At 49.0% G+C, this 71,104-nt stretch overlaps 2 protein-coding genes across 2 annotated transcripts; both read right to left on the reverse strand.

The window, feature by feature from the left end:
* Positions 1–652: 652 nt before the first annotated feature.
* Bdkrb2 (bradykinin receptor B2) lies at positions 653–33,832 on the reverse strand. The gene is made up of 3 exons (XM_041633495.1): positions 33,600–33,832; positions 8,355–8,461; positions 653–5,309 (listed from the first exon to the last, which is right to left on the reverse strand). The coding sequence occupies exons 2-3, from the start codon at positions 8,426–8,428 to the stop codon at positions 4,199–4,201; spliced, it is 1,185 nt and encodes a 394-aa protein (XP_041489429.1). The 5' UTR covers positions 8,429–8,461; positions 33,600–33,832; the 3' UTR covers positions 653–4,198.
* On the reverse strand, positions 26,267–26,734 carry LOC121434289 (60S ribosomal protein L23a-like). The gene is made up of 2 exons (XM_041633099.1): positions 26,480–26,734; positions 26,267–26,425 (listed from the first exon to the last, which is right to left on the reverse strand). The coding sequence occupies exons 1-2, from the start codon at positions 26,732–26,734 to the stop codon at positions 26,267–26,269; spliced, it is 414 nt and encodes a 137-aa protein (XP_041489033.1).
* Positions 33,833–71,104: the final 37,272 nt, after the last annotated feature.

Raw genomic sequence — 71,104 nt, forward strand, 5'->3', positions numbered from 1 at the left:
GTTCTCTGACTTGATTGATGCTGTTGCTCATTCCAATTTCAAAGCTGCCATAACATGGATGAACATCAAAAGGGAGCCCAGGGCAGAACCAGAATCGACTCCACATCTCCCTGACTCTAAAACCTGTGCTCCTGAGAGCTGATCCTACGAATGAAGAATGAGAATCAGGGAGATGGCTGATGTCAGAGGTGAGAAGCAGTAAGGCATGATGATCATCCCAGAAAGACTCAGGAGACACAAGGGGGCAGAACCAGAAAGGAATGTTTATCTATTCGGGGATGAAAAAGATGGGGTGCAGTGAACACTAAGCACTAGGTTTCTGGAATGAACAGACTGGGCAGCGCTGTTCGTGGACTCACAGGATGAAGTTTTATTGGATGAACGAGTGGATGAAGGAAGACATGAAGAGTGGAGGTGGACCCGAATGGAATGTACAGAGATCCCCATCTCATACACAAGCAGCGGCTTTCATGTTGATACCATGTGGGATGCTCTTGATTTGAGGCAAGGGTCAAATGTAAGTATTTCATGGAAATGGATGATTGGACTTGGCCATCCCTGGCACTCTATGCTATGACATCGAAAAGGGGTTCGGTAACAAGCTGTCTGTGGAGGAAACAACACGGAGGAAAACACCAAAACGACATTTTCTGAAAAATTATAATATGATTTGTTTAATATATTTAAGTGTGCATATTCCAATGCATATTAATAAGTGTAAAAATTGTGTGTTGTGAATCATGCTTCCCCCACTCCTAACTCATAAGGGACACACTTGGAGACCACTGATCTTCTCCATGACAGAAGCCTCAGGAACAGACTGTGCTCCGCATCTCCCGAGACTTTCAACTGCCGGAGTCAGGATCCCAGGTCAGGGCTCAGGGCTCCAGGAAGTGTGACACAGTCAAATACTATGCAGAACTCATCTGTTTATTCCAGTGCGCAGAAGAGGTGAGTGTTTACGCGGAGCCTCCCTTCTCATCGGCATCGCAGACACTTCCTCTGCACACGTTCTCACAGGACACGACTTCTCACCAGGCTGTCCACACAAGCACACAGGGGGCTTTCCTCCAGCAGAGACCCAGGTGGAGACCCTTCAGCCACCCCGAGGAGGCCAGGCTGTGTTCCTGGAGCCCACAGCCCACCAACGTCTCTTCTGAGGACTGGGCCCTGCTTATCATTTATAGTATGTTATAGTATGGCCGTGGCTGGGTTCCATTCTAGCACAGAATCCTAGCATCCGCTTCTTACGTCACCTGTTTTCCTTTCCTGGCTACAAGTGTTAAGTTTACTGGGGGCAAGGGGAGGGGTGGAAAAGGAATTTCCCTGAGGTCTTCTCTGTCAGGGTTCAAGGTGTTTTGTTGTTGTTTTGTTTTGCCACGTAAGCACTCCCTTTGGAAACATTGCGGCCAGCGTGGGTTTCTTTTGCTGGCCCCTTTCTTCTACACCCCTGGCTCCAACCTAGCCAGAAACACCACAGAACTCTGCTTGCTTCCCGAGTCTCCAGTTCCTGGGCTATTGAGTAGCCAGGTCCTAAGTGGCTTGGTGTTGGGGACTGTGTGGTCTGTTCCGCATATCTCCCCGGGAACTTGGAGTGTTAGTCACAGGGTCTGAAATTCTTCCCCTCCCCTCCGCTCATGTTTTGAGACTTTATTCCCTATATGGGGAAGCTATAAAACCTTTAGGGAATCAGATCTAGTTGGTGCAAGTCACCCGCTAGGGTCAAGCCATTGAAGATCATATCCTGCCCCTGGTCTTCTTTGCTTGTGTCTGTTTACTGGTCCCTCCGATGTAAGACGTCTCTGTTGCATGCCCTAGTTACCATACCGCCCCTGCTACAGTGGACGGAAACCTTTTTGACACTGTGAGGTGAAGCAAACCTTTTCTCTCCCATAAGCTGCTTCTGATAGGTAATTTGTCACAGCCACGAGAAAAGTCACTGATATGGATGTGTGGAAAAATAAACTCCTGTGGAAGATTCTGGAACTAAGAGTATGGAGTCTGACAACTGAGCCCACCCACGGCTCTTGGTGTAGGTTCTCACGGGGAATCCAGTGACCCTGAAGCCGTCTGGGGCAGTTCTTTCATCTCCAGTGGAAGACCTATTCAAGGAGCAGGTGTGTTGTCCCCACCCCAGGGGGTGTTTCTCAAGTCAGAGTTTCCAGGTAGCTCAGGCTGCCCCTGCCATCACTCATGAGGCAATCTGTGGCCATGTAGGGAGTTGGGCCTGGAATCATCGCCCTGGGATTAGTGACCTAGGGTAGGTCAGCTGCCCTTACGTACTTAGCTTCCACTACTTTGTGAACCACTCTTAAACCACTGATTGGCACCCCTTGGCCACTGAAACAGGGATCCTGTGAGGCAGGACCGCCCTGGACAGTTACTGATTGCAGCCAGGCTGTGTACTGTGGATTCCCTGGGCTGATCCCGCGAGAATTCTTTTTCTTTGTCTCCTAGCAACACAAACTCTTGCAGTCTCCCACCATCTCTGTGTGCCAAATGCTTTTGAGAGACCCAGGTCCCAGAAAATCTCTGATCCGCAGCCCCCACACAGACCTCGAATGGCTAGGCTCCAAGCCCCAACCCAGAGAAAGAAACACAACCTAAAAACAGGACCAGAGCCAGGGGAAGAGACGCTTTGTCCCCAAACCTAGAGCCGGAAAAAAAGCCCCTAAATCCTGAAACTAGGACCAAAAGAATGCACTAGGTTCCTAGATTTATTGCATATCAAAGATATTTACCTTGGCCCCAAGATTAGATTTAAAAAGGTAGAAAGAACCAGAGAAAGAAACACAGCTTGGACCCAAAAGTGGAGCCATTTCTGCCCCTTACTCAAAACCAGTCAATCCCTGGGCAGGGAAAACGGATCAATCAGAGCCTCAGGCAGTTACTGGCAGTTTGGGAAGTTCCCTTAGTCCTGGAAAGCCCCCCTACAATATTGGGAGGGCAGCCAATCCCAAGCCTGGAAGTCTGGAATGCCCCCTTCAAGCCACTAGGGGGCAGCCAATCACAAGCCCCGAGGCTTGGAATTCCCAGAGCCTCTGTCCCTATATAAACTCCATTTTTTTCTAATGCTCCGGGTCTCTTCTACACTGTTGCTGTCGATACTGCTGTTGTTGTTGCTGCTTCGGATGGATGGAGGGAACCGAGTTAACTCATGAATAAAGACTCCTTGTTTTTACATCAGAGGTGGTCTTGTGGTGGTGATTTGGGCTCTGGAATTCGGGCGGGCGTAACACTTTATTGTGTGTGCATTGGGATAGGTCACTAACTAGGAGGGAAAGGTAGGAGGGAGGGCCTCCTACACCTGCAGGTACAGCCTGTGTTTTCCAACACTGATTATTCCCCATTGGGTAGTTCCTGAGCCTCGGTGACTGTCTCTGTGCCAAGCATCTTCATGTGATGTGTGTTCTGATGCCACAGAGTCACATGACACCCGCCATTTGCCAAAGCACAAGACCCTCTCACATTCTAGCATAAGAAGCAGAGGCCAGGGCCAGGCCACTGTGTTGTCCACAGGCTCACTTAGACTCTGTGCTTTCTGCTCCTTTCACAGTTCCTTGTGTTTATACACCATCAGTTGCCTCCTGGGTACTGCAAGTCCTGGCATCCTGCTTATATCAGGGCTCCTTTAGACAGATGTCACTGTGACTCTCTTATCTCTTGCCCACAGTGTCTAATGCTGTGTATTCAGCAAGTGCTCCATAAACACTTTGGGGGGTTCTTTCTCACTGTCTCCATGGTGAGAGGAGTGACAGAACCCCAATCTCTGGGTCCTTACTTGGACCCAGAGTTTAACCTCCAGTAGACCAGGAAATCATCAAACTGTGAAACCTAGAATCAAGTCAGCCGGGCCCTCCTGTGAGTGTAGCCACAGGATGAATCTGGCAGCAGTTTCCCTGAAGATCTGACCTTCCCTGAGCCACCGTGGGAAGGAAGTGCTGTCACTTCCAACCCTACCCCAGGATCCCGCCACTCACAGGGCCTCAGAGTGCCAGTCAGTCAGAATCATCCCACTGTGCTCCAGGGGATCCATTCTTCACAGCATGCTCAGGCCATGAGATGGGTCTGGAATCACCCTCCTGTTTCCCTGGGGCTGCCTAGGATGCTTTAGGCTCCTTCCCGCACCCAGGCTGAGTAGCCCAGGATCCACCAGTCTTCACACGTCTTCGAAGTAGTCCTTCCTGGTGGCCTCTGTTCACTGTCTGTTCCCTGACCAATCCTGCAGCTTGTGGATCTGGCGTTCCACTGAGATAGAAGTCTTCAGAGTCCCCAGGGAGTTCTCCATCTGGATGGATTCTCCCATGCAGCCCCCCTTCCGGCACATCGCTTGGTACACTTCCCGGGACTTCTTCCTGAAGCGCTTGCCCACAATCACGTACACCAGAGGGTTGAGGCAGCTGTTGCTGTAGGCCATGTAGGAACTGATCTGTGTAATGACGTCCACAGCATGCCTGACCCAGCATCCAGACAGCACGTTGAGACGAATCAGTGTGTCCAGGAAGGTACTGATCTGGAAGGGAACCCAACATATCACAAAGAGCCCCAGGACAGCCAGCACAAGCACAGTGGCCTTCCTTTCTGTTTGGATCTCCTTGAACTTCTTCATCTCGTTGTTCCTCAGCACCTGCATGATCTTCACCGTGCAGAAGGTAATGATGGTTAGGGGCAGCAAGAAGCCCACCAGGTTCAACAGCACATTGGTGAATACCTCCCAGTAGGGGGACGGGTAGATGATGGCGCAGGCAGTGACGTTGAAGCCCTCTTCGTTGTACTTCATCAGGGTCCTAAACATCAGCATGGGTGAACTCAGAAGCAGCGTACAGCCCCAGATCACCAGGCTGTAGATTTTGGCCCAGCGCACCCCGCGCATCCGGCCTATGGACATGGTCTTCACTAGTGCCAGGTAGCGGTCAATACTCACAAGCATCAGGAAGCAGATGCTGCTGTAGAGGTTCATGTAGATCAATGTGTTTACCACGCGGCACAGCACTTCTCCAAACAGCCAGTCGAAGTTATTGGCGATGGTGATGGCCCAGAAGGGCAATCCACAGGCCAGAATGAGATCCGCAGCTGCCAGGTTGCCCAGGTAGATCTCTGCCACAGTGCAGTTGTTCTTGTGCAGGCAGAACACACTGAGGACAAAGATGTTCTCCAGTGCAGCCAGCAGGAAGAGGACCCAGAGGAAGGGGGCCTGGATGGCATTGAGCCAGCTCAACCACTCCATGTCTGGGCAGTCGCTATTCTCTGGAAGGCTCTTGTTGACAGCAGACTCAAGGACATGCGTGGTGATGTTGAACATATCAATGCTGAAAGAAAGGGAAAAAGAGACAGTTACACCCTCAGGCCACAGGGGGAGGGGAGAGGGATAAGGAAGGGAGGAGAGAAGAGAAGGAGAAGGAAAGGGAAAGGATAGGGGTTTGGGGAAGGGGAAGGAAAAGGGAGGAGTACAGAAGATGAGGGGGACCAAAATGTCCATCCGTTCAGCTAGTAGCTCCCCAGGGCAGTGAGGATGTGGGAGGTGGCACGACTCCAGTCCCTCTGTGGACAGTACTAGGGGACACTTGAGAGAGGCCCTCTGCTCAGGGGAACAAAGGGACATGGCATGTCTTGGTCTGAGCTCTGTAAGAATCCTTCCTTGCTCACACTAGCAGTCGTGAGTGCCGTCCATGATGGGCAAATGTGCACACTGCCTTCTCCCACCTCTTGCCTCAGGGTCTGTCACCCCTCAGCCTCTCAGAGCTGGTCAGGAAGGAGTAATGAATCAGATTAGAACAGGGATGTCCTCCTCAGTGGCCCCAGGACCACAACCACTTCCCAGGACAACCCGTGCCTTCCGGCACTGCCCCCTGGCAGGAAAGCATGAAGGTCAGCAGAGGTTGCATGGGAGGAGAGAAAGTGAGACTTTGGACCTGGACTCAAATCCTGGCTCTTTTATCAGTTGACTCTGTGACCTTAGACCTTTACTTAATGTCCCTAACCAGTAAAATGGGAATAATAAAATATACTTCTTTGGATTATAAGTAGAGATCTCAAAAGTCCCAAGCACTGTGGTTCACTGAACATTAGTAATGATTTATTTCTGTCAACCTATTAAAATGGAAATAAATCAGTGTCAACTAGGACTACCATTTGTAGGCCTTTGGTAACCTCTTGACCACACTAACCCCTGGGCTCTTCTTTCACTCTTAGGTGACATTGGCACCCTACAAGGCAAGCCCCTTCTCAGACGTGTTTAGAATGAGAGAATTTATCTGTGTTCAGCAAAGAAAGCACTCGGCTTGGACAAATGTTAGTTAGCTTCCAGTCCTTGCTGTGTGTCCTTGGGCATATGACTTGACTTCTCTAGGCTTCCATTTCTACTTTCCTCCAACCAATGCACTATTGTCTTCCTGACTGGCCTTGGCTGCAAGGTTCAAATCAAAGAGTGATTGTGAAGATGCATTAAAAAGCCCAAAGCACACTCAGGAGGCAAGTGTGATAGGCATGTCCCCTGTGGTTTGGGTGCTAGGTGAGGCCCATGGCTGGGCAAGTGAAAGGGCGTACCAGGCAATATATCTGGGAATGTCTGTTCAACATCCTGGGATTTCCCAGGAAGAACCCCTGAGTGTCTTCTTCTGGACTGGGGCCACTATAGAGCCGGGCTGAGACCTGTGACTCATGGGTGATCCAGTTTGGACCCTGAGGTGCCTGGAGTCCCTGTAGCTCCCATGGGGATAAAGAGTCCCGTGGTCACCTGTGTGATGAGTATTGGCTAAGTGGTGATTTCAGGAGGGCTCAGCCCCAGCATTCTACCTTCCTCACCAGCACCATCATCACCGCCATTATCACAACCACCATGATTTCCATCACCAGCATCTGGAGTCCTGGAGCTGGTCCCAGAGGAGTTTAAAAGTCCTGAGGATGGGGGAGTGCAAAGCAGCCAAGGCTAGACCAGTGACCCATCTCATCCATTTGGGGTCATGGGGTTAAAGTTTGGAGGGTGATCCCAGACAGAAAAGGGGTTGTGTGGCCGATGTTAGAGGTGCGGGTGAACAAGGGTCTCCTTTGTTGCCCCCGAGGATGTCATGGAGGGGCCAATGGGGAAGACATATGGAAGGCTCGGGAAAGAAGCTTTGCTACAAAAATTTCTCTGATATAGCTCCCTCTGGGAGGTGGAGTCTCATTCTTTTCCCCATGGATGTGGCTGGCTGCTGACCTCCAGGGGTAGTAATGGCATGTGAACTACAAGGTGAGGTCATCAACTACATCACCCCACTTTCCTTCCTGGCCTTCCAGAGTGCTGGCCGTGGGAACCCAGACACTTAGGGCGTGGACACTTGGAAGCACCTTGCAAGTGGAGTTGCCAACCCCAGTGCAGCCTGTGTGTGCCATTTCTGCTCCCATGGCTCAGTCTCTTCCAGCTGAGCCCAGGCATCACAGAGAGAGGCCGCCACCCACAGGCTGTCCTGCATTCTGACCTATGGAATGGGCAGCTTCTTTGGGAATCTTTTGGGTGTTCTCATTCCAGCCCTGAGCCCTATTTCTGTGGACATGGAGGGCCCATGTTCTTAGCAGCAACTTGGGGGAGCTGTTCACCCACTAGAGACTCAAACATACCATCTCAGCCATTCAATATTCAGGCTGTGGGCCAGCACTTGGAGGAAACCAGGGAGTTTCAGGAGCTGCCTGGTCAGTGAGTATTGCAAACTGTTGGGACATTCTTAGTGCCCTGCTGGGGTAGACATCTCTGCAGCACCTGCCATAGGATGGGCAGGCTTGGGACCTCTGCTGTTCTTCCCACACTGGTCCATCAATGGAGACCTGTCTCTTGGCTCTGCTCTGGCTCAGTTTCCCCAAAGCTTCCTTTAGTGTTCTGTCTTCCAGCAGACATCAATTCCATAATGACCCTGTCTTCCAAACTTGGACTTCTCTGATTTGTTGGATACTGATGCCAAAGTTTGAAGTTTTTTAGTTTTTGGACAGGGAACAACAGCTCTGGCTGTCCTGGAACTCGCTTTGTAGAACAGGCTGGCCTCAAACTCACGGAGAGTCACCTGCCGATGCCTCACAAGTGCTGGGATGAAAGGTGTGTGCCCCCTCCTCCTGGCCACAGTTGATTCTTTTACCTTTCTTTTTCCAAGTTCATTTTTTTAGACAGCTTACCTGCAGTGATGTGCCCTTGTGCCCTCCCCTAGTCCCACAAACGCCCACTCCTGCTGCTCCTGACAAGTCCATGGGGACGAAGATTGAAGCTTTGATCTTCAGGTCTAACATGAAGCATCCCTTCTACCACGATCCAGGCCAGGATGCAGCCCTCGCGCCACCCGGAGTCCTAGAGTGCCTGACAGTCAGGTGAAGGTCCCTTGACTCACCCCAAAGAGGCTGTGGTGTACATGGAGTCCTCATGCATAGATAGGGGCATGGGCCGCTTCCAAGGAGGGTACATTTGTATTTAGGATGCAGAGAGGTGAGGTTCTTCCTGGGGAGCAGAGAAGGAGACATCATCAGTCGTGATGACAAAAACACACGTTTCTGGGCTGGAGAAAAGGCTCGAGTGGTAAAGAACGTGGCTGCTCTTCCACACCTGGGTTAAATTCCCAGCCCCTACATGGGAGTTCACAACCATCTGTAACTCCAGTTCCAGGGGATCTCACATACCCTTTTGACTTTCAAGACATCAGACACACAAGCGCTACATAGATGCAAACATAAAAAAAAAACAATTAATTGGAAGGAAAAAATTTTACATCATCCGTGAGGATGCAAGATGGAGTCTAGGGCCTTTTCTGGACATACAAGTGCTAAGGCCACACTGAACGGTGAGTGCGGCTGCAGTGTCTACATTCAGGAAGCTTCCAGGCTGTGAAGACGTGGGAGATGCTACTCAACTGGTCACAAAGACTTGCCGACTAGCATCAAATGCAAAGACAAAGGTTTGCCTGTGTCTCCGGATGTAAACAGAGACTGCGCATTAATTTCCCGGCCACCCAGGCCTGAATAATCACACAAAAACTCTATCAATTACAATACGTCTTGGCCAATGGCTCAGGTGTATTTCTAGCTAGCTCTTGCATCGTAAATTAACCCATTTCTATTGATTTGCATATTGCTACAAGGCTGTTAGATTCTGGTGTCTCTCTCCTTCAGCAGCTACATGGCATCTTCCTGACTCCACCTACTCTCTTCCTCTCTCTCTCTCTCTCTCTCTCTCTCTGTTTGGATTTCCTACCTGGCTTTATTCTGCCATGCCATAGGCCAAAAGTAGCTTCTTTATTAACCAATGGTAATAAATATATTTACAACATACAGCAGGGAATCCCACCTCACCCAGAGGTCTCATGTAAGAAGCTTGGTGCCTATAAAAGATGGCATTGCCCCTTCAGTCTGAACTGTCCCCACAAGTTTGTTCTAAGTACTTGGTCCAAAAAGATGGAGCTTTTTTGGTATGCCATGAAACTGTTGGGGGTGGGGATTGTCTGGCAGAGATGGGTCACTAGGGGCGGGCCTCTTGAAGGTCACAAGAACCCCTGGTTCTGAGTCACCCTCTGTTTCCTGTCTCTGACAGTGTGAGACTTGTCATGTGCTCTCACTGCCACCCTTCCCTGCCATCATAGACTGAACCCACTCGGAGACTGTGAGTCCAAACAGAACTTTCCTTCACTCAGTACCATTTCTGTCAGATATTTTATCCCATCAGGCCTTCACACTTGGTCCAAGACAGTCCTGCCTGGGAGGTGTGTAGGAAGCTGGGGTGCATGCATTTATTTGGGTGCTTGCATGTGTATGGGTGTACCTCAGATATGTCCCACTCGGCAGTTAGACACTCCTAACCAAGAAGATTCTGGACACACCATAGTCATCTAGTTTCAGAAGCCAGTTGTCTCCCAGGTTCAGAAACCAATCTCCCAGTTCGGCAATGGCATGCAGGACCAACGTAGACAGTTGCGGGGGACGGGGAAGAGTATCGTAAGGCACCCAGATGATGCTGGAAGAGTCTTACTGGAAACTTCTAAGGCCAAGGCCAGGATTAGAAACTCACAAGAACTAAGTCTGCTTCTCCAAGGAGTGGAGATTGGGAAAGAGAAGACATACCCCATAGCCAGCCTTTCAGAGAGACCCTACCAGGCCTCTAGAGGCAAAATCCAACTGTCTGAGGCTATGTCTGAACTAGTTTTAAGGCTGTGTTAAGCATTATTGAGGGGTCTGTTAATCGCAGGTTGGCTGTCCAGGAAAAGGTCAGAGAGGCCTCTTCTGTCTGGGGGCTGGAGATGCTGCGGCCAGGTGAAGTTCATCGGGATAGTGACATTACTAGGAGATGTTGGGGCCTTGGACTCAGTGGCCCTGGAGATGAGTTCAGTGCCCTCGGTGACTTTGCCATAAGTATCTGGGCAATGTGACCCAGACAGCCTCTGTTATTAAGATAAAAGCAAAGTGTGGCTGCTCTCCTTGCCCCACATGTGGCCACCAGGTGCTTTACTGCCCAGGGGACTTAGCAACTGAAGGGTTCTGTATACCTGGATGCTCCCGGGAAGGCACTCCAGTGTGGGTTCCACTGGATCCTACTCCAGACAACCTCCCGTTTTCTACTGCCATGGGCGTAGCAGCCCCCTTAAGACCACTCCTTGGGCTCTGCCATCTGGCTGCCCTGTGGGTCTGGCCAGGGGTACAATCAGGGGATGGAGGGGGTGAAGATGGCACACTGGTGCTCCAGCTCCCTACTGTGGAGGCCCTAGGGTTCAGAGTCCCCACCTTTCACCCACAGCACCACTGTCTGAGGGGGGGAGGACAGGGAGTGTGGGTCATGCAAGCCTAAGGCAGCCAGGTACCGTCCCCCAACCTGAGCCTACATGCTCTCTATACCTCTGCGTGTGGACTCTTTGGTCAGCCTCTCATGTCGCCCATCCTGAATGTACCTTCTCAATCCTCCTGGGGTTTGGGGCACAGTTTGGGACAGCAAGTTCAGGTACAACAATGTTTACAAAAGAATCAGGTTGGGAAGTCTGTGCTCATGACAGTGTGTGTGTGTGTGTGTGTGTGTGTGATGTGTACGTGCGGGGGAGCAGGAAGAGGGTCCTGTCTGCTCCTAGATGTTGGTTGACTCCTACAGATGCTGGGGGCAGGGGTTTCCAACATTCCAGTTCTCTTGCACACTCAGTGTGGGTGGTGTCTTCGGGAGGCAGACAAAGGAGGTGGAAGAAGAAAACTTCCCTTTCGTCTGCTTGCTGCAGTCAGTCTCGTTGGCCAGTTCGTCTGTTCTGTTGCTGGGGTGTGCTGTCACCGATGGCACTGCCCAGCTTTTGTGGGTGTCTGTCATGGACTGAAGAGCCGAGGTTCCCTGGGAATCCTCCAGGACTCTAGCCCCAGACTGAGACAGCTGAGGAACTGGCCTTGTAGAGTGAGGAGCCGATTCTCCAGAATGAAGACAGCCATTGTTGGACTACCAGACCATATTATGTGTAAGCAAACTAATAAATGTTTTTTAAATATACGTTCACTCTATCTGTTCTGTTCTTCTAGAGAATCCTGACCAACACAGACAGAAATCCTCCACGGGGCTGGTATTTTTCTCAGCTGTATCATGGAAGTTTGCCCCGAGCCCCTCCCTTCAATCACTGTGAGGGAGGGATGAGTCAGTGCCAGGCATGTGCCAGCTTTCAGCCAGTGGTCTGCCTTCCCAGTACCACCAGGGGGCGCCCTGCTGCAGTCATTGTGTGTGTGTGTGTGTGTGTGTGTGTGTGTGTGTGTGTGTGTGTATTTAGGGCAGGGCCCTTCCATCTACCTCTCCTGCTCACAACTCAGGTTTTTGGCCCTGATTTTATATCAGGATGGACGCTGATTTCACAGGTTCGGAAGGAGACACCTAGCCTGTTGATCTTGGGGAACCTTTGAGACTGTCTTCTGTCTGTGTTCTGTGGGACATATATACTTCATTCAGCATCTCAACAAAAACTGTATGTGCACAGGTGTGTGCATCACTATCTGTGTGCAAACTGCACCTGTGTGACCCCTCCATCTGTTTATTCTCAGGGCAGGTGTCTGTCTCATTGCTCTTCCCACTGTCTGCCTGCCATGTCGACCTCTTAAACATCAGCAGCCAGTAAGGAACCCCCTCCCCCCACACACCATCCAGGCCAGATTTAGGAAGAATCGGGTCTCCTGAGTCCCTTCCTGACCCTTCCCAGGATAAGAGTTTCCCCTAATGCCTGCTTTGCATGTCAGGATGCTGTTTATAGACCATCCCTAGGTAAACCTTCAGCCAAGGCATAGATGGGATTGGGGAGGGGGAGGGGAGGTACCTCATAGCCTGCATCAGCCCCAGCAGTGAAGTGCAGCCCTGACCATGGGTTTCCAGGGAACCCTTTCCCTTAAAGAAAGAAGGCAGCAGTTGCCTTCAGGGCTGGCGATGAGGGTGGACAGTGGGGAGCAGCCTGCAGGGATGGGGATAGACAGTGGGGAGCTGCCTGCATGGGTAGGGTGGGGGATAGACAGTGGGGAGCTGCCTGCAGGGATGGGGGTGGGAGGTAGACAGTGGGCTCTCCATTTTCAGAACTCCTAGAGTCAGCTCAGAAAACTAGATCCAACACTAGACTTGAGCATGTGGGCCCTTCTAGCGTCTGGACATTTTCTGGTTTTAGAATGTTCCGGAAATATTACTAATGGACAGAGGGAGTCTTGAGAAGAGAACCCCTTGCTGCAGGGAGGGGGTGTGGTGAGGGTGGGGCAAGGTGAGCTTGCCGGAGCGCTTGCTTCAGACCTCAGAGGGCTGTTGCAATTCTTTGTCTTTTCTTGCTCACTGTGGCTAGGTGATCCCATTTAGAATGTCGTTTTCCTTCCCGACACAGAACTTCACAGTTTGGATAGATTTACAATGCAGTCCCAGCACGCTTGCCCCTTAAAATGAAAATCCCATCTACACCGTCAGCCCTCGCAGGGTTTGCCCCCATCCTACTTACTCCACAGGTCTCATGGTGATGTCTTGAAACACACGCACTGCATTTGAAGCTATTCCTCTGCTCCAGTCCCCTTGTGTTACATGTGATCTGTACTGTTCCAGCCTCTTAATTCAGTCCTGGCTCCCAGGCATTTCCTATGCTCCTAGCTCTGCCCGAAGTCACGCGCCTATGCCTGCGGCGCACACTCCAGCTGCCCACACTCCAGCTGCCCACACTCCAGCTGTTCACACTCCAGCTGCTTACACACCAGCTGTTCACACTCCTGCTACCCACACTCCTGCTGCCCCTACATCCCACGGGGTTTTCTTCTTTCTTCAAGTACTTTGCCATGGTCACCCCTGTGGGACAATCTAACTGGGACACTGCTTCCTGTTATGTCCCCTAAAGCTGACCTATATCTTATGGTGGTGACTTCCTGTAGCAGTTAAAATCTGTAAGCCCTGACTTTCCACAGGGAAGGCATCCATTAGGCATGTCCACCGTATGGATTTTGTGCCACATGTATCTCAGGATACCGATGGATGAGATGCAACACGTGTGTAGATGACATGTGGAAGGGTTGAAGTGTTGGGTAAGCCCGGCCTCGGATCCTCTGAGTAGACTTGATTTCACAAGAAGGAGGATAGTTAGAGCAGATCCCGGTTTCACAGAAGATGAAGAAACACAATCAGGGATGGCAGCATCAGTTCAGGTCCAAGATTTCAACATAAGAATGTTTGAGTACTGCGGTCTCTCTCTCTCTCCTGCCTTAGCCATTTATTCTAATTGCTGTGTGGTTCTTCTTGCTGCTTCTGCCAAGTGCCTGACCCATGGCAGGTACTCTGTCGGTGCTGGCTAGTTGACAGACAGCGGGCAGGTGATGCGCTTTTCCTTGGCTCAGAAACAAATATCTTTGCAGAACAGAGGCAAAGGCCAACAACCGTGCATCTCCGTTATATCCTCACTCCTGGAGGCTGAGACATCCTTTCCCCGACAAAAATGCAGAGGCACAGAAACCACTCCAAGTAGCCCAAACTCACACCCAACCAGGGGCAGGCCTCAAACCCAGGTCTGAGCAAGTCTGAAAACGAAACCTTCCTCTAGCCCTAGAGAGGCTCCCACCCAATCTCCTAGTGCAGGTCACATCCCAAGGAAGAGTGGGAAGATGGGTGAGCTCACAGCCTATCTGTCTACCAGGGAAGTTGTACCTTGTTTCTCCATAGAGAAGATGATCTGCATGTCCAGGGCCTCTCTGCCCCTCTATCTGCTAAGCCTCAGGCTCTGATGGGGACTTCAGGGGACCTTCAGTGCAGAAAAGAATAGATGCCCCCAGCCTGTCCCTGAAGATATCTTACCTCTCTGAGGACTTGATAATAAGAGGTTCTTGCCACAGAACAAGCCAAGGTTCTTGTCCTTGTCTCTGTCTTGCTACCTATTTTTTAAATGGGGCTTGAACAGAGTTTGACAGGGAAGACAATAAGAGCGGCCACTGCATGTGTGAGTGCCTGTGCATTATATGTGTGTAAGTGAATATAGGTGTTGTGTGTGTATGTATGCATAAATAGTGTTGTGTAAATGTGTACATAGTGTGTCTATGTACATAGTGTGTGTGTGTGTGTGAGTGTGTGTACGCATGCATGTTCCAATGAAGGCTGAGCACTATCTAGGTATGCTCTGGGAGAATGCCCAGTTTTATTATGAACCTGTCTGTCACTGTTGTGTATGCTCAGGAATATGACTGAACAGGGCCAGGTACCCAGAGCTGTCCCAGGGACTTCATCACTGAGACTCATGGCCAATCCAAGGCCAGCTCCAACACTCATCAGCTGTAGATAATCTTGGATAAGCAGCTTCAGTTTCTGTAGCTGCTAGGCTGGGATACTAATGTCATCCCCTTGGGGAGGTTGTGGAACTGCTAACAATTGCAAGACGCACTTTAACTGCTCCAAGCAGACGGCATTTTCTTCCTGCTAACAGCAGGCTTTATTAGAGGTGTGAGCCCTGGCGCCAAAGGAGAAAATGCCCAGGCTTCCCTGTACCTTCTTTCTATCAGGAGAGGAAACGGAGCTCCCCTCACGTCCCCCACTAACCTGGACACTTCAGCCTGGAACTGGAACCAAGACTACCTGTCTAAAACTGGAGCAGCCAGAGGGGGCGCTCTGGGACTGGGCCAGGGTGCAGCCCCTCTGAGAACGTTCTTTCTGGTGTCCTGGTAATGGAAGGCCCAAGCTTGCTGAAGTCCTGAAGTATTTGAGTGGAAAGGGTTCCCAAGAGGCTTTTCAGAAGAGAACTTGAGGCCCAGAGGCGGAAAGTATTCTCCCAGGAGACACCCAGTCAGCTGAGCTTCACCTTGAACCTGAGACCTTGAAATCCCAGCCCCTCATTCTTTTTATTATCTCATGGCTGCCCCATACTGAGGTGGAAGGCCAAGATGTGTGTGCCCAGTGTCAGTAAAAACCAGAGTTAGTGCCCGCCTCACCCCATTCTGTGGTGGACACGCATGGGATGTTAGGAGCACATGCCTTTGGTGAAGGTAACGGGTACAGACATAGTCTTCCCACGCCCCTGAGCGACCCAGGTTTCCTGTCCTGAGCATTGAAATAATCACGGTCACAGGCGATATAAATCTTTTCCAGAGAACAAAACCAAAAACCACAGTAGAGAGGAAGGCTGCATGCACGTCCAGACAGGAACACAAGTTCCTGCAGCACAATTCCCTTGGGTGGCAGACAAGGTAGGGAGCACGTGGGTCCTAACGGGTAACCGTGACTCTACAGCTTCCTCAGCCGTCCCGAGAGAGGGCCTGTGATAGCATTCATAGTCTAGAGCCCTTGAAAGAGGATGACGCCCCCACCCCACCCCGACTCTTCCAGAGTGACCACTACCTGAGCTTTCTCACCACTGCCAAGTGTGCGCTATGACAGCTTGCCACCCAGCTAGGTTTCCAAACATGCGGGAAGCAGGCAGACCGAGCAGAGAACCTGAGCCAGCCGCAGACAAAACAATCCCATGTCATGAAACCAGTTTGGGTAAACACGGAGGGGAAGATCCCAGTGAGTTTGGGGCAGGAAGAGCCGAAGTTTTGTCCCTTCTTTATACAATATACTATGATATCCAGGGTCAAGAGCTTCCCCATGACGTGCCTTTGGCTATGACGGGGCTTAGCGCTTTCCCTCCTTGGGGGTAATCTTTCTCCATCCAAATGTCTGTTCTTGTTGCGTTTGCCATAGAAGCCTCATCTGAGGGTTACCTCTTTTGAGAAACCTTCCCTGATTTCTCTGCCATCAGACAATCCTTGTCTGTCTGGGACATTAGAGCCAAAAACTGGAGGAGGTTGGCCTAATGTTGAGTCCTGGAGACCAGGTGTGTCTCTGGGTAAATGTCTGGTGACTGTGGACCCTCTTTTTGTCAGTAGGTGACACAGGTTACAGGTGACTCTGGAGATGTCCCGGGGATGAGGGAGAGGTAGCAGTGAGCTCTCCGTCTGAGAAACATGCAAGCAGAGGCCATGGGATCTGCTCACTGAGCTTCAGAAGCACACCTTTTTTCTCGAGTCCGTCTTAATCAGCTCCCTTCACTGGGCATGGCACAGAGATGCTGGCTCCCTGGTTCCCTGTCTGGTTCTCCCCACCCTCCGAGGACCCAATCAGACCTGCTCAAAGTCCTGCCAAAGGTGGAGTATCCCCTTAGTCACATGACCTCTGTCTGCTGGAAGAGGAGCCCCTCAAAAGAGGGAGTCACCCTTCAGAATTCCAGCGCTCTGGGCTTGGCCAATTTTTCCAGGAAGGTGTGGGAGGGGAGCCGGATTCTGAGTGCAGCAGAGCCGGGGGTCCAGAGAGATGCAGAGAAGACTGGGAAAACCCAGTCCTGGAAGCTCTTTCTCATCAGGTCCGGCTGTGGAGCAACAGAGTAGGCGTGTCTCGATTCTGTCGGTGCAACCTGGGGCAAATGACTCCACTTCTTGGTAAAATGGCTTACTTCTTTGAACAGGATGCTGTAAGTTCTGGTAAAAATGTAACCCAGGGCCACGGATGGTCATATATTTTCTTTCCATGTTTCCGAGCACATGACAGCTAAGCCTCTGCATGTAAGCATGATTCCCGTCAGCCCTGTTTTACAGACGGGTAAACTGAAGCACGGGTAGCAGAGAAGAGAAGAGGTTTAAACCCAGGCAGAATGGGATGGAACCCAGGCTGTGGAAACTTTGAACTGATATGTCGTAGACAGACCAGATAGGACACATCGTGACTGACCCTACACTGCAACGGTTTCCGGCTCACAGCCTGGAGCCCCGCCTCTCCTATAGCAAGCACATCCTGAGCAACTATCATTTACTTTGTCCCTATCTCAGTCTGGGCCTGCTACGGATCTGTCTTACAATCGGTCTGCAAATAGAAGGAAATGTACCCTTTTTTTGAAAAAAAAAAAAAAGTTAAAAATTTCTTCTTTTTTCTTTTTTTTTTTTTTTTATTCCTAGTTCCACAATTTACAGGGCAATATACCTGACGTAAGGAAAAGAAAAAGAAAAGGTCACAAGAGACAAAAGACCTCAGGAGTGCACACCTGATTGACACTGTATTGCATGAATCAGTGGCTACGCCTTTACCAGCTGTGGCTATGACAGCCCGAGAAGGGATTCCTGTTTAGGCTGCAGTGACGTTTCTGACAGTGGCTCGTCACCCCTTCTGTGGCAGACAGTTCCTCCTGAGACTACTGTGCAGAGTAACCTGCAGCTTTCCTGGAAACTCCTCGCTCTCCCGCTAAGAGCTATAATTGTTTCTGCTGTTTCCACTCTGCCTTCTGTTACCGTATCCACCACAGATCCGTAGCCAGCACCATAGGCACTGCCCCAGCATCGTTGATTGTTGTTGTTTGCTATAATTTCCCTCATCACAGTCACCTCCACCCACATCTCCCCCTTCATTGGGGCCACCATAGCCTCTTCCTTCACCACCATATCCACCACGTTGGTTTCCATATCCTGGTCCACTGCCACCATAACCTCCTCTACTGCTGTAACCATGACTACACCAGAGTTGCCACCATCACCTTCAAATCCATTATAGCCACCGTCCCCACCTCCATAACTACCTCTGCTGCCACCACCTTCACCACCAGAGCTTCCTTTTCCACCAAAGTTTCTTCCATGACCAAAAGGAAAGAAAGAAAATCAAGGGCCCATCTCACTTCACAGTTATGCCCATTGGCACTGTGGTATTCTGAACAACAGTTTTATCGACTGTGTCGTGATCTCAACAGTTACAAAAGCAAGTCAGTCCTCCCTTTCCCACTCTGCCTGACTTCCATAACTACTATAATTTCAATCTTGTCATAGTTTTCAAAGTAGTCCCTCAGATTCTGATCTTCTGTGTCTCCTTCAATACCACTCTAATGGCTGTTCTTTTTTCTTTTTCTTTTTCTTTTTTTCTGAGACAGGATTTCTCTATGTAACAGCCTTGGCTGTCCAGGCTGGCCTCGAACTCACAGAGATCTTACCTCTGCTTCCCAAGGGCTGGGATCAAAGGTGTGTGCCACCACCACCTGGCTATGATGGCTGCTCTTGGCTGTCCACTATATATGGCTACATCTGGAATGGAGGCACAGCAGTGAGGGATTTCTGCCTAAGGTAAGAAGACACACACCTTAATCTGGACCTTGAGGAGGGAAGTGTTATCTGGGCCACAGTTTCTGCTGGAAGCCTATATAAGGACAAGGAAGAAGGAAGCTTTGCCCTTTCTCTGCTTGCCCTCACCTTGCTAGCACATCCATCCCTTCACTGTCTTTAGAGCCTACTTCTCCAGAATTCCAGCATAACACTACAGGCCAGCCAAGAAATCCAGCCTCGTGCACTGAGAAACTGCCAGGTTCTTGGACTTTCTCTCCACAGGCAGCTGGATTCACTGGACTAGTTTGTAAGTCATTCTAATAAACCCTCTTTATATACATTTTCATGCTGTAAGTTCCATCACTCTACAGAACCCTGACTGATACAACCACCACCAAGAATTCTCTTCGCTGTGAAGTGGGTACCAGGCTTTCCAGAATCCTTCCTAGAAATGGCTCCCTTGGTTCCGCCACATGCCCACCAACCTTGTACAACTGAGCACACACGGCAGCATCCACCTACTTCAACGCAAGTGCAGGTCACAACCATAGCCCCTGGAATGTTTTGATTGGAGTTCCCCCATTACCCCACAGTCTTTAAGTGTGCCCCATTTCTCAAAATGTTCTCTTAAGTCGGTGGTTCTCAACCTTCTTAACGCTGCGTGTGACCCTTTAGTACAGTTCCTTATGTTGTGATGACCCCAACCATAAAATTATTTAACTTGCTACTTCATAACCATAATTCTATCCTTATAGTTATGTGCTCTGTCTCTGTCTGTCTGTCTGTCTCTCTGTATGGACCAGAGGATAACCAGTTGTTTTCCTTAGATAACATCTACCTTCTTTTCTGGGACGGTCCCCCACTGATCTTTAATCTTAGCAGGCTAACTAGCTAGCACCAAGGACACACCTGTCCCTTCTTCTCCAGGGCTGGATGACAAGTGAGTCCCATGGAGCTTTTCTTTTAGACTTTTAGTTATTTATTTGCGTGGGTGTTTGGACTCCACGTATGTCTGTGTACCACCATGTACACGCAGAGCCTGTGGAGGCCAGAATTGGGCGCTGGGAACCGAATCTATATGCTCTGGAGGAGTAGTCAGGGTTTTTAACCGACGAGCCACCTCTCTAGCTGACACCTGGATTTTATTAAAGTAGGTTCTTGGGCTCGAAATCAGGGTCCCATGGTTGAGCAGCAAGTACTTTATTGAGGATGGATGCTAAAAGGAAATCCCACACTAGCTCAGAATTGAGTATAATAAAGGGTTATTTATTTAGGGATAGACTCACGCATCACAGTCCTCTGCACGAACGGGGAACAGGAACCTTATCCAGCAGCCAGAAGAGAGAGAGGACGTGTGTTTTACATGGGCATATATAGTTTAAGAGGCCACGCCCAAGTGGGCCGGTAGCTTAAATTCTACTGGCTGTGGGATTTCCTACAGCATTTTACCATCTGAGCCACCTACCCATCAGGCCACCTTGTCACCAACATCTGTTACATAAACACCCCATCCCCAGCCTACAGCAGGCAAGCCTGGTTTGTAGCTTTAAGCTAGCTGGAGGGGACTTGGAGGGAACCTGTGACCTGCTCCAGGGCTGAGAAGCCTCAACCAGGACCTGACCCTGCATGTGTGCCGACACAATGCCACAATATGGGTGGAAAAATCCCCAGGTCTGAGCTGGGATTGAGCAGCGCTTCTGACATGCATTGGCTTGCTGACTTCTCCAGTGCTTCACATTCTGGGGCCAGAAATAAACCCTCCCAGATTCCCTGCCCAGCTCATTGCCAATTTGACCTGCTGGGACCCATCCTTACTCCAAAGCCTGCCCTGGGGAAGCTAGGTCACAGTTTTGTTTCCCCACTTACTGTTTAGTCTCTAAGTACCATTATGGGTGAGTGGGGCAGGCTGTTAGCAGGGGCTCAATCAGTTTTCTGGATGGCCATTAATGGGAGTTTGTTCCTACTAAGGCACCAGCTGCCCATCTGCAAGGATCCACTCCTGATTGCCCACTCCTGCAGAGACCTTCAGAACCAAGACAATGTAAAAATAGCCCGGTCTTCACATGGCATGTCACAGACCAGAGAAGGCAGTAATAGGTGGCAGCTTCAACATCTTTTCTGAATAAGGATGAGGCAGGAGGAGAGGGTAGACTAATGGCTTCCAACCTTGCCCCCAGAAAGTTTAATTGTGGCATAATTTAGCGAACAAATTGCAAACATTTAAAACAAAAAAAGGCCCTTTCATTTTTGTGTTCTGTTTCTACAAAAAAATCAAAGGACAGGAAGTGCTTCATGCAGAGACATGCTCATCCTCGTTTAAGAGAGGGCCTTAGGGACAGCCTGACGCTGGCTAGGTGGTATTCTACGCATGTGCAATGACTGCCCGAGGATGCTTCTCAGGGCTTGCCAAAGTGAGATGCCACCTCTGAAGTCTTGTCAGCATTGTAAAATTCTGGGCACGGATTGTATCCACAACACAGATTTTATGTTCTGGAGGGTGTGCTGCTGAAGGCTGGCACGGATGTCTTTAGCCCCAGGATCGCCGTTTGCTTTGCTGCTTTTCTTAATTCTTTGTAGAGGGGCCTAAGTGTGCTTTTAAAATGAAGACCATCTATAGGGCTGGGGAGAGGCCTCAGATCTTTAGTAACCACAATAAAGCTGGGTACAACATTGTATGCCTGTAACTTTAATGCTGGGGAAGGGCAGAGAAAGGCGGCTCCCGGGGGAGCCAGCTGGTAGCTCAGTCTAGCTGAAGGTTGGGTTACAGATTCAGTAAGGAGGATGTCTCGGAAATAAAGTGGGGAACAATAAAGGAAGACACTGACATTGACTTCTGACTGCCACCCAGGCACGCACAGGCCAGTGCACCCCGACCACACACGCACCTAGCACTTTTGCAATAACAAGCCGTACGTTTTCTCCTTGTAAAAAACAAAATAGAGAGTGAATTATAGTTAGTTTGTATAAGAAAGACAACTGACCAGGCCTTGCTTATAGTAGGAGCTGGCAAATTAGCTCACAGTTTTATTTTTGTTTAACGTGAAATGTAAACTGTTTCTCCCACGATTCTCTGGTTGCCTAACTACCATTCTGCGTAGGTGAATCAGTGGGTTCTGCTAACCTGGGAGGGTCCTCAGACGCAACTCTAGGATTCTCAAGCTCCCTACCGTGCCACAAAGGCCTGTTTTGATCACACGGTCCAACCTACATCCTTGATTCTGCCATGACAGTGCAACGAAACCCCAGGAGATGGAGGTCCTTCCACTGTGTTCTCATGAGCCGTACCATTTTGGAGTGGCATTTTCACAACAGTGAGCCCTTGGAGCATGCCTCCCCATCACCTTCATTCACGGAGGACCATTCCTCAACTGCTGTGCCTGGATGTGGTCTGAGTCTGTCCCCCAAGAGTTCCAATGTTGGAGACTTGGTCCCCAAGGTGACAGTGTTGGGAGGTGGTGAAAGGTGGCAAGGAACCTTTAAGAGGTAGGACCTGGCAGGAAAGCTTTTAAATCCCTGGAGACATCTGCCCTTGTCATTCTCCATAATGTGATAGACAAGGGGAGGGGCTTCAAGGGTCAACTTTAAGCAAAACAAGCTATAAGTGAGCCAAAGAAAACTCCTCTTTTTCTCTCCTGTTTTTTCCTTTGACCATCTCTCTCTTTCCTGCCTCAACCTCCCTAGTGCTGGGATTCCAGATGTATCCCACCACATCTGGCGATAAACCCCCTTTATTTGCAAAGTTACCTGCCTCAGGTTCTTTGTAAGAGTGGCAGAAACTGTATGAGTCCAGAACCACAGCCCATCTCTCTCCTGTATTCCATTTCTCTCCTGTATTCCTCTCTTCTACAGGAGTCTGATGTATTCCCTCTGGGACAGCCTATTCTTCCTGCAGCTTGAGAATCTCTACAAAGAACAGAGAGAGCCTGAAGCACCCAGTGAGCCCCTACTCCCAGCTTCCAATCTGATGCTGACCTACCCTCTTTCTCTTCTTTCTCTTTGCAATTTCAAAAATGCATTCAGAGCCTGGCAAGAATGCTGTCCTTTCGGTGATTCTCACAGCCCCCCCCCCCTCTCTCTCTCTCTCTGTGTGTGTGTGTGTGTGTGTGTGTGTGTGTATGGGGTCAGTTTCCATTCTTTTCTTAGCTGCTGGGGAATTGGGAGATTTGGAACTCATCATAGTCCATGTGTGAGGGAACTTCCTCTCACTATCCCCTAAGCCACCCAGACTCTGGTACCCCAGGGGCATGTACTGAGGACTGACTGGCATGGTGGAGTAATGCTATCTGGTACCCCAGGGGCATGTACTGAGTGCAGACTGGCATGATGGAGTGATGCTATCTGGTACCCCAGGGGCACGTACTGAGGACAGACTGGCATGATGGAGTGATGCTATCTGGCATTCAAATCTCAGCCCTGCCACTTGCCTGTGCTGTGCTCAGCTTTCTGAGCCTGTGTTCCCACCTGTGGGGCAAGGAGCTTTACTGTTGGTGTGAGGGGCGTGGGTGCTGTGGGGACCTGGCGTATCCATCCGTCACTCACCAGTGCTGGCTCCCTTACTTGACTCGGACTTTACAGATGCCATCCCTTTCTCCCTGATCCAAGGGAGGTTCTGGGCAGCCAGAGGCCTAGATGGCTTTACTTCTATTCTCTTAGTCATAGGCCCAAAGGGACCCCGGGAAAGAATTCGCTGGACCACTTGTGAGGAAAGTCTCTGGGCTGATGATTATCTCTGCCCTGAACACATGTCTAGTGCTTTGGGGGGGGGGAGTTCTAGGGCCCAGAGGGAGAGAACAGGCAAGGTGCTCCAGGTCTAGGTGACTCTGGGATTTCTCACTGTGGAGAAGGGCCTAGCATGGGCTCAGAGTTCTGCACTCTCTCCTTTCCCCGAGACTCCAGTAGCCTTACCGCTTCCTACACCCATACCTGTGCCTGTCTGGGGAGGCCAGGTGTCACAAGAGCCACGTCAGGTTCAAAGGCTGCTTCAGCCACTGTGTCCCCTTTGCAGATTATCCTGTCAGCTGTCATGTGGCTGCACGTCACCTTAGAATAGATTTATCAGAAGGAGTAGCAGAGACAGCTTTGGGGAGGGGGCAAGGGTCTCCTGGGGCCAGGATAGGACTTACACATACTTCCACCAGGCGATTTACCTGGCCATTTCCAGCCCACACCATGCCCTTCCCCTATTTAAGCCTAGTCTCTGCTCCATAAGGTACGGGCCTTAAATTTGAAGCCTACACAAAATCTCTCATTGGGCCCTGGTTTCTGTGAGGAGAAGCCTTTGATCTGTGGGAGTCCAGAACAGATAGGACTTAACAACTTGGATTTTTTTCTTAATCTACTAAATTAAAAATAAAAAGAGGAAGGAATACTAGCTTCTCAAATCCAGGGCACAACGTCAGGGAGTCTCACACACGACTCTATAGGTCCAACAGTGGTCCTCCTATCAACACAGACCAACAAGGGAAAGAGCCAGCTCTTGGGTTCTCCTTCAATAGCTTTTTGATATCAAAATTTTTCTTCTTTGCAGTTAGTTTTTCTTGATTTTTTGTGCCATTATTTTCCTCTCTCTATGTTTCTGGCTATTATTCTTTATCTGATTTTGATCTCTGCTTCTGGGGATTCAATGTGTGAGGCAAGTACTCTCCTACAAAGCTACAGTCCTGATCAACTTTTATTTTTTTTTTTATTTTGAGGTAGGAATGTCCTGGTACGTTGCCCAGACTGGTTGATCTTGAACTTGTAATCCTCCTGCTTCAGCCACATGAAAACTGGGACTATGAACCTGTGCCACTAAAGCCCAGCTTAGCTATAGCTACCCCAAAAGTGAATTTGAATGAATGCATTTGTTTGTACCCTTGTGGCTTAGTGACCTTCTGAAGGTGTGAATTCTCCTCTGATGTGACCTTGACTTTGTCCCCTAAGATTGATAAGGAGTGTTATCATAGAGTCGATCACTTCTCCAATATCTGCAACTCTTGGAATGAGTTTTCGGAGTACTTTCTAGAATTTCCGGGTGGTTTGTGATGTGCAGATTTTATATCAGGTGTGAATTTCCATAGAACAGGCTGACGACACGGCCTGTCAGAGCTTCATACACGAGACATCTATCAGCACCTGTGAGATTTTCTGGCAGGTCTGGCAGAACACACAGTTGGTTTCTGCACATCAACCCATGTGTGCCACGGTGCCATGGCTGTCTTTAGATCACTGATAAACGTGAGAATCCCTATCTGTCGATTAATACCAAGAGTAGAGAAATAATGATACTCTCCCAGCTATGATAAAAATTGAGGCTGCAGAGATGGCTTAGTGGTTAAAATGCTTGTCTACAAGAGCTAGTTCCAGGACAGGCTCCAAAACCACAGAGAAACCCTGTCTCGAAAAACCACAAAAAAAAAAAAAAATGCTTGTCACACATCCATGAAGACCTGAATTCGGATCCTCAAGAGCCGTGAGAGCCGGACACAAAGGCACACATCTGTCATTTCAGAGTGGAAGGCCAACTGGTCCAGCTGAAACGGGGAACTCCAGGTTCGGTGAGAGAATCTGCCTCAAAAACTATGGTGAAGAGCAAAGGGTTGGCCTTCACGCATGCACACACGCATGCACACACGCATGCACACACACACACACACACACACACACACACACACACACACACGTATGTCCTTGTAATGCAAGTGCTGGAGAGGTGGAGACAGGAGGCTCTCTGGGGCTCGCTGGCCAGCCAGTCTACCGATTGGCAAGCTCCAGGTTCAGGGAGAACTCTGTCTCAAAACAGAGAGAGTAATGGAAGAAGATGCCCAAGGTTTGACTTCTGCCCTTCAAAGGTGCTTGTATGGTGAGGGTGTCAGAACACACACATGCATACTCCACACGTGTGTGATGCAGGTGCACACACAACCACACGTGAGAAGAACAAGAGGAAGACCTTTAGCGCCCTCCTCACCCCCTTCCCGCCGTCACATTCCATTTTCAGCTTTGGTTGAAATGACGTGAGATTTTGGTCCCCGGCAGTTACAAGCTGTTTATCTTTTCTGAGCAACCATTCCAAACATTTATTAGGCATCACAGTCAAGCTTCAACCAACTTCAGGGCCATGGTTTGGACTTTAATCGGAAGGCTCTACCGATCACAATAACTTTTCTATAATATTGTCCCTGTTCTTAAATTGTTTAATGGAATGAACTTCCTATTTGACTAGAATTCTTAATGAAGAAGTTTCTCCCCCCCCCACTCCCCAGGAAAACAAATCCCTGCTTGAGATTTGAGTCTGTGTGAGCAGAGGCTGTTTCAAGGACCCCCAAACATCCGAGTCTACTTTTAATAGAAGTAGTTTCAACCCCTTCTCCTCAGTTCCAGGACTCAACACAGAGCCAAGCACCACTAAATATATTTCGTTACACAGACTCTGAAGACTCAAAGCTGGTTTGTTCTGCCACCCTCAAGCCTCACCCCTAACCTCATTGCCCTTATGCTGGATACAGGCATAGATAGGTGTGTGATTTTCCCACTCCACATTTTCAGAACTTGTTAGACCTAATGAGATATAAGTAAACCTAGGTTGCTGGTCTAGAACTCACAAGGTCACCCAGGATGGCCCCATACTTGTGGCAATCCTCCTGCCTCAGCTTTCTGAGTGCTGGGATTTCAGGTGTCAGCCACATGAAGCTTGTCTTCTTGTTTCTTTTTCTTTTTTTTTTATGGTGAAAAAGTGTATATTTAGAATTAGCCGGCTGGGCTCAGTTTAGATGATTCCAATCTTGTTGGCAACATCCAGAGCATCATAATTAGGAGCCAACCGAACATACGCCTTCTCTCCGTCGGGCCTTATGAGGGTGTTGACTTTGGCCACATCGATATCATAGAGTTTCTTCACAGCCTGTTTGATCTGGTGCTTGTTGACCTTGACGTCCACAATGAACACAAGTGTGTTGTTGTCTTCTATCTTCTTCATGGCTGACTCGGTGGTCAGGGGGAATTTGATGATGGCATAGTGGCCAAGCTTGTTCCTCCTGGGCGCGCTCTTCCGGGGGTATTTAGGCTGCCTTCGTAGCCGCAGGGTCTTGGGCCACCGAAAGGTGGGTGATGTGTGGATCTTCTTCTTTTTGTGGCTGTGGACGCCTTTCAGCACTGCCTTCTTGGCTTTCAAGGCCTTCGCTTTAGCTTCAGCTTTGGGAGGGGCAGGAGCTTCCTTCTTCGCTTTCGGCGCCATCTTGATGAAAAGCTGTTTTCTTGTTTCTATTCCTGACTGTTTTGCTTCTAAGATTTAAGTTTTTATTCAGATTTATGCAAAGAGACCTGAATGGCCATGAGAGCTTCAGAGGGTGCAGAGAAAGCACAATGACTCTCAGTCTCTGTCCTGCTATGATCTAGCCCTGCTTTCTCCTCTATGAAGGCCAGCAGGCTGTTATGGGAATTCGATGTAACAGTAAATTGTCCTGGGGTGGCTTGGCCCAATGCATGTGGTCTTTTTTGGGCCTGTGACCAGATAAGGACTGAAGTTGAGAGTCGCACTCGCTTTCTTTGGAACGATGTAGGAGCTGGCAGAGCTGTGGCTTCGAGTGCCCCTTGGTCCTTTGGGACTGGGATTATGATGCAGCAGTGGAGAGCTGGTCCCTAGCAGGATGGGCGGAGCAGCTGGGGATGTGATCCAGAGTCCTCCTTCTGTTTTGTAATCATTGTGCGCAGATTTGATATTAATAAAAGGTAGCACAGTCCCCAGGTTTCCTGCATTACCTGGCTTCCAATGTGGGGCTCGAACCCATGACTCTGAGAATAAGAGTTGCATATTCTATCAACTGAGCTAGCTACGGACTATTGCTATAAATTAATTTCCCTTCATATTGATTTTGACTCTTTAGAACCTTTCTTTAGATATAATACTATCTTAAAACTTAAACTTTCTGTTTCGATATTAAGTTTACGTTTTAGGTTTTCCACAGTGAACAATAAATTCCCCTAACAGCCATCTCTGATGTCTCCAAAAAGATGATGGGACCCCACAACAACGATTGTACCTGGATCATAATGATGCCATTAAGCCAATAAACACCACTCCAAGACTGACTTTGGGCTACAAACTGCTCAGGACAGTTCCAAGGTGGTTAGTTGAGATGGTCCAGCCTCATGCACCACACTAGCCAAGACTTTAAATAAGCTTTAGCTGTTACTCAGAGACTGGTTGCTAACGGTGCAGCTAGTCCTCCTAAGACTTAACAATTGTTTTAGTTTTTATAGGGTCCTAGAGAGATGCTGTCATCAGCTAGACAGCAGGAAGTAATTCTAAGAACATGACACCCCCTTTCCAAATAGGTGGTGTGAATGATTTTGGTTTTTCTCAGGATTATGGATAATGTTCATCTGTTGGGAGTTAGTAATAAATTGTTGTAGGGTTGGGGTGGAACAATAGAGGTTAGACTCAGGGATCTCATTTGGAATAAAAATAAAGGGGATAGATATGATAGGATAATAAGATAGATTATTTTATCTACTTGCAAACTAAGAAAGCAGCTATCAGCTTTAGATAATTTGCATTGGTATGGATTCTTGTATATTGATACAAATTTAAAATTATTTTGTCATACTGTATATATGTTTCTACTTTTGTTTAGGATATTTTGTATATTGATCCAAATTAAGGTTATTCTTGTCAAATTGCACTATACATTTCTACCTCTGGTTAAGAAATTTTTATATATTGTCACAGTTTTAAGGTCATTTTCCTTATACTGTAGATTTATTTATAGATTGTATATTTTTATAATGTGAAGCTTTAGTCTTTAAGCTATTTGGTTAGTAAGAATTGCAGGTTAATGGCCATCCATGTTTGTCAAACTTATAATCATGTTCATTAGGTTTTCTAAGTGTGCAGAGATATATACCACAAAGATACGTCATCTTCAAACACTCCAAGACCCACAGAATATGGCATTTACATGTTTTAATAACTTAGAATTCTTTTGAGGTGAGATACGACTGCTCCTGGCAGCACTGATCTACTCCTGAGAGGATTATGTGCACTTAAGACTCTTTATGTGGACTTTGTTTTCTTCTTGGCAAAATTGATCTATTGGGCAAAAAAACCTGCTCTTGCCTTGATTGTTGACAGTAAGCATTATGTCCAATCCAGACAAACAGGACACAAGGACAAGTAACTGCCAAACATTGCTGAGGCAGAATAGGACAGTCCTTCAAAGTTTCCTGCTTCTGAAAATGGTCTGTCAGATATTCTAGGTCTATAAGCCAAGGTTGGAAGCCCCAACATCACAGAAAAATCTTGGGTGACTGTCCAGGCAGCCAGATGTTCTGTCATCTTCTTGCAATTTTGGAAATCGCTTGTCTGAACTTCCTGCTTACATGGGTATTATATTTTTCCTCAGGTCTTTGATGGGGTTGACGACTACATAGTTACAGTTATAATCCTCATGAATCTTAGCTTAGGACATATAAGGTACAAACTTAGAGTCTTTAAGAAAGGGCCACTATTAAAGCAATCTCTATAAAGATTGCCTTTTACCTACAGTCTGGACATCTAAGATATAGTTCTTACTTGATATGGTTCTTTTTTGTTGGTTGTTTTTTTTTTTTTTTGGTTTTTCAAGACAGGGTTTCTCTGTAGATAACTTTAGAACCTGTCCTGGAACTCACTCAGTAGACCAGGCTGGCCATGAACTCACAGAGATCTGCTTGCTTCTGCCTCCCTAGTGCTGGGATTAAAGGTGTGTGCCACCACCACCTGGTTTATAGTTCTTATTGTACATAGTTTTATATAAGGATTAGAATCTTCCTTTTTATTTTAGACTAACAGGGGGAAATGTTATGAGTATTCGATCAGACAGCAAATTGTATTGGGGTGGTTTGGCCCTATGGGCGTGGTCTTCTCTGGGTACGTGACTAGGTAAGAACTGAAGGTGAAGATCATGCTTGTTCTTTCTGGAATGGTGTGGGAGCTGGAAGAGCTATGGCTTAGAGTTCCCCTTGGCCATTTGGGAATGAGGCTATGACTCTGAAGCATAGAGCTTGTTCCCTAGTGGGATCATTAGAGCAGCTGGTGACACAACCCAGAGTCCTCCTTCTGTCTTGTAATTATTGTGCATGGATTCGATATTAATAAAAGGTAACACAATATCCAGGTTTCCCCTTTAGGCTGTCTCTTGGCATCCGATCCCTTCTCTTTTCGGATGCCTGGCTTTCATGGGAGATGCCCATGTCCATGTGTAAGGACACACATAAACACATAGACACTCCCAGGTCCACTGTCCTCACTTCTGCATGCATCAGCGGAACAACCAATCTGTCTTGTTTGCTTTCTGTTGCTGTGAGAAAGATCATGACCAAAAGCAGCCTGGGGAGGGAAGGGTTTATTTGGCTTACATATCCTGGAGCACAGTCCATAGAGGAACACAGTTCCAAGGCAGGAACTCAAGGTAGGAACTTGGAGGCAAGAACTGAAACAGGGACCCTGGAGGAAAGCTGCCGACTGGCTTGCTCCTCCTGGCTTGCTCAGTTTGCTTTCTTATTATACAACCCAGGACCATTTGCCCAGGGAGGACACCAATCACAGTGGGCTGTCCCTTCCACACCAACTATTAATTAACAAAACGCTCTTGTTAATTAATTAACAAAATGCCTTAACAAAATGGCATACCTACATGCCAGTCTCTTGGACGCATTTCCTTAATTGATTCCCTCTTTCCAGATAACTATGGCTTGAACAAAGTTGACAAAAAACTGACTGCTCAGTTTTCCAGGCACTAGAAGAGGAATCCAGGACTTCACCCATACCAGGCAAGTGCTCTTAGGCACATCCCTGACCCTCAGTTTTTTAAAATCAAGATATAAGTGTTTCTTTATGAATACATTGCAGTGACTGATCGCATGCATTCTATAATAATCAAACCAGAGCAATGAACATGTGTCTCTCAGGCTGACATTTTTGGTGCATGGGGAACCTCACACTCAAGTAGCACTAGACAATCCACTGTGTTGAACAGAAGCCACTGCCCACGGGCTGTGCTTTGGCGGTGTTACAACCTGTGTCTTCCCCTCACCTTCTTTGTGACCAGCCTCCCAGTGGCACTGCTGTGGGACAGTAGGGCTGTCCCTTCACGCAGCACACTCTCAGGGGGGTTCTGATTTGAGTTTTAAGATAGTTTCTAATTTAATTACTGTTTATAGCAGAGAGAGCTAAATCGCTTGCTCTAGGCCATGTGGTAAAGAAAGGAGGGATTCAATTCTAGCTTAGCTTCAGAAGAAGGGAGGAATGAAGAGGAGAGGGGAGAGGATGAGAGGAGAGAAGAGAGGAGGGAAGGGGAGGTTTGGGGAGGGTGGGGAGGGGAGGAGAAGGAAGAGGGAGAAGGGTCTTATACTCAGAGGTATCCATCTAACCTGTGCTCTAAGGGGCTTTGCAGGACTCCCCTGAAATAGGGACCATTGTCCACATCACAGGCAAGCAAGCAGAGACTGAGAAAGTCTCCCTCAGTAAGTGACACAGTTGAGATTTGGCCCCCAGGTCTTGTTTGTGTCACCTCACTCTGGCCTCTGACAATGGGGGGTTACGGGATTCCACAGTTTTCTGGCCTCCAGAGTCTCAGAGCCGCCACCTTGGTGATGGAATCAGAGAAAGATGGATTCTTCAGTGTACTCTGGAATGCAGCACTGGGTGTGTGTTTTGGGTGTAGGCGCCCCAGGAAACCAGGGAAGCTTGCTATTCAACCCCTTTCACAGAGGGCAGATGAAGGACTGTGGACATTCCATCTACAGAGGCCAAGGAGAGCTGATCAGTGTAATCCTCACAATAGTAAATAGAGTCCTGGCTTTGGAGAAGCTGGTTACCTCTGCCTGAGGAAGGGATTGCTAGACTTATAGCCCTCCTGAGATGGACCAGGTCACGGCAATGGCCGGCTCTCTGATCCAAGCAACATGCATAGTAAGACAGTTGCTTATGAGCTGGGGATTCATGAACCAATGAGCACGTTAGAAGTGGTCACTTGGGGACTCAGGTGTGAGTGGATCTGGATCCCTTTACTGATGACCTTTGGCCTTTGTTTGTTTAAGAGAGGGTTTCTCCGTATAGCCGTGGCTATCCTGGAACTTGCTCTGTTGACCAGGTTGACCTCAAACTCTCTGAGATCCTCCTGCCTCTGCTTCCCAAGTATTGGAATTAAAGGCCTGCACCACCACCACCCAACAGCCTTAGATGCATAGATCACTTAAGGGGAAAATACAAAGGGCTCCCGTCTAGCCCCTGCTGTCCCTATAGTTTATCTTTCTCCAGAATGTCACAGGGAGGTGCTCACAGTGTCGCCTTTCCAAACCAGCTCCTTTGACTTAGCAACAGCTATATGCTCTCAGGGCCTTCTCTGCGACCTCTGTATATTCATTTATTCGTCCAACCTCTCATGTGCTCAGCAAACAGTAACCACGTAGGGCAGTTCTCAAGCGGAGAACTATATAGCCCATGAGCAGATAGATACAGAGGGGCAGTTCCCATCTTCATTCTGGAATCCCAGGCTTCTTGGCAGGTCTACAGGACTCCGGTCCCTTGTTGGCCACATCTGCACAGCAGAGAGGGGCAGCCCCAATGTCACTCTCAGACACCCTAAAATGTCTGTCAAGCCAGTCACTGTCTAGCAGAGGTCATACGGTCCAGCTATTCTGGGCTTGGTCCCCTTTGCTCGGCGTCTGATGGGTTCCCTGTAAAGCAGTCCCCTCACACTGGCTCAGTTCATCATTCTAGCTTTCCCTTATTTAAAGGTGACAGAGCCTGAATCCCATAGTTATGGGATTCCCTGGGCGATGTACACAAGACATTGGTGAGGTTGTTGTCTCCTCCAGATTCGGTTTCCCCATCGGTGCAGGGGGCCTTGAAGAGCGCGGTTACAGATGCCTTTTTAAACGCATCAAGCTGTAGTATAGACATTCAGAGTAAAAGTGGCTTGAGTTCCTAGGGTTCCCTGCCAGGCAAGCACATGTGCTTTTCCACTTTTAATATTTTCTCCAGCAAGCGGAGGAAAAGAGCAAACTCTAAGTTCCTGATACTCACAATTGTGTGTGTGTGCCCCATTACCCTCACTGCTGTTGGGGCACAGTAGGGGCATCAGTTCCCCGACAAGCCCTTCTCGGACACAGAAGAGCCAGAGTTGTGGCTGTAACGGCACCACACCCACACCCAGCCAGAGCTCCTGCTTCCTGTGCACTGCTTGAGAGAGCCACCGGCAGCTTGTGACTCAGGAAGGCACATTCTAACCTGCCTAACCCATGAACATCACCGTGGCCACCCCACACAGGCTACCGACTTCCAGCTCAGCAATGGGAGTCACAAACCACACGTGTAACATGTCCCAGGAGGACCAGATTTCTGTCTCTGCATTAAAAGGAGTCACGAAGTCTTCTCTGGGGCCCTGGCCCTGTAATACAAAACCTTCACCAACAATGTGACCCATGGGACATGGAAGCAGAGCTGGGATTCGAACCCAAGATAACACACCAAGCTCACTCATGGCCACCACCTTGAAGAAGGACCGGGACGGGAGTGACACAAAGCCTTTGCGGACTAAAGCCGCCACCACTGACACAGATGGGGCACATCAGCGCATGGAGACAAAGTCTCTTTGCTGTCTTAACCTCGGCTCCAAGGAGCAGTCGAGCCCACCTTACAGACAGAGAAAGCAAGAATCAGACATTACAGAGACTCTCAAGGGACCCTCAGTGGCCCAGTGAGCGAAGAGCTATTCTCATGACATCTGTCCCACAGCTGCCTCGCACTGTGCTGTGGAATTCCTGCTTTAGTCCACGATGTCCACCTGGAGCCTATAAAACTCAAATCACTGGCCACTCGCGGCGGCTTAGGGTCGGGGGGAGATAAACTGGAACCGACAGGGAAAATCTTCCTGTCTAAGTAATTGTAACCCTTCCTCCAGCTATTTGTCAGACCTAGGAGAGGAAGGGAGCCTTCCTCCCACTCCTCAGGACCATAGAACCTCCGGGAGCCTGGGACTTGTCCCAGCCTCTGACCAGGACCTCGCTGTGCTGGGACATTTGGACTCTCCGTGGACTAGCTCCTGCTGGACACTCACCTTTTCTGGAGCAAGCGGTGTCTGTGTTCCAGCGAGTCCCTTGGTCCAGGTCCAGCGACTGCCTGTCTTGTGCGTCCCCACAGACCGACTCAGTCTTCTGAGGAGCTGAGCTGGAGTGGCACGGGAGAACAGCTCATCTTTCAAGGGCTGGCCGCTGATGTCATCACTCTCCTGGGCACTCCTCCCTCCACCTCTAGCTCAGCTCAAGCTCCCAGCCCATTCTGGGGAGCAGCAGCAGCAGCAGCAGCTCTCGGCTGTGATGTTTATGGACCCTCCCAACTGCAGGGGGGGAAATTGGGATGGCCACAGGTAGCCTTCCATTTGTGCAGACTGTTGACAGGGAGCCTGGAGTGGCAAATGTTTTCCCTATGGCTAGAACGGCTACTGAAGGAGCACGTGAATGCCTGTGTTCAACATAACACTGCTTAACATTACTGGGTCTCCTGAGCTGGTTGTTTTGCTTCTGAGTTTTAGGTGCAAACAGTGGGCATTTCCCTAGAGGGTGTAACTAGAAGGTAACCCATTGGCCAGGGGACTTCTGAAAGTGTTTTGTTCTGTTTTTGCTATGTACACCTCCCAAGAGTGCTGTGGCAGAAACTGGGATACGTCTCAGAGAAGGGACACACTGCTGGCCGAGTCCTTGGGCCAGATGTGTGTAGGCCCCTGCCAGACACTGATTTCCTCTGAGGAATTTAGAAGCAGTTTCTTCCTCCACCTCCTAGCTCTCTGGTCATGTTCATTCCCTTTGAAGATCTGCTAAAGACCTGCAGTGCTTTCCCGTCCAGATCAGAGGAGTGGAGGGTGCTGGGGAGGTCAGAGACTAGCCAAGAGTGAACCTAAGGCTCTAGGAATCCACACAGAGCCCCAGCTACTGACACCCCCCCCCCCGAATATCTCTCAGTCAAGCTCATACATTGCGTGGGCGGGGGCGGGTCAAATGTCACCATAGGGATGGGAGGTGGATGGATTGGCCTGAGGACTAGCCCTGGCTTGACTTCGGACTAATTGAAGTTGAGTCAAGGCTCTTCTGACCAGAGTATGCCATTGCCTCATCTGCACCTCTGTCCTGTCTGACCACAGGGAGCTCCCGTGGCCCTGGGTCTCTGGTTTACCTAGGTGAATGAACCTTCTGGCTGGCTAACCCTACATGCATATGCTGTGTGCCTCCCCACTCCTGCAGGGAAGACAACAATCCCCAGCACAGCACTGAAGGGTCACTAGGGAAGGATCCATCCACAAACTTTGTAGATCAGGCAGAGAAGTCAGCCTGGGGACCCACAGGGTTGAGGCTGTATGGTTTGGGGTTAGAGGTCTGTCTGTGCGTAGTGAGACCCAGACTCAAAACCAAGAACAAATCCCCCAAAGTCCCACTATCTTGTCTCTGTTCTATAGTCCCAGCTGGATGCTGCTGGGTCTGGAGTGGCTGGCTCAGTTTACATTACAACCGTTCTCACTCTGGTGGGGAGCACCTCTCTCACTGGGTTCTCACTCTGGTGGGGAGCACCTCTCACTGGGTTCTCACTCTGGTGGGGAGCACCTCTCACTGGGTTCTCACTCTGGCGGGGAGCACCGCTCTCACTGGGTTCTCACTCTGGTGGGGAGCACATCTCTCACTGGGTTCTCACTCTGGTGGGGAGCACCTCTCTCACTGGGTTCTCACTCTGGTGGGGAGCACCTCTCTCACTGGGTTCTCACTCTGGTGGGGAGCACCTCTCTCACTGGGTTCTCACTCTGGTGGGGAGCACCTCTCTCACTGGGTTCTCACTCTGGTGGGGAGGACCGCTCTCACTGAGTTCTCACTCTGGTGGGGAGGACCGCTCTCACTGGGTTCTCACTCTGGTGGGGAGCACCTCTCACTGGGTTCTCACTCTGGTGGGGAGCACCTCTCACTGGGTTCTCACTCTGGTGGGGAGCACCTCTCTCACTGGGTTCTCACTCTGGTGGGGAGCACCTTCTCAACTTGGGGCCAGATGCTCAACAGCTATAGAGTCCTGTATCGCTAGAGTACTCAGATAATTCCCCAGGGAGTGTGAGACTCAGCTAGCCCCACCTAAATGCCACTCTACAGGTCTGGCTTGCTGTCACTCTGTCTTAGGGGCAAACTCTAGTATGGCATTGGGAGCAGCCTTCTCTTGTTGGATGCATCAAGTCACCAAGATTGTGCCTTCCATCTAGCAAGTGATGTAGTGTCCAGCTATCAAACGAATCCAGAAATCTTATACAGCACCCACACCCCTGTTTATTGATACTAGTAAGGACCTGTCCCTCCATCTGGCTGCCCCTGTCTTCATACCACTCCCTGTCTCTTCTCTTCCTCCTTTCTCCTCTCTGTTTCTCTCTTCCTTCCTTCTCTTCTCCCTCCTCTTATTCCCTCCCTCTTTTCCTCTTCCTTCCTCCTCTTCTCCCTCTGTCATCACCCTCTCCTTTCTCTCCTACATCCACCGGTCCATCTACCCACTTGTTCCTCTCACACATACGTAGGCAGGCAGAAGTGAGGAGCCAGTCCCTGCCCTTAGGCTGCGGAGTCATTCATTTCAAAGCACTCCTTATGAAAGCGGTAGCCACTCCTCTCTAGCTTAGCTCGCCTTTTACACTTTGCTATTGATATTAGCAAATCAGGCTAAACTCTCTCTGAAAGCTCCCTGCGGTGACTGCCTGTGACATCCTCAACACCCTGTGTGTTTGTTTGGGAGCTGCAGAGGGAGTCTCAGCCTGGCAGGACTCCAGCCTTGGGCCCCTCCACTGTATGCAGGGAGGGCAGTGGAAGAGCCCAGATGTTTCTCTGAAGTTTCCCACCTCCCCACCTAGCCATGGCCCTTCACACAACATTCAAAGGTTCCCCTGTGCCCCTCTCTTCTCTCTAATAGTTTCTCCAGCCACCTTCATCCTTCTGTGCCTTGGCACCATGAAGTCCCCTCAACTTCCCAAGTGTGGCAAGATCACGTTTAACTTTGGGCCTTTGCTCTGGATACGGTCTCTGCCTCCTAGACAGATGGTAACTCCTGTTTTCTGGGAGCTTGTTTGGAAACTCCTTCTGATATGCTTTTGTGTCCCCCAACTCCTGTGTGTCCCGCATCAGCTCTGGACTTTTTCTTGATGGGTTAAGAAACCCACAGGCAGGAAGCTCAACGTTTTACTGCCATGTATCACTCCACAGAGTGGATTGGAAAAGGGAAGAGTCCTCCCACCCAACCTAACTGGGGTGAAGGAAAGACCAAGTAAAACAGACCATGAAGCAGAATAGCAACACATTTGTAGGTATCCATCCACCTCTCTGCCTCAATGTTCCAGAACATTCTCTGTGTGTCACTGGGTGAGGAAGGAGTCCTCAAAACTTCCAGAACTGTCCTGTGTTTTTGTCCAGAACTCCATGTTTTGATGTTTTGATCAGAAAGGGCCTGTCTGTCTATCTATCTATCTATCTATCTATCTATCTATCTATCTATCTATTATCTATCAATCAATCAATTATCAATCAATCAATCAATCTATCATCTATTTATCTTTCTATCTATCTATCCATCTATCTCTGTGTTAAAAGAATTTATTAAACGGCTTATGTTGACATAGTAACAACAGTTCTCTCACACACCTGAGAGGCTGCAAACCGGTAGTTGTTTGGTCATTAAGCCTGGGTACCTCAGCAGTCCCAGTCTGGCACTGAAATCCAGACAGCTCCTGGAGAGTCATGGGACTCAGTCTCCTACGGAAGCCTGGAAACTCTGGTTCTGATACCATAGATGGAACCAGCAGCAACAGGGTAAATCAGCCCAGAGGCAAGGAGGTGGATCAAGCAAAGGATCTTCTTCAGCCATGCCCCGCCCCCTTTAAATCTGGGCTGCCCAGTAGCTGGCATCCATATTTGGGTGGTTCTTCCAACATCAAGTACGACAACTGGGACAACTCCTCCAATGAGACTCCCTAGTCCGGTGATTCTAATTTGTGGTCAGTTGCACTAAAACCAAGCATCTCCTTGGTGACATGCACAAGTTGGTCCTGACTTTGGTTCTTAGCTTTCAGAAATACGGGTTGTCTGTCACCCTGTAGGGCACTCAGCACTCCCATAGATGGCACGCGTCTCATACTGCCTGCTCTGTCTGGTTCTCTGGGGCTGAAGTCCAGATACTCAAACAAGGATCTTCTACCCAGCCCTGCTGGAACATCATGGGATACAGATTTGGCCTTTGTTCATGGGACTAGGCACTCTCTGGACCATTCTGTCTCTGAGCACGTGATAAGTGACCCCACTGTCCTTTCATAACAATGACTGGAGCCTGATGAGGAAACTGAGAGAGGCTCCCTAACCTCTTAAATCTTGCACATGTGAATCGCCCAGCTGCAGCCTGAGCCCCAGTTGACTCCTCAGTCTCCAAGTTCAAGTGCAGCTGAGAAAACCTGGTAACAGCGGCTAGGAGAAATTCCCTGGGTAGTCTGCTTGCTCTACAAGTATAAGGACAGGAGTTCGATACCCAGAATACATATGAAAAAGACGGGTGTTGTGCTGGCGCCTGTTTTAATCCCTGCAGTGGGGAGGAGGAGAAAGGCAGGTTCCTGGAGCTCCACAGGATCAGCCAGCCTAACCTACCTGACAAGTTCCAGGTCAGTGAGAAAACTTGTCTCAAAAAAAAAGTGCTTAGAAAATAACACTTCAGGTTGGCCCCCAGCCTACATGTGCGCATACACACAAACCCTGATTGTATCAGAATGTGTGTAGTTCTCTAGTGTTTGAGTTCCATGCATAAGATAAAAATCTAAACACCCTGGGAAGAGCACTGCTTGGAGTAGTTAAGAATTTGATGTGGTGTGTGTGTATGTATGTGTGTGTATGTGTATGTGTGTGTGAATGTGTGTGTGTGTGTGTGTGAGTGTGTCTGTGTGTGTATCTGAGTCTGTGTACCTATATGCATATGTGTGTTATATATAACTGGTTTCTTACGCAACATGCATGACATATGTTTATCTTGGTACACAGGCTATCGCACACGGTGAGTTTCTCCTGTTTGTGATCTTAGTGACGGGATGCTGTGTTGAGACACGAACTCTGGATCTTGTCTGGGGCGTGCTGTACCCCAAGCCACTGAGCTGTCCACCCAGCTTTCCCTTTCCTGTTCTTCTCTTCCTTCCTTCCTTGGAGATTGATCCCAAGACCTCCTGCACGCTAGGCAAGTGTACCGTCACCCCGTCAAGCTACCCCCCAGGACCCTTTGCTGTGTTTTCCCTATGGTGCTAACCCTCTCCAGCCATCATGCTAATTTGAGCAGGGCACCCTGACAGGTGACAACGAGGCCAAGTTCACCTGTTTTTCCCTTCTCAGCCTGGCACATTCCATCGGCTCTGCACTGGATTCCACCCTGGAAGAAAAGGCATTCGGGAGTGTGGATTCCTCTTCTCTCCCCACAGATGTGCTTAGTGTAAGTGGGTAGCCAGAGTAGGGGAGGCACCTGAGCGGGAGGCTTGTAATGGGGTCTCTGGCCGTTGATGTTACAGGAGGAATGTCTTCCTTCCTTGTCTAAAAGTGCGCCCTGGCGTAGATGGGAAGCGTGAGTCGGGGTGGAGCACCCCAACCTCAGACTTACTTTTAGCTCCCTGAGTCAGGTACCCCCCACTTCTAGTTGAAACCTAGAAGGATCCTCCAGGAAGACAAGTTATACTTATACCTCATGAGCTGATGGATGACATCAGGGAGAAGGGATAAAAATTGGGCTCTTTGCTAGGACTTGGAAGGTGTACCCAAGTTCTGATATCTATCCGTTCTATATGTAAAAACTGAGGTGCATACAGAAACCCGTTCTTGCCCCTGAAACTGTTGTACCTCATGGTTAGGGATGCCTCAGCACTGACTGAATAGACACACTGGGACCCTTGCCACAGCCCTTAGGAAATACACTGAGTCCTTTGCCCAGGCCCCTTACCTCAGCTCTGAGGAGATGTGCTGGGCCCTTTGCCCAGGCCCCTTGCCTCAGCACTGAGTAGATTTACTGGGCCCCTTGCCACAGGTCTGAGGAGACACACCAGGCTCCTTGTCTATACTTATGGAATGGTTGTAAATAAATAAACTTCAAGCAAGTGAGGTCCTGGTAATTCCCAGTGCAGGGGGAAACTGGGAAAGGTGCAGCTGGAAGGCCTGTCTGTCCTCTGTCCACCCCTCCTGATCTGGGAGGAGGATGCACGCTTGTCTCTCTGAGGATGGTGCAGCCAGCAGTGGCTTGTTGGAAGGCTCCCTCAACACCAGCCGCTGCACTTCCCAACTCTGTCTGGCTTGCGCTGTTGCCAGGAGGCAGGGAGAGGCAGTTACTCACTTCCTGAGGCCAGTGCACTGGCTGGGGCCTTTCCAAGCTGGGAAGTATTTCGTGGGGGTATACAGAGCTTGTTCCTGGCATCCTCCGGCTCGCTCCTAAGCCTGATAGAGCTTGGGAATTCCAGGAAGCCAATCTACCTGCATCCTCATGCCTTCTTTTCTCTCACGCTCAGGCTCTCCACCCAGCTGCCTGACTATCTTGGCGATAGGCCACCCCAGCCCCTCTCCCTCCCCCATCCTCTTTATCTGAGGCCAAGGCTCAGGAAGAGGAACCCCTCAAGATAGTGGTGGAGCACAGCTTAGATGGGATCTTCTGGGGACTTCTTTAAGGACTCGAGGGGCCTAGAACAGAGAAGGCAGGGGTAATCAGTTGGTGTGTTTGAGGATACGAAGGGGTGGGTGCCTGAAGGAACTGTTTCTGCCTATTTTCCCTCCCAATTACAAATCCAGACTTTGTCTTCTCGACCACCAGTGAGCAGTGTCATAATGGTTGATGCACAGCAGGCGGGAGTCCTTTATGATTACCCACATTCTGCCTGTCCATCTACTGGCCAGATGGCTCCTTCATTGCCCAGGTCCTCTTGCTCTCTGCATCCACTGTTCCCTCCCCTGCATTCCCTTCCCAACACTTTTTGGTCCTACACAATGACCCCCATCATTTCTGGACTGTGCCTCTGTCTATGTCCTCTCAGGTGCCAGGACTAGTCACAAGTCAGGGACCTCCTGCCCTCTGGCCACTTGTCATTGGTGATTTAATATATAGACTCCAGGACCCTGTCCTTTCAGAGTGCGACAATCAGCTCTGCCAGTTGTGAGATTAGATAAGAGAGCTGATCGAAGGCCACCAGCAAAGCAGCAGGCAGGCGGCTGGGGGTAGACTACACCAAGGCCGGCCTTGACCTCAGCCCATGGGGGGCTTGGAACCACAAGTCCCCATGGGAGCAGTGAGGCTAGGAACACATCCATCAGGGGCTGCCGGGCAGCCAGAAGGCAGCCACCAACCCTACTGCATCACGTCTTGTTTTGGGCAGGAGTGCAAAGCACTCCTTTGAGGAGCAGGCTTTCCGCCGGGTTCAATGAAATTCACAGTGTTGGCAAAGGCCTCATTCCCCAACACTCCACCAGCCCCCAAGGGAGGGGCACGGCGCTCACTAGCCAGTCACCCCACTCTTCTGCTCATCAGCAAGCTCCTGTCTACAGAATCACCTGTTCTGTACATCCCATACGTATGAAACCATGCAAACATGCCTAGCCTAAGCTCCGCGACAAGCTGGATTTGAAGTCCAGCCTCATCTTAGTAACTATTGGGTTCCAACCTTTTCAGGACTGAATAATGTCCATGGTGTGGTCACTCCCCCCCTGAAGCTGCTCGCTCTGACTGTGGTGGCTGTCCACCTGGGAGGCGCTGCTCAGCCCAGCTTCAGTTCTCTGGTGCTATGCTCAGGCAGCTCCCGAGTTATAGGTCAGCCTAGGCTTAACTTTGGGAGGAGCCACCAACCTGTTCTCCATCATTTTGGTCCCACTAGCAACACGCTTCTTTTATCTGCCAATCATGGGCAGGAAAAAGGCCTGCTGATTCTGGAAGGATGCCTGACCAAGGGGATGCTGGGGTTTCTCTCAGTCTTTCCTCTCCATCAATATCTTTAGGTAAGAAGACCTTCGTGGCTGTCTGAGGTCTGCTCCCACAATAGATGCAATCACCTTACTGTTGACCAGAGAGGGTGGGTAATCTGCCTGAGGCTGCCCAGCTCACTGGTGGTTGAGGTGAAGCAGGACCTCAGGCCTGCTGATCTAGGTCTCTGTCCTCACTTATACTTTCCTGGGCATGCTGGGACTGATTTCCTGGAGCTGCTGGTCTTCCACTCTTCCTCTCACTCCCCCCACCCCGCTCAAGGCCTGGGCCTCCCTGGGAGAGAAGTGCTCTAGATACATAGCATTCCTCTGTCGGAGAGGTGAGGTCATAGGGCCCGTAGGCTGGCAGTGGGGGGCTCGGCCAGCCAGGTGCCCTTCATGGCTGAGCGATTCCCTCCACTTCACCTTCAGCTGCCTTCTGAGCGTGTTTGTAGCAGTCCCTGGATGGCAGCTCACACACGGGCATCCCCCAGCCCCCAGCCCTGGATAATGCACCCTCATTGCCCAGTTCTAAATGGGGAGCAATTTGGTCCAGCCGTGTCCTGCCAGGTTGCAGGTATTGCCACCGTGGGAACCGCTCTCAGGTGGGAACTGAGGCTCACAGTGGCCAACAACGTGGGCTCAAGTCACCACAGCCATCAACTGCTCACAGTGGCCAACAACCCGAGCTCATGTCTCCACAGTCACCAATGACCAGGATTCAGTTACTGTTGTCAGGGGTCCTCTAGTGAACCTAGCTTATTTCCCATGGCCCCTCCTGCCTCCCACTCCCTTCCACATAGCTGCTAAAGTGATTTTTCTTTTCTTTTCTCTCTTTTTTCCTTCCTTCCTTTCTTTCTTTCTTTCTTTCTTCTTTCCTTCCTTCTTTTCTTTTTTTCTTTTTTTTTTTCTGAGACAGGGTCTTCTCGTGTAGCCTAGGCTGATCTTGAATCCAAGAAAACCTGAGTGGTGGGCTAATAGGTGTGCTCCCCCACAGCCGGTTCATGCAGGGGTGGGAATCCAACCCAGCGCCCGTGCATACTAGCCGAGCTCTTTACCAAATGAACAACATTCTCAGTCTCTGAAGAGATGGTTTTAATATTCTTTTTTTTTTCTAACAAACACATATGGCAATTAGGATTTGCGGTGTCCAGTTCTATGGGTTTTGACAGATGTAGAGTTCTGGGTCTGCTTGCTCCAAATACAATACTTAGTCGCTCTAGGTTGGGACTTTTATGTCCCCCATATAGTGAACTCCTCCTGGTAGCAAACACTGCTCTACTTCCTGTCCAGAGGAGTTTTCAAGATGGCCAACCATCTTCCTGTGGTTTCACGGCCCTGAGCCTCCTGTGCTGGCATGCTATGGGGTCTGAACCCTGGTGTCCCCTGCCTCAGTCTCTAGGCCTTGTGCCACCTGACTGCCCACAGCACACGGGCACTTGCTGACTCGGTTGAGGGCTGCCAAGACCAATTTCTCTTTAGCTGCAGCCTCCAGAGCCTGGACGCCATCCTGGCTTGGGAGATGTTGCCCCTTTGCCATGCCCAACACAGACGCCCACCATGTGGATTGGTGTGCTGCACCGGGTGCTGCTTGTTCACTCATTTGCCATGAACTTGCACTTCTGTGGGGATGAGGACAGGGTGCACCTGTGATCTGCCCGTCTGTAGGTCACTCAGATGGCTGCAGACAGCAGTGAACCCAGTTTCTGCCTGACCCCGTGCAAGCGTTCTTTCTTTAGACCTTTCAGGCTTCCCCAAACTCCTACCCACCTATCCCTCAGTCCATCCATCCATCCATCCATCCATCCATCCATCCATCCACGTATGCACGCACACACACACACACACACACACACACACACACACACACACACACACATGGCTACCTCAGCTCCTGCTGCCATATGCCCTCACAGAGTGCCCTGTGGTGGGACACCTGTCTCTATAGGAGAACCCCACTGGCACTCCAGGCTTTAAAAGGAGGAAAGTAATTCCCATTCCTGTGTGTCTTCCTTTTGGAAGCCTCAAGACGGGAGTGGCACTAGGGTTGCTGGTTTCAGGGTACAGAAGGGATGGGACCACCCAAGGTGAGTGGGTGCTAAGATAACCAAGAAGTCCCAACCTCCAGAGCCAGGGCCTCTAGAAAGGCTTCTTGTGGGGGAGATAATCAATAAAGGGGGTGAGGAAGCATGGAGCCTCACACTACCTCCAGAGCCAGGGCCTCTAGAAAGGTTTCTTGTAGGGGAGATAATCAATAAAGGGGGTGAGGAAGCATGGAGCCTCACATTACCTCCAGAGCCAGGGCCTCTAGAAAGGCTTCTTGTGGGGGAGATAATCAATAAAGGGGGTGAGGAAGCATGGAGCCTCACACTACAGTCAGTGAGACACAGCAGGGGGTCTGGGAGAGCCCCTGAGAGAGGATGGGGTGTGGGAGGGCACCTCAGAGATGGAAGTCCTGGTGAACAAGAGGAGAGACCGCTGAAGGTCACCCATCCTGTCCTCCTGGCTGGGTCAGGGAAGTAGTAGCCCTGGGAGGATGGGGGAGGGGCGCTCTGGGGCCCCACTTTAGGGTAACACTGAGCAAGCACTTCCTGTTGATCCTGCCTCATAAATAGATACTACCTTCTTAAAGGTCCGGTCAAAATCCTAGAGGGCTGAGGTGGGAACTGACCCAAGGCTCTTTGATGCCAGAAATAGCCAGGGTCCCCCAAGTAGCCTAGACGGGTGGGTGGTAACAGGCACTTCCGGGCTCCAGGCTAGGCACTCTTCCCAGACCTGAAATGACTCAGAAAAAGAGAAGGTGACCTCCTCCTCCTTCCCCAGGAGGTCACTTTTTCATTCTGGGGTTTATTGACATTCTGAGCAATAGAATGGAAGAGTGGATGACGTCACATGGAGCCTGGTGAAGGGGAAGTGTTCTGAGTCACCAGTGGGTCTCTTCCATTAGGTGCTTACAGAATGCTGGGAGGCAACACCGTGTCTCTGGGGTTTCCGCAGTGGTCCAGCACTCACGGCCAAGGGTGAAGTTGAGTGACCAGAGGGGCTTCCCATGCTGCCGGAAACATTACTCTAGAACCTCCTTAGATCTGCTCCCATGCAGGTGTGCCTGTTTCCTCGTGTGCTGAGGAGCCCAAGGGTGGCACTGGGTGCCATGCTGTCCCCAAAGCATGAAATCAGGGTCCACTTGATGCCACCATCTGAGGAGGGCTCCTGGGGCGTCCATTTCTCTTAATGGCTTTGGCTCCCTCCCAACTGGGGAATCCCGGTCACCTGTGTGTACCCAAGTGTGATAGAAGCTGGGAGAACATTACCAGCCTTCAAGACTTGTCAGATGCAAAATCTGAGTTCAGAAAACATGCAGAGAAGTGAAGGAGACCAACAAGAAAGGGGTCTGACCGCCTTGTAGACACCCCAAGCTCGGATCATTCATGGCCACAACTCCTGCATCTGACATAGGAACTCCATGCTTCTTAAAATTATTAGTGTGTGCGTGTGTGTGTGTGTGTCCGTGTGTGTGTGCATGTAATAGAAGCCATAGGGCAATCTTGACCATTCTTAAGGTGTAAGATGGAATCCCAGAGTTGTTTTGATTTGTCAGCAATTTCTTAATTAAGGTTTGACAGGGAAGAGCCAAGCTCATTGTGGGTGGTACCATCACTGGACTGGTGGCCCTGGGTTCTGTAATAAAGCAAGCTGAGCAAACCATGAGGAGCAAGCCAGTAAGCAGCACCCCTGCATGGTCTCCACATCAGCCCCTGCCCCCAGGTTTCTGCCCTGTTTGAGTTCCTGTCCTGACTTCCTTCGATGATGAACAGCAATACAGAAGTATAAGCCAAGTAAATCCTTTCCTCCCCAACTCGCTTTTGGGTTATAGTGTTTTATCACAGTCATAGAAGCCCTATTGGTACCAGTTGGTACCAGGATAGCGGGATATTGCTATGACAGACCTAACCATGTTGTTTGGGGGAGGACTGTAGAAGGACTTCGGAACTTTGGGTTAGAAAAGTCCTTGAGTGTTGAGAGCTCAGTGGGCTGTTCTGTGGGAGCTTGAAAGACAGGAATGTTGAAAGCAGGGCAGACAATGGAGGTCTGGCTTGTGGGGTTTCAGAGGGAAGTAAAGACTCCACCAGGCCTTTTGTGTGAAGAATCTGTAGTTCTGGTTAGTTGAGTTTGAGGAATCAGCTGTGATTAACAGGATACAGAGCCACTAAAGTGAAGCCCTTGCTTTGCTGGGACAGTTGATGCCGGTCGGCTGGAGCAGAGAAATTAGCAGTATGAAGAAGAGACCAGCAACACAGAGGTGGAATCTTCTGGGAAGTGTTTCCTGAGAGTCAGCACAGAGAATCTGTGTTCCAGAAGTGGCCAAGGTTGTACCTTGTGCTGGCAGCTGAGCTTGGTAACATGTAAGAGTCACCCGGGTGGTATTGGCTTTGAAGACTTAAAGGGGTCATGGAGAGCAGCTGAGGCTTGGCACTGTGAGAGGCCAGGAGGGGCCATTTGGTAAAGGTGCAGCCTCAGTGGCAGTTAAAGGTCCAGGACTGAAGGGGTCATGCAGGAAAGAGAGCCTAGGAGAGGCTATTGGTGAAAGTGCAGCTATTGCAGCAGAAGAACCCAGTGTTTGGAGATGCCAGCACCATGGGAAGACCACCCAGAACAGAGAGGTGGAGGCTGCTAAGCCTAGAAGCCAAGCTGCGTGTGCTGCAGAGGGCAGAGTCAGAGAAGTCACCCAAGCCCTTCAGAGGAGCGCAGGAGATCGTGAGTGAGTCCGACATTGGATGTTGCATCATTTACACTTTGAGGTTTGGTTTTGCTTTGCTTTGATTATAGATGCGCCCTGGTTCTTTCCTCTTGAAGTAGGAAATTAATTTAATTTTGATTTTTTTCTGAGCCCACAGTTGACAGATTTTGAAACTGAAAAAAAAAAAAAAGACAGACACTTAAATTTCTTTCTTTTCTTTTTATTTTTTTTTCCCGGTTTGTCAAGACAGAGTTTCTCTGTGTAACAATCCTAGCTGTCCTGGAACTCGCTCTGTAGACCAGGTTGGCCTTGATCTCACTGAGATTCACCTGCCTTTGCCTCCATGAGTGCTAGGATTTAAGGCATTCACCACCACTGCAGGGCAGAGGTTTTGAATTTTTAAAGAAACTGGATATTTAAAAAGGACTGAACTTTTTGGGGGGCAGGGTTAAGACAGGGTTTCTCTGTGTAGCCCTGGCTGTCCTGGAACTTACTCTATAGACCAGACAGGCCCTGAACTCAGAGATCTGTCTGCTTCTGCCTTCTGAGTGCTGGGATTAAAGGTGTGTACTACCAACACCTGGTAAGAACTGAACTTTTAATGTGTTTGAATTTATAACAACTGTGGGACTTTTAAAGTTTTTTTATGTTTTTAACATGAGATCTTGGGGATGAATGAGAAAGGAGAGGTTCTGGCTTAATGGTGATGTGTTCATGTGTCAAATTGACAAGGGTCAATTGTGCTGGACTGTGTTATGTTAACTTGACACAAACTAAAGTCATCTGAGAGGAGGGGTCCTCAGTTGGGAAAATGCCTTCCTAAGACCTGGGCTGTAGACAAGCCTGTAGGGCAATTATTAGTGATTGATGGGGAGTGTCCAGCCCATTGTGGGTGTGGCCATCCCTGGGCTGATGGTCCTGGGTTCTATAAAGAAGCAGGCTTAGTAAGCCATGAGGAACAAGCCAGTAAGCAGCACTCCTCCATGACCTCTGTATCAGCTTCTTCCTCCAGGTTCCTGTCCTGTTTGAGTTCCTGTCCTGACTTCCCTCCGTGGGTGTAGTGGAAGTGTAAGTGGAAATAAACACTTTTCTTCCCAAGTTACCTTGGTCGTGGTATTTCATCACAGCGATAGAAACCCTAAAATATTTACTTACACGAATTTTATTTCTTTGGTATTTTCAGAAGTCAGTTCTCTCCTTTCATGGGCTCTCGAGGGTTGAACTCAGGGCATCAGGCTCTCAAGGCAAGCTGCTGAGCCATGTCACTGCCCCTTTAGCAACATTCAGAAGGAGTTTGGGGAGCAGGAGGAGACTCAGATGTGGCAGGTCTGCCGATTTCAGCCCATTGGCGCTTTTGCTATGACGGCCACTGACTCGGTGCTTTGCATACAGCCTGCTCAGCTGCTCCCAGGGCCTCTGTCCCCACCCTTGCTGGGGCAAGAACTCCTATCTTGTCTTATTTAGGGCCTCTATTTCTGTGAAGAGACACCATAACCACGGCAACTCTCATAAAAGAAAACATTTAATTGGGACCGGCTTACAGTTTCAGAGGGTTAGTCCATCGTGGTGAGAAGCATGGCAAACATGCTTACCGGCAGACATGGTGCTGGAGAAGGAGGTGAGAGTTCTGTATCTGAATCCACAGGCAACAGAAGGAGCCTGCGTATCACACTGGGTGTAGCGTGAGCATAGAAGACCTCAAAGCTCACCCCCACAGTGACACACCTACTCCAACAAAGCCACAACTCCCAATAGTGTGGCTGTCTATAGGCAAAGCATTCACACACAAGTCTATGGGGACCATTCCTATTCAAACCACCACTTTCTCTACCTGCCTGTGTCCCTCATTGCCCTTTCTCTATCCCTACTAGACTAAGCACTATGATCTATTATTTTGACATCTCTTAGGCACTGCTAAGGAGAGTCGCACAGCTCAGTGCCCCCATGCTGCTGTCCTCTGGGAACAGCCAGCCCCAGCTGGGCTTTCACTGACTTCCAGGGGTTCCCATCTAAGTGTTCTATTTTCTCCCAGACTTTCTGGCTTTCTCCTTCCCCATCACACAGGCAAGCATCATCCATGGTTATACACTTGTTCTTAGGATGTGACCTTTTGGTCCCCAGTTAGTAGTCCAGGAACCTATTCAGAAACATAAGCCAACATTGGCATATAATGCTTGAAATTCTGCATGTTTCTTATTTTTGAGCTGAAGGCTCCTGGCTCCAGTTTACCCTTCCTGTCTCACCCTGCTGCCTCACCTCTCCACTCCGGCTTTCTTTTAGTTCCAGAAAGATGCACAGACCCAGAAATTTGCTTCAGGCATGATATTTATGCTATCTACAGATGGTTACACGATAGACCAGTAGCCCAAGAGCCACTGGGGCCCTAGGAACGCCAGTTTAATGTTCAGATCACATGACGTGTACGGGTGCTGAGGCTGATGAAACTCAGTGCCAGGAACACAGGAGTTTGAGCTGACAGAATCTGTTGCATCATCCTGGAAGCCAGATGTGTGAAACCACTGTGTGGCAAGGTCCCAGGTCCCAGAGGTTGCTGGGATGGCTCTGGTCCAGGCCTCCTGGCGTCTGGTACCTTCTTGGATTGTGGCAGCAGAATTCTGTTCTGTGTATGATATTCTCTGTGTGCCAGTCTGGGTCCCAGTTTCCCCTAATTGTAAGGACACAGTCAGAGTGGGTCTTTATTTTTACTTGATTTTTCCACAAAAGCCTTCACCCAAATGTTATATTCCCACACTTGGGGCATTAGTACCTTAACGCCTTTTAAAAGGCACCAAGAGTCTGTAAGAGGAAAGATACTGGGCTCCAGGAGCATGTGTGGAGGGGAGCAGTTGCTGCAGTGTGCACATGGGAGAGCATCCACTTATTAATCCACACGAGACAGCATTAGGGTATTATTTTCAAGAATTTTAAAATTTATTCTTGGAAATTCCATGCATGTATACAACTTACCTTGTTTGTAGCCAACTGAAATCACCCCTCCTTATCGTCTGCTTTCTTTTCTTTCTTTTTAAAACTGTCTGAGTTCAAATAGTGCTGCCTTGCATGTACAAGCATTTGGGGGTATTCGTCGGAGCGTGGACAACATACCAACAGCTATATCCCTGAGGAAGAGTGACTTCCCCTTCTTCACCTCACCCTCTTACCTCTGCACCCCACCCTTTCCCCTCTGCACCCCAGCCTCTCCCCTCTGCTCCTCACCCTCTCCCCTCTGCATCCCACCCTCTCCCCTCTGCTCTCCACTCTCTCCCTTCTGCATCCAATCCTCTCTCCTCTGCACCCCACCCTCTCCCCTCTGCACCCACCCTCTCCCCTCTGCTCCTCACCCTCTCCCCTCTGCACCCCACCCTCTCCCCTCTGCTCCTCACTCTCTCCCCTCTGCACCCCACCCTCTCCCCTCTGGTCCTCACCCTCTCCTCTCTGCACCCACTCTCTCCCCTCTGCACCCCACCCTCTCCCCTCTGTACCCCACTCTCTCCCCTCTGCATCCCACCCTCTCCCCTCTGCACCCCATCCTCTCCTCTCTGCATCCAACCCTCTCTCCTCTGTTCCCCACTCTCTCCCCTCTGCACCCCACCCTCTCCCCTCTGCACCCCATCTTCTCCCCTCTGTACCCCACTCTCTCCCCTCTGCATCCCACCCTCTCCCCTCTGCACCCCATCCTCTCCCCTCTGTACCCAAGCCTCTCCCCTCTGCACCCCAGCCTCTCCCCTCTGCACCCCACCCTCTCCCCTCTGCTCCTCACCCTCTCCCCTCTGTACCCCAGCCTCTCCCCTCTGCTCCTCACCCTCTCCCCTCTGCACCCCACCTTCTCTCCCCTCTGCTCTCATCCTCTTCTCTCAAGCCCCCACTCTTCTTCTATGGCAGTCCCCTTGCATACTTGCTTATCACAAGGCTCTCTGTTCTAGAGTTTAAATTCCCAGGCATTGTATCCTGGCTGGTTTTTGTTCTGATGGCATCTAAAGCCTACGCCTAGTACATAGCAGATTCTGGGGCAATGGCCTGTGCATGCTAGAGAATGGCTAGGCTTGGGGCTTGAGGCCTGGATCACTTTGCCTGAGGGGCTCTCTTGAGAGATGGCAAGAGGTCCCTTTCCCTCTCTGAAATAAACCCTCAATATGGCATATGGAGTCTCAGAGAGGTCAAGGGACTTGGCTTCCTTAAGTCTCTCACAGATACAGTGAGTGCTGTGGAGGTTGGAGAAATGTCACCCCAGCTAGGCCTGAGGCTCCTGTCCAGGGTGCCACCCATTTGACGCCTGTACAGCAGCTTTGTCTGTCCTGACAGCTCTCTGGAGTTCATCTCAGCAACCTCCCATAGTCACTCCTGCACAGTGGAAACAGTGCCCTGGGCTCTGAGGGCAACATGCAGTGGGCGGGACCTCCTGGTCCAAATTCCGCCTGGGCTATGAGTCCCCAGAAGCTCTTCTTCCTCTGGAAATGATTCCAAGAGGGCCTGGTGCGGGTTGTGCCAGGGCTGAGGAGTTAACAGAGCAATGCTGATATCCTGCTTGGGTCCCTGTAACATGTCTCCTAACTGTGCCAGTGGAAACTTCTGGAATGGACTTCCTGCATCCACAGCACCCTGAGCCAGTGCTGCAGAGCCCACAGATGGAGCGGCTAGGCCACGCAGAGGGCAGATCACCCCAGCTGCCGACCCTGCTGCCTTCCCCTCCCCACCCTCAAGGTCACTCTGTGGTCTCACCACAGTCGTCCCCCTCAGGATGCTCACTTAATTCAATTTGCTTTTACTCTGCAGGGCAACAGCAGACCAGCTCAAGGCCTTTTGCTTTCTGTGGTTAGAGGGTGGGAGGGCTCATGCAGATCCCTGGGGGCTTGGGCACTTGCTCTAGAAGGCTTCCACATGGACTGAAAGCCACAGGCCGTGGCATGGTACATGCTGGAGCAAACCACAGAGTCAGCTGGCAAGTTTTCGCCACCCCTCCCCTCAGCCAAGGACAACACCCGATTATTAGCTAGCCTTCAGCATTTTCTGTTCTGTAGAATCCAGCACCCGGCTTCAGGTAACTGTCATCTCATTGAACACCCAGAGCACTGCTCTAAAATAGACACCGTGAGTCCCGCTTTCTCTATAGGGAAACTGAGGCTCAGACAAACGCAGAAAGTCACCTCAAGTCACAAAACAGAAGCAGGAAGGTTCTCCTCCTCGGGTCCTGCCTGGATTTGAGTGCCCACCAGGGCTCTTGTTTCTCCTCCACCTGCTCTGCAGGATCAGAACCTGATTTCTGAGCTCTGAGCAGTGGCCATGGCAAGACCTCAGCCGGGTGACAGGTTCAGGGGACATGGGGACAGCGAGTGCCATTTGAGAGTGAGGTTACTAAGTCTGCAGAGTGTGGTGGGGGGTAATTTCTTGGACAGTAGCCAGGCCTTCTGGGATACCCCGAGTTCCTGGAAGGAGGTTGTCAGCATGTGCACAGCAGGCCAAGATGTGCATATTAGGCACAGCTCAGCTATCACCCAGAGTGAGGGTGGCAGGGGCATGAGTTAGGTCTCTCTCTCTCCCTCTCTCCCTCTGTGTGTGTGTGTGTATCAGGTATATGTAGGTGCATGTAGAGAGGCCAAAAGAGAGCACTAGATTCCCCTGGAACTGGAGTTAACAGGTGGTTGTGAGTCACTCAGTGTGGGTGCTGGGGGTCTAATCTGGGTCCTCTGCAAGAGCAGCAAGTGCTCCTGACCACTGAGCCATTTCTCCAACCCCACGGGTTCATAGTTTGCTCCAGCAATACCTAAGCAAACCAGCTCAAGGGAAGAATAGACTTACTTTGGTTTATGGTTTTACCTTGGTGGGGAGGGCAGAACAGAGCTGCTCTCACCATCCTAGACAGGAAGCAGAGAGGGCCAAGGCATATATAGCCTTCCGGGCTACACCCCGTGACCTACTTCCTCCAACCAGTCCTTGTCTCCCACAGTTCCACCCCCTTTCGACAGTACAATGGATTTGTAACCATCAATGGATCTGATCATTGAGTAACTCAGAGCCCTAACGAGCTCTGGAAACACCTTCAGCACTCACAGATACACCTGGAGGTGTGTTTCACTAGCATCCTGAGTGTCTCCACATCGAGGCGACAATCCAAATTAACCGTCACAAAGTGGGTCAGATCCCCAGAATACATGACTCTGAGACACAGAAACTCCTGAACAAGAACTTCCGGGGTCCGTCCGTCTCCTCTGAGGTGTGCTCAGGCCACCCCACTGAGGCGAGCAATGGCACCACGTGGCCACCAACTGCTCTGGACTCCACGGCTGAAAGAGCCCTTGCAGAAGGGACACTGACTGAATCACCAGCATGAGAGAGATTGGGCTAGGCTGTGCTCCTTCCAGAGCAGAGATGTAGGATTTGTGTACAGGGCACCTACTTAGGGGGGAGCCTGTGGATAAGGGAAGGATACAGAGAGATGCCAGGAAGGAGGAGGCCGTGTAAGAGACCTTATGAATTAGCCATGGCCAGGGTGCCCGGAGCGGCATAGCAACAGGATCTAGTGAGGAGGGAGTGAAATCATCTCAGAGACATGTGCCGGGGGACTTACAGGAAGGCATTTTATGCACTTCCATTTCCACAAAGCCTCCAGCCCCACAGTGATCCTTTGCTGCATTATGAGTACCCCTCAGGGACCATGAGCTGCAGCCACTGTGACCCCCAGGCAGGAGGTGACAGGTAGGCACAGCACAGGTGACAGCATGGCTCAGCGCCCGAGCAAGCCTGCTGTGTCACCATGGCTGCTGTGAGCAGGTGGAGGTGAGGACCAAAGCTAAGTCCCTTTCAGGCTCCTGTCACCGTTCCGTCTTGTTTCCTGGCTTCCCTTCTGTCCAGGAAATCTTCAGCCTTGGCTTCTGCTGGAACTGTTGGCTTTTCTGAGACTCTAGCCCAAATTCCTCAGCACACTTTCCAAAAAAGAGAGGTGGTCCCCTTACCTCTCTGGAGCTTCACTGGTCAGTCTGTGTGCCTGTGGGTCAGACATCCCTGGAAGGCTCCAGATGCCTGTTTTGACTTCCAGAAAACTTGATTTGAGGAACTGGGTGGATCATTCCCATCCTACCCATGGTCCTAGAGAGATGAAGGCCTTTGCCTAGGTGGGGGCACTTGGGGAGAAGGACCCATTAGACCTTAGCAGGTCCTTGCTTCTGAGACTAGATTCCCCACTGGGAGAGAGGCCAGGCGAGGGGACTTATCTGTCTCTGACTCAGGCATGAAGATCCCCACATGGCTAGGAGGTGGAAAAACACCAGAGTTGCTAGACCAGATGAATTTCATCCTAGTGACAGAACTCAGACCCCAGGGAGCAGATGGACGCAATATGCAATGGAAGCGGAGGCTTTGATTCAGAGTCTCTCTCTCTCTCTCTCTCTCTCTCTCTCTCTCTCTCTCTCTCTCTCTCTCTCATACAAAAGGAAATGGACATGGACAGCACACAGCCAGAACCAGGGATTCCTGACATCCCTCTGTCCTGCTACCCACCTCCCAAGGGAGGAACCAGGGCCAAAGAGGTTACACAGGGAATTAGCGGTGAACTCACTCACCTTTGCCAACAGAAAGCAAACAGGGAGGCTAGGGTGAGACCTGGAAGCTCTGGAAATGAGGTGGGTGGGAAAAAGCGGATATGAAGGTGAAAGGTCAAGGATGGGGCTGCTGCTATAGGCATCCTGCTTAAATTAATCACTCAGTTGAGCAATGGTGAAGAAATTGGTTTTAGTGTTAGCCATGCAATCAAAGCATGTGATCCATGAGGACAAAGGGCTCTCTCTGTACTCAATTAGAGGTACCCGTTGGGATGACAATTAACACCATCTGCTCAGCCTTTAAGACTGCATCCAACCTGCTGTGTGCCAGGGGCTCCGTGTGAAGTCTGCTCTCCTGGCTCTCCAACAGGAGGCATATGGTTGTGGGGAGGGACAGACTCGGACTATGTGGTAAGAGATTGTAAGAGGAAGGGGATGATAGGGAACTGAGACTAGAGGGAGTGATGCTCATTGCTGCCCGTGGAACAAGGTCTATGGAGGACCGGCAGGATCAATTTCTAGGTGATAGAACAAGCTATGGGAGACTCCTGAGGCCTGATCATTGAGGCTCATGGGTGGGTGAGAATAGCAACTTGTCTATGAGAATTAGAAGTTTGGAGAAAGATGTGTGGGATTTAAGGAGGTCTTAAGACCAAGTCTGGGGCTTCAAGCAATGAAGAGGTCTCAAAACCCTGGAAAGGGATTTCGACTTTGTCCTAGTGGTCTGGCAGCTCTGACAGCCCCAGAGGGTGGTGTGTGTGTGTGTGTCTGTGTGTCTGTGTGTGTGTGTGTGTGTGTGTGTGTGTGTTAGATAGGGCTCTCAATAGAAAGAGAACCAGTAAGATATGTGTCCATATATACATAGGGAGAGTTATTTATTGAAAGGAGTAGGCTCATATGACTGTCTGAAATCTGTAAAGTGGGCTCCCAGGCTGGAGACCAGGGCATGTGACAGTTCAAGTTAGGAAGTTCCTGCTGCAGCATCCTCTCTTGCCCAGGGATGCAAGCGTATTTTGTCCTACTGGGGCCATCGACTGGTTGGATAAGGTCCATCCACATTACAGAGGACAATGCGCTCTGTTCAAAGTCTGCAGATTTCCAAAACACTCTTACCCAGGCTAACCTCACACACACATCTGGGGTAAATTTGATCACATATCTGGGCCCCAAAGCCTGGTCAAGTTGACACACCATCATATGGTCATCAGTGAAGTGTACCCCATGATCAGAACTACATTTCCTGGGACCCCCCTGACTATGGTGAGGAGGATTTGGGCATGTGGAAAACTGGAGAATGGAGTGCCCATGGGAGGGGTGGAGCGTGTCTGGAGTGAGGATGGGGGATGGAGATGGGCATTCTATTCTGACTGCCTCTTGCTGAAGGACTTGCTGGAGAAGGAGGGGTAGCATAAGGATTCTAGGATGCCGGAGGCCCTGAGTTTTGTGTTGAGTATCTGGGTGGGTGCGTGGAGGGTTGAGTGAGGAGCCCAGGTTCCCAGTGACACAGAAAAGCCCCTGATAGTGGTAGCTGGGCACACTGCCCTCATGATGCGTGGGCACTGTCCCATCTCCATAATGATAGATGCTCCCCACTGTGCTTCCTGTCTCTGGAGTGGCTGATGTGCTGGTTAAATGAATCATCACCTCCTGGTTTCTCTCCAGGACTTAGAACCACACCCATCCTGGCAGAGTCCACCGAGCGCCTCCTTTTTACTAACACTGCCCCCAGTGACTTCTCTCTCCTCCCAAATCCCACCAACTGTGTTTATTATCCAATTCAACAAATGACTTGTTCATTCTCTGATTGTTCTTTAATTTTTAAAGGTTCACATTAAAGTGCTTTTAATGGACAATTGATTTCACATATTTTATTTATCGCCAAGAGCTGTCAGACTCCCCGGGCTGCAGAAAGAAAGTCTGACAGCTCTTAGGAAGCAAAGGTTTGTCTCTTGTTCAAGCTCTGGGTTGGGATCCCAGGTCTGTCCCTACTTCAGTTTTCCATCTTGTTTCACAATTGCCTTGGTCCATTGGATCCTCATGAGGGCCCCAGAGGGTAGGAAGAGAGAAGGGAGGACCCTTTGCCACAGACTTTAGGAAGTAGACAAGCAAGCAGCCGGTATCACTCTCTCCTATATCTTTTTTGCCAGAATATGGCCATTGGGGGCTTGCTGAGCTGCAAAAGAGGCTGGGAAATAGATTTCCTGGCATCTTCATGAAGAGAAGGAAATGGGTGTTGGAGAACAGCAGTGACCTATGCCTTGGTGAGACCGTGGTTACTTTGGTAATAAGAATGTGGGGCCTGAGCAAGGAGAAATGAACGGTCCAGGATCACAGGGCTACACAGAGGGCAGATTGGAATGAGAGATTAGAAGGCAACATGTAACAAAGTGTTCTCATTAAAATGTAAACTGGGGAAGAACAGTGTTCAGTTCATTCCCAGTTGCATTGGTCACACATACATAAGCACACATGCATGGTACACACACACACACACACACTTAAAAAAACTGGAGGAAACATACCAAATATTGCAAATATTGGGTGATTACTTGGAGTACATATGGCTATTATTTTCTTTCTATTTTCAGTATTTTGTGTGCATATGTGTTTATGTGTGCGTGTACCTGTGCATGTATACTTGTGTTTGTGTGTGTATGCATGTGTGTGTGTGTGTGTGTGTGTGTGTGTGTGTGTACAGGCACAAGCATGCACGGGTGCCAGACTCTTAGTAGAGCATCATTCTTGTCTGTTTGGTTGCCTAGCCTTTAACTATTGAACCATCTCTCCAGCCCCGCAGTGTCTCTCACTGGCCTAGAACTCACCAAATAGGCTAGGCTGGCTGGCCAGTAAGACCCAAGTATCTGCCAGTCTTTGTCTCTCCAGAGGTTGGGTTACAAGTGTGAATTGCCATGCTGAAATGAAATTTATGCCCTGGCAATGCTGAAGCACGCATGGGCAACCCGTATATGGAGGTTCTCTTGAACTTGTCCATATTGGGTTTCATGGTCTAAGTGGATGAGGATGACTGACCAGGTCTCTTCCTGAAGAGGGCACCAGATCTCATTACAGATGGTTGTGAGCCACCATGTGGTTTCTAGGAATTGAACTCGGGACCTTTGGAAGAGCAGGCAGTACTCTTAACCATCTGGAGAGATGGTTCAGTTGTTAAAGGCTAGGCTCACAACCAAAAATGCAAGAGCTACCATGCTAACTCTATTTAAATGTAGGTTCTTGGGGTCAAATTGAAGACAAACCATGTCTTCATGTTTGCGAGGCAACGTTGTCAACCAAGCCATCTTCCCAGTCCTTGCATTTTCAATACATTCAACAGTGAGAAAATTGCTTGTCATTATTTTATAAAATTAGGTATTTTATTTTCTTAAGTTGAACTGTTTCCATGAGAGTATGCCAAGAGGACTCAGATGGGGGGCTGGAGAGACAGCTCAGCAGTTAAGAGCATTGGTTGTTCTTCCAGAGGACCTGAGTTCAGTTCCCAGCACCCACTCCCCAGCTCACAGCCATCTGTAGCTCCAGTCAGGGGGTCCCATACCTGGCCTCCTGTGCTGCTACATGCTCATGGTACACATAGATACACTCAGGCATACACACATACGGGCCTCAGACGTCATCCCCCAGGGCAAGTGAAGACAGCGTCCTTCTGCTACTACTGATTCCTTCTTTTATGGTCCCATCTCTCTTCGTGTTCAGTGTGTTCTTTCATACTAAATTTGTTCTGTCATTTATCCTCCCCGGGCTCTGACCCACAGCCCATCAACCAGGTGCCAGCAGCATGGCCCTGGATATCCCAAGGGAAAGAGACACTGAGTGCCGACTGAATCTGTGAACTCAGAAGCAAAGTCAGCTGTGGATGGAACAAGAGCATGCCCAATAGCTAGGACCCTAAGGGGCCTCAGAGATGGTTCCTGCTGTCACTGGGGCACTCCAGCAGGACCTGCTATGAGGCTGAGCATTGCTGGGGCATGTGGAGGTAGGGACTATGATGAGACACATAGTGGTGGGGCAAAGGTGGAGAAGTCCAAGGCACAGCGGGAGCTCAGGGACCAAGATCTGATAGGAAACCTGACCCGGGTTCAAGCCAAGGTTCTCTTTAGAGCTCTATGTTTGGGGCTGCTAGATGGCTTGGTATCTGGGAAATTCCCGCAGCGTCCAATTCCCGGCACCCAGAGCCCCCACCTGCACAGCCGTGCCTCTGGCCTGGGGGCTTCCCCAGCTGTGGCTTCTGGGAAGAGCCTGTCAGATAAGTCAGTGGCTCAGAGTAGTGACGTGGGGGAGTTTACACTGCCATGGTGGCCAGCCACAGTCACTTCTCAGAGTCCACTTGGGAGGCCTTCCTGGACAGAGCAGCTCCTTCCCGACTTTCCATGAGCGGGTGTGGGACATACACAAACACAGCCTCACATACCTGGACATTGTCATACCTGAATGCACGAAGTGGGCAAGCCTTGGTTTCCCATGTGTGCACCTCTTCACATGGAGATACCTGGTACACAGAAGCACAGAAATCTACCCCCTCCCCCCGTTTTGCCCTCTGTTGAGTCCAAGTTGTCTTAGGGACAATTTCAAGTGCTGGGACCGTGTGGGTGGCAAGTCCTGTTATGAATAAAATTAATGAAGTTATATTTTTGTGTTATTGGTTATGAAAAGAAAACCCTAATATTTGCCCATGTTGGGAACATAACTTCAGGGCCTCCCAGACATGCTATTGGGCTGTTTGCTTACTCCCCTCTCCTACCCCTGCCTTTCAGCCAAACTCAAGTGCTGTGTGTGTGGTATGCATGTGTGCACACGTATGCAGATATTCTTACCTGTGCAGGTGCGTGTGGAAGCTAGATGTCAATGCTAGATTGTCTTCCATTGGCTGCTTGTTCTTTTTCCTGGGATGGGTTATCTCGCTGAACTCAGAGTGAGCAATTTTGGGTAGACTCATTGGCCATCAAGCCAATAAGTTCCTCTTGCCTTCATTCCACAGTGATGGGGTTACAGGCACAAGACACTCACTCCTTGCTTTTATGTGGTTTCTGGTGATTCAAAGTCTTGCTGCCATGCCTTTTGTCTGCTATCGTGGGACCTAACTGCCCCCCCACCCCAGAATTATAAGCCCATATAAATTCGTTCCTCTGTAAGCCACCTTGACCATGCATGATGTTTTATCACAGTGAGGAAAGTAACTAAGACAAACATATACACAAAAGACAAAGGAAAACAAAAATTGGGTGTCTAAAGTTTTTTTCGGTGTGTGCGTCATGTCTGGGAAGAAATACATGGGCAATTCCGCTGGAGGCAGATGCAGAACCTTGGGCTATAAGTGGGCAGCAGCATCCTGCCTCCAGCCACGGAGGCCTGTGGTCCTTCTGATGTCTGCCTGTGGTACAGGCATGGTAGTGAGACACGACAGGAAGTGGTAAACAAGCCCCAGCCTCCCCAGCCTGGGCAGAGGACAATGAACTCCTGGGCCTTCAATTGTGAAATCGCCACAATTGACATGTGGCACCAAGTGGACTTTGGTTTTTGTGTCTCGAGTACAGAGGCCAGGTGCCAGCCAGTCCCTCAAGTGAAGCAGTGGAGCCCTACAAAGGAGTTCTTAAGGGAGGAAGATGGGAGACGCCGGGAAAATGGCACTAGGGCAGGAGGTTGGGATGAGAAAGGAACATCCTCTGGAAGATCAGAGCACAGGATTGGTAGTCTGGGTGAAATCTCCCCAAATCCATGGTGGGCAGGCTCCTGCTAATCCCTGCAACCAAGAAGCAGAGAGAGAGAGAGAGATGGACACTGGTGCTCAGTTCACCTCCTTTTTATTCAGTCTGGGAACATAGCCCATGGACTAGTACTGTCCATATTCAGGATGGGTCTCCCCTCCTCAGAAAGAACTTTCTGGAAATAAATATCCTCAAGTCCTTTCTATAAAGTGGCATCAAATTTACATATAACCTTTGCGCATCCTCCCACATACTGTAAGTCTCTGGAGATTATATATATAATGTTCAATACAATGTATGCATAGGTAGGGAGAGTTGTTAGGCTGAGTTTTGGGGGCGGGTTGGGACTACGGGAGAAATAAAATCTGCACATGTTTCGTATAGATACAATTTTACAATATTTTACAATATTTCAGTGCCTTTCACAGAGCTGGAGTCCATAGTAGCACATTTAATAAAAGCTCAGAGACAGATATTAGGGTTCAACTTGAAGATCAGAAAAACAAAGCAACCAGTCACTGGCTCTTACCTCAACCTCAGTCTGAAATGGTGATCCTGCCTCCAGAAAACTTCAGAATGAAACTGAGTTGAGAGTTGTCTCCCCACCCCGTCCCCATCTTATAGTCCTCTCTAGTTCTGGGGTTAAGGGTTTGCACCACTGCACTTGGTTTCTGTGGCAAAACTAGTGTGGCTCCTGGGATTGAAGGTATGGGTCACCACTGCCTGGTCTGTAAGACTAGCCAGTGTGGCTGTTTTACTCTTTGGTCTTCAGGTAAGCTTTATTTATTAAAATGCAAGTGAAATGCCACTCTATTTTCCCTTTTTTGTCTAAAATAAAAAGGCTATAACTCATATAAGAAAAACTATATACAATAAGTACAATAACTATATACAATATATATAGGCAATAAATCCCTCAACAATGTCTAGTCCATTTGCATTTGACAAATTCAAAGAAAATACTCCATCCTATCCTGGTGAGTCCGAAGTCTTGGACCTAATTTACTTTCTATCATAGCTTGCTTTCTGTGTGAGATAAACAAGGAAAATACAACTTTGACTATCTAGTCTTCAACTCCCTCAGAGACCCAAGAAGGAAATAATATTAACTGAATAAGCAGAAAGTGCAGGCAAGTGACTTCCAAAAAATGTGAGTAATGACAGAAACAGCTTGCCACCTGGACAATCACCCAAAGTTTGTCTGCAACATTGGGGCATCCATTTTGGGCATCTAGGCCTAGCATATCCAACAGACTTTTCTGTGAAGCAGGATATTCTGAATGGCTGTCCCTCCTTGTCTTGACAATGTATGGCAATCACTTTCTTTTATTTCCTGCTTATCTAATTAGGACAGCATACTGTCAGGAGTTCAGGCAGGGGCATTTTCTTGCCCAGGGCCTTACTTTTGACACAAAGAAGATAAACTCCATGTGAAACTTGTTGGATGATTATTATCTTCTCTGAAGTACATTGGAGCAGGAATGTCTCATTGTCATAAAAAAGGTCTATGTTATTAAAACTCCTTAAATGCCATATTCTGTAGATCTCTTAAGTGTTTTAAGATGACCTGTCTATATAAAATATGTCTTTGTTTGACCTTGAAAGCATACCTAATGTGACTACAAGTTCTATTATAATAAGTGACTAATTACCAACCTGCATTTTCTTATTATCCTAAACAGTTGGTAATAATAATTTTCTAGAGATTTGTATTACATTTTTAAATGAGCTGTATAGGTACAATACCTTGAACAAGATTAGAAATGTATTTACAGTATGTTTAATCAAAATTAATCTCAAATTTGTATCAATATACAGAATTTGTGTACAATATACAAAGTTCAGTCCAATGGAAAACTTTTAAAATGTGCATGCCCTTAATCCCAGAACTAGAGAGGAAAATAAGACAGGAGGAGACAGCTCTCAGAACAGTCTCATTCTGAGGTTTCCTGGAGGCAGGTTTACCATTTTTAGACCGAGGTCAAGGTAAGAGCCAGTGACTGGCTGCTTTGCTTTTCTGGTCTTTAGGTTGAACCTCAGTATCTGTCTCTGAGCTTTTTATTAAACACACTTCAGCTGGTCACACAATGTCTACAGTCAGGAAGAGAGAGACATAGGCTGGTGCCCTGTCCACATTCAGCCAGGGCTGAGGTGCTGGGACCAGACAGTGAGCTGGAGGGCTCCAGAATAAAGCTGAGTTGAGAACCATGAGTTATCAACATGTCAATGCATTCTTCCCATCTCCCAACCTCAAAGGATAGGGTCTACCGGGTGGTGGTGGTGGTGGCACATGCCTTTAATCCCAGCACTCGGGAAGCAGAGGCAGGCGGATCTTTGTGAGTTCAAGGCCAGCCTGGTCTACAGAGCAAGTTCCTGGACAGGCTCCAAAACTACACAGAGAAGCCCTGTCTCAAAAAACCAAAAACCAAAACAACAACAACAACAACAACAAAAGGTGGGGTCCAGTACCAGACAAGAGGAACAATACTGAGTCAGCCATGGGCCTTGTTCTTCAGTGGTCCCCTGTTACCAGGGACAGAGGCTGTTGTGCCTAAACTTATTTGTCCACCTGACTTGATTTAAAATCACCATGTTTCTTAGTTAGGGGTTTTATTGCTGTGCAGAAACACCATGACCATGGTAACTCTTTTCCAAAAAAAAAAAAAAAAAGATTTATTTATTATGTCTATAAGTCTACCTAATGTATGCCTGCACAGTAGAAGAGGGCCCCAGATCTCGTTATAGATGGTTGAGAACCACCATATGGTTGCTGAGAATTGAACTCAGGACCTCTGGAAGAGCAGTCAGTACCCACAGCAAAGGGGTTTTATCAGAGTGCCTCGATTATAATTTCAGAGGTTCAGTCCATTATCATCATGATGGGGAGCATGGCAGCATGCAGGCCGACATGGTGCTGGAATAGTAGCTGAGAATCCTACAACTTGCAGGCAACAGGAAGTTGACTGAGAGACTGGGCACAGTATTCTGAGCATAGGAAACCACCATACGCATTCCAACAAAGCCACAGCTCCTACTAGTGCCACTCCTTACGAGACTATGGGGGTCAATTACATTTAAACTCTCACACTGTGCCAACAGACCTGTGGGTATGTCTATGAGGAAGTTTCCAGAAAAGTCTAAGAGATAAGGTGTAAGAATTGCGTCCTAGGGTCTAGGGAAAATGTTTACACAACCCAAAGTAGTTCAGCAGGGCAAAACTCTTTATTTCTGTAGAAGGGTGCATAGCTGTGCCAAATAAAACAGGTGAGGGCACCCAGTGTGAGTCCCACGGGCTTTTATTCCTCATGCAAAGGAGTCTGCTGCCTTGCTGAGCACACTTGCCTGGTGCTGCAGGCCTAGAACTGAAGTACAGTGTATTCCAAGTGAGCTTTATCCCCTCAGTAAGCCATTCCTTGCTCACCCCTGTATGGGACCTAACATCCTGATAAACACAAAACCGCTGGAATATGTTAACTAAACCTTATTCCCCGTCAATCAAAGACCTGAGGTTGCTATCAGTCCCCAAAGCCTGCGGCTGTAGCCTTCCTCGCTGGCATTTCCACCAATGTGCTTTTTAAATTCTTTGACTTATGACTTTCTTTGTTCCGTTCCTATAAAAACATGATACAGTTTCTTCCACTTTGGAGCACAGAATTTGGGGTAACCATGGTCACTCATATTTGGCTCCAGAATCAAAAATTTCTTGTTCCCTTTGAAGTGATAGCCATATTTTTCTACTTCCAGGTATTGCACTGATTTATATTGAGGTCCATTCTAAGAGACACAATGTTAGAATTTATGGCGGAACCTTAAGACTCAGAAGGAGGCTGACGCGTTAGCTGACTGGGGGCCATGGCAGCGGGGGCGGGGGAAGGAGATGGAAGTGAGTCTGCTACCCGTGGCCCAGAAGGCTACTACAAGACCATGGCTCTGGGAAAATCACTTGTCCTTTTTAACCTCTACTTCTCAATCTGTGAAATGGGACTTAACACCTAGCACCCCAAGTCGACTGTCATAAAGTACCCAACGCACACTTTGGGCTCCCTGTGTGACTGATTGGTGGGCTTGACTATGGAATGACCAAAAGGAGAAGCCTGACCATGTTGATGCAGAGATAACAGTGGGCATTGACCTTTGAACCCAATGCTGCCATGACCCAGTCCAAGGGCCTTTGAGTTCATGAGCTGTATCTGTCCCCACGAATGGTGGTGGTGGTGATGGTGGCATGCGTGTGTGTGTGTGGGGGGGGTGCTGGGAGTGCTCCTGATGGTGGGCTGAAGAGGGGGGTTGCTTCCCCCTCATTCTCCTAGCATTCTTCAAGTGTGCTAACCATGGGTGACTTATGCTCAGAGACAGATGACTAAATATGGGGTTCAGATGTTTGTGGCTCATCTTTGACATTGGATTCCGTGCGACAACATAAACTCCAAAGAGTACACAAACAGAACGGCCCCTGGAATGTGTTTACAGTGATTATTAAGGAGGGAGGTGACTTCTTGGCCACTCCACTGGGTGACTAAGCTCTTATTTACCTTCTTCCCATTGCGCATGGATGGCTTGCTGGAAACTGGAAGCGTGGGGGTGGACCACAGAGCACTTTGATGCCGTACAGCACAGGAGCGTGATCCTAGGGGGCCCTGAAGCCTCTAGACTCCACCCATTAGCTCCACATCTTCAGACAGGGGTCTCCCCACCTCCTAAGGTGCCTCCTCAGCAGACTATGGGTGCCCCAGGAAAAGGCTGCCCTCAATGTCTGGCTCAGGAGCGAAGTCTAGAAACGTCCACTTTGTTCTTGTCTATCCATCATTGGGTTTTACTGCAGCTTCTGCAAGGTTCTGGATTCGGAGATGAATCCACTCAGCTCTTTGCCCTGAAGCTTCCCATCTAGACAGGGAGGCAGAGAGGAGCTGAGCATGCATGACACAGTAGGGCTGGCAACCCTGGGACAGAGCGACATGGCTCACAGGAGGTCTCTCTGTGATCTGGTGACACGGGAGAGGGGCCTTTACAGTGTGGGCCTGAGGGCAGAGGAAGTCTTTGGCTGTGGTGGTCTGGGCAAGAACACCTAGAGGCTTCTCCCCCCACTTTGCCATTCTGGAAAGATTCAAAGCTCTTCCCAAGATGGAGGTTGGGTGAGGCCAACTCTCACATATGAGAACCCAAATCCACGGTATCTCATGGAATTCCATTTATGGTGTATCTTGTCCACATGCACCTAACATGGAGCTGGACCATTCATGTGTTTCAAATTGAAATTCCATGCATGCTGACTGTGGTGTCAAGGCCCGAGGCAGGGTGGGGGTAGGATGTCCATCACATGTGATCTAGACTGCCTACCTGGAGGATCCTCTATCCGCTCTACACTGGGCAGCTCTTGGCCTGGAGTCCCAGATCTTCACAGTGGCCATGCCTGGCTTGCCCCTTCCACTGCTCCTTGCCCTTTGCCAAAGCAGGCCGCCACTCCTCTGCCCACATTCACCTGTCCCACAAGACCCAGCAGGACAGAAGAAAACTGCCTCATAGGATGAATGCTCGCCTTGAATAGAGGGGCATACTGTAGAGCAGGGTTCCTTGCTCTGAAACCTCTGTGCCCCTAAATAGCCCCAGCCCTTCTCCTTTGGGCTGTTTGAATGCTGTACCCCTCCTTTCCTGGGCAGAGGCTGTGCCAGTCCCGTGTCCTCACTTGGTGCCAGCATGGAAGGGAAGTGACAACCCAGCATTTCTTTGTGCCACTTACTTCCTGTGATTCTCAAGGGAACATTGTTCCACTGTCTTTCTAAGGGTTTTTTTTTTTTTTTTTTTTTTTTTTTTTTTTTTTTGCCGTTGGCAGGTAGTCTAGCATGCACGTGTTTGGGGCCTTTCCCCTCTGGCTTTCCAAAGCTATGTTTTCTTCTAGAAGATTTAGTTAGTTTTCCAGGTTTGAAATTAAAGTCTTTGGTTCATTTCAAATAAAATACATGTAAAACATTAAATATCACATGCCTTTCATCTCAAGGAGGTAGAGGCAGGTGGATCTCTCTGAGTTCCAGGCCAACCTGGTCTATAGAGCTAGTTCCAGGACAGCCAGAACTGTTACACAGAGAAACCCTGTCTCAAAATACAAAACAAAATAAAATTAATAAAAGAAAAAAATAAGTATCCAAAAGGTGGATGGACACGGGAGTCAAATGGAACATGTCTGTGGCGTACAATGCTTGGCCACAGCAGGGCGTCCCACGCAGCAGAGAGAGGACTCTGCACATCAGATACACAGCATACTAGGAACAGTGCAGGGAATCACTACTACACCATTGCAACATGGAAACAACCTGGATTTCTAATAATAGAGATTAAGTAAACTATGACCAATCCACTTAGTGGAGGGTTATACAACTGTTTTAAAAAGAAATTTACAAGAGCAACTTAATAATTTATAATGCTTACATCCAGTCTCAAGTGGTGGGGGTCAGGAGTCCATGGAACTGGACATATAACATCATGGCAGCTCGGACAAGGAACAGAAAATCTAACAACGCATTTAAAATGGACTCCACCACCACTGTGATGGGTTCTAAAACTGCTGTCGTCTCCTGCCTCTCCCACCAGTGGTCCAGCAAGGGGCTGCCTCTATCCAGCCTCTCTGGGCAGACACTTCCCCTTCCTGGTCAGTCTATGTGAGCAAGGCCTCAACCGTGGTCCAGGAGGGGTGATGTTGCAGGATGGTCCAGGAGGGGTGATGATGATGCAGGATGGTCCAGGAGGGGTGATGATGCTGCAGGATGGTCCAGGAGGGGTGATGTTGCAGGAGGGTCCATGAGGGGTGATGATGCTGCAGGATGGTCCAGGAGGGGTGATGATGCTGCAGGATGGTCCAGGAGGGGTGATGATGCTGCAGGATGGTCCAGGAGGGGTGACGTTGCAGGATGGTCCATGAGGGGTGATACTGCAGGTTAGGTCCCACTGAGATGCAAGAGGACCCTATCTGGCTCAGTGGCTCCATCACTGCCTCCCCCAATGTGTACACGGTAGCATTGGCCCTCTAGGCTACCAAGTAGCCTGTCCCAGAGGTACCGGAAAATACCGTCCCTGCTCTGGCCATCTCATTCTATGTTTCTTTCCTAATAGACCCCTTCTGGAATCCATGGCCTCCCCATGGGAGGTGTGCCCCATAGCTGTGCCTGTCTGCTTCCCACCATGATGATCGTGAACTAACCCTCTGAAATTGTAAGCAAGCCACTAATTCAATACTTTCTTCTTCTTCTATAAGAGCTGCCTCGGTCATGGTGTCCCCTCACAACCATAGAATAGTAACCAAGGCACCCACTGTAGCGAGATCTACACTCCATGTTTATCACTGCCTCATTCACTATAGCAATGAATTAGAATCAGTTATCCACTGGCAGATGGTCACTGGAAAACCTAGTATGTATATAAAATGGAATACTATTCATCTCTAAAGCTAAATTAAATTACAAAATCTACCAAAAAACTTAGAACATTTAACATTAACCAAGGTCATATAATCTCAGAAAGAAAAAACTTTGTGTTCTCTCTCATATGTGGACTCTAGCCAATAACATATGTATATATTTAAGCACATGTGCATGCAGGTTCAGTATAACATGAAGAAACGAGAACAAGAAAAGCTAAATATAAGGAAACGAAGAAGAACTAAATATAGTGATAGTTCTGAATGAGGTTATAAAGCTAATTGGTTTTTGTTTGTTTGTTTGTTTGTTTATTTTTGCTCTAACTCTGTCATGGGTTTTTTGGTTTTGGTGTGGATAAGCACATAAACATATATTTGATAATGAAGATATAAAACTCAGTATGAAGCTCCACAGCTTCGTGAAGGCTGTTCTGGCTATAGAAGTCAGTCACTGAGATATACAGACCTTGGGTCTGGTTAATTTTACTGTGTGACATTGATTTTATTTGCAAGTTTTTTTTAAATGAAGTTTATAAAATTAATGAATTAAATAAAATTAACTAATTAAAAATGAAGCCCCAAAATTTTCTAAAAAGATTGTATTTGGCAAGTATGCATGTGGGTGTTGTGTATACTTGCAGTGTGTGTGCACCTGGAGATTGGGGAGAGTATTGGATGTCCTTATTCCCTTGATCTAGGCAGGTAGTGAAGAAGTTCCAGCACCTCCTGACTCCTCCACAGTGTTGGGTTACAGGGGCACAGTGCACACACAGCAACATGCAGTCTTTTATGTAGGTGCTGGGGATTTGAACTCAGGACCTCATGCTGTACAGCCATCTCCTCTGCCTCCTTTTCGAGAAGTCTGAAAATATCCCATTTACAGCTTCCTTTGAAAACTTGGATGATCAGGACCCTGAACCTACAGTTCCAAGCGTCAGCAGCTACTGAAGATCTTTTTTTTTTTTAAGACATTTTTATTTATTAAGTATACAGTGTTCTGTCTGCATGTATGTCTGCAGGTCAGACCAGAAAAGGGCACCAGATCTCATTACAGATGGTTGTGAGCCACCATGTGGTTGCTGGGAATTGAACTCAGGACTTCTGGAAGAGCAGCCAGCTCTCTTAACCACTGAACCATCTCTCCAGCACTCACTACTGAAGATCTTTAGACTAGCTAAGAGCCCTGGCCTTGACCCCAAGTTCCCTACCAATAATTTTGCCAAGAAGGGAAAATGAAGGACATAGGGTTCTCGGTGAAACTCCAGAACACCCTGACACCCTGTGTACAATGAGGTGTCGCGAGGATGTCCTTTGTTGAGAGGAGACGGCAAACTCCGGGGTCCTGGGCTCTAGCCCTCCTGTTTCATCCTTTTCTGGGTCACAGCTCAGATCTGTTTGCCTTGGAGCCTCAGTTTTGTGCACTGTGACACACCTTTCTGAACCCCTCCTGTCTCCACTCATCCATCTTCTTGGTTGTGCCTCACGTGGGCAGAGACTGCTTCTGGAATCCAATACCACATTCCTCTCCAGGGACATGAGATATATCTTACCAGACTACCAGGCGGCCTTTGCTCCTCTCCCCTAGAACCCTTTTTTCAGGCTCCTGGACTAACATCCTGATGTAATTCATCCGTAGGTCTGGACCTTTGAATATTGTTCTCTACATTGTCTTATATGAAAAGCAATGTTTGGGCTGTCTAGATGGCTTAGAAGATAAAGGCATTGGCCACCACATCTAATGACCTGAGTTCTATTGATGAGACTGCATCGTGGCGGGAGAGACCAACTCCTGCAAGTTGTTCTCTGACCTGCACATATACACCGCTTTATGTGCATAAAATTTTTAAAGCAGTGTTTAAGCCTTGCTGTCACTCTGAGAGACTCCATGACCAGAGCTGTGCTAAAGTGGTTTTGTAGGATGTTGATATTCAAATGAGCAGAGCTAGGGTGATTTCCCCCATTCTCTTGATTTCTTATATTGTGCACAGGGGCACCGTGACTATTGTTGCCTTGGGAATGGGGTCACCATGTGCTGTGGGTAGCTGGCCCCTCACACGTGGCTGATTGGGGTGAGTGGGTTTTCTGGCTAGCAAGCCTGCCACACAGCTCTCAGCTCTCTGAACCCCTAATCTGGGCTGTTGCCAGTAGCTATCCAGTAAGCAGAAATCCCTAAAGTGGTTAGCTACGCCAAGGGTTGGGGTTTGTAGCTGCCTTCCAGATGGTAATGTAGTTAGGCTTTTACTACCATTGTCCCCAGACAGGAGATGGGTCTCTGAGGGTGTCTGTAAATGCACATTAGGCTCTCTGCCAGGTCTGCCTTCTCATCTGCAGGGTTACCCCTTAGTAAGACACTTTTTTATACTTAACAGAGGGGGAATAGTAGATGTGAGCCTGAGTCTGAACTTCACAAGTCTACCTCCGGGAGAAGCTGTCTCAGAGCCCCCTGGGATGCTGGATGCAAAAGTTGGTTTTGGGGCGTGGAGGCAACATGCCTTCCCTCACCCCCACACACACTTGGCAGGGTCACAATTCAAGCCAGTGGCTAGGCAGCCATATACCCACTCGTTCCTCAACCGCACTAAAGAGCAAGGTGCTTATCAAAAACGATGGAAATGGTCCTTAGAAATGGAGGATGTCTGCCTTGTCTGCATTCGGGTGTGGGTTGGAAAACAAACAAACAAACAAACAGCTCTTCAGGTCTAGCCTTCTGCTGGCCAAGAAACTGGTCCCTTCATATCCAACTTCGTGCATCCTTGCTGCTCACTCAAGGGGGGGCTCGAAGGTGATGCTCTTCCCGAGGGCATCTAGTCAAGGTTGAGGGGTGTTCATACGGACCTTGCTTTCCCAAGGGCGAGAAACCATACTGAGGCACTAGGAGTTACAATGGGTCCCAGGGATTGAACTCAGGTCATCAGATTTGATGGCAAATGATGTTACCTGCTGAGCCATCTCTCTGTTACATGTTCTATCTTGTAAAATAAAGTGTTTGGTTTTTTTTTAATTAGCATGTGAAATATTGTCTCACTCTGGCATTTTCATATTCACTGTGCTCTTGTTTACTGTCCCCCCACTTCCTGGCCAGATTCCACCCTGCTGCCCCCCCCCCATCCTCTTCTTTCAAAGCAATTCCCCCACTCTGTGCCCATAATGCACATATTCTATTATCTGCTTTCTTTCCCTTCCCCATTAAGATGTCTTTTCCCGTCTTACAGTCCCCTTTCTACTGTATGACCCACATCCAGAGACACATACATAAAAATTAACATTTTGGGCCTACTTACTAGAGAAAACGTGCCGTGCTTGTCTTTCTGAGGCAGGCTTATCTCATTTAAAATAACAATTTCAGTTGCAGCCATTTGATTGCAAACGTCATGACTTCATTCTTCTTTTCTTTCTTTCTTTCTTCCTTCCTTTCTTTCTTTCTAACAGCTTCAGAAAACAAAATACCTAGGAATAAACCTAACTAAGGAGATGAAAGACTCCCATAGAACTCTTGAGGGCACCTGTTGGTTTTCTTGGAGAAATGTCTAGAAGCTGATCCTGGTTACAGTAAAGTCTATGCTGCTTTATCTAAGAATCCATGTGAATTAGCATGCATGAAAGCGTGCTGTGTCAGGGCCTAGGGGCACATGCCAAAGCTCCCTATGTGCTGTGGGCTTGCCCACACTTGGTTTTGTCAGATTTTGCATCTTTTTTTTAAATATTTATTTATTTATTTGTTATGTATACAATATTCTGTCTGTGTGTATGTCTGCAGGCCAGAAGAGGGCACCAGACCTCATTACAGATGGTTGTGAGCCACCATGTGGTTGCCGGGAATTGAACTCAGGACCTTTGGAAGAGCAGGCAATGCTCTTAACCACTGAGCCATCTCTCCAGCCCCAGATTTTGCATCTTTTTAACTCTTCAAGTGTTACTAATGATTCTCACTATGGCGTTAATTTACATTTCCCTAATGAGAAATAGTACTGAACATTTTATCACACATTTATGAAGTAGTTGTGACTGGGCATGGTGGCCCTGCCTTGGGAGGCTGAGGCAAGAGAATAGGGAATTTGAGGCCAGCCTGGGATATATACCAAAACCATGTCACAAACAAGCAGCAAGAGAGTGACTGAGAAAACCAATAAACCATGCAAAAAAAAAAAACCCTCATTTATTTACTTTCTTTGGGGAAAGTTTTTGCCTCATTTTTATT

This window comes from Microtus oregoni, unplaced genomic scaffold, assembly GCF_018167655.1.
Source record: "Microtus oregoni isolate MIOR12 unplaced genomic scaffold, Mior012 000043F_ref0000047, whole genome shotgun sequence".
Classification (NCBI taxonomy): Eukaryota; Metazoa; Chordata; class Mammalia; order Rodentia; family Cricetidae; genus Microtus; species Microtus oregoni.

Coding starts and splice junctions, on each gene's coding strand:
- LOC121434289 (XM_041633099.1), bottom strand. CDS start 26,734: ATGGCGCCGAAAGCGAAGAAGGAAGCTCCTGCCCCTCCCAAAGCTGAA. Junction 26,426..26,479: donor TCCCCCTGACCACCGAGTCA/GCCATGAAGAAG, acceptor GTGGACGTCAAG/GTCAACAAGCACCAGATCAA.
- Bdkrb2 (XM_041633495.1), bottom strand. CDS start 8,428: ATGTACCCTCCTTGGAAGCGGCCCATGCCCCTATCTATGCATGAGGAC. Junction 5,310..8,354: donor TACACCACAGCCTCTTTGGG/GTGAGTCAAGGG, acceptor CCTTTCTTTCAG/CATTGATATGTTCAACATCA.